Source organism: Prionailurus viverrinus, chromosome D4 (genome assembly GCF_022837055.1).
Source record: "Prionailurus viverrinus isolate Anna chromosome D4, UM_Priviv_1.0, whole genome shotgun sequence".
Classification (NCBI taxonomy): Eukaryota; Metazoa; Chordata; class Mammalia; order Carnivora; family Felidae; genus Prionailurus; species Prionailurus viverrinus.
Genome location: NC_062573.1, coordinates 6,019,160 through 6,091,248, shown reverse-complemented (window position 1 = coordinate 6,091,248; position 72,089 = coordinate 6,019,160). Strand labels below are relative to the sequence as shown.

The 72,089-nt window shown below is 39.4% G+C and overlaps 2 protein-coding genes and 1 pseudogene across 2 annotated transcripts; 2 read left to right on the top strand and 1 right to left on the bottom strand.

Annotated features, from left to right (window-relative positions):
- Positions 1-2,502: 2,502 nt before the first annotated feature.
- Positions 2,503-7,026, top strand: LOC125150479 (olfactory receptor 1J4-like; annotated as a pseudogene).
- A 23,445-nt stretch (positions 7,027-30,471) lies between these two features.
- LOC125150478 (olfactory receptor 1J2-like) lies at positions 30,472-70,278 on the top strand. The gene is made up of 2 exons (XM_047830427.1): positions 30,472-30,961; positions 69,326-70,278. Exons 1-2 carry the CDS (start codon positions 30,472-30,474, stop codon positions 70,276-70,278), a joined length of 1,443 nt encoding a protein of 480 aa, XP_047686383.1.
- LOC125150637 (olfactory receptor 1J1-like) lies at positions 48,512-51,856 on the bottom strand. The gene is made up of 2 exons (XM_047830770.1): positions 50,944-51,856; positions 48,512-48,528 (listed from the first exon to the last, which is right to left on the bottom strand). Exons 1-2 carry the CDS (start codon positions 51,854-51,856, stop codon positions 48,512-48,514), a joined length of 930 nt encoding a protein of 309 aa, XP_047686726.1.
- Positions 70,279-72,089: the final 1,811 nt, after the last annotated feature.

The following is a 72,089-nucleotide window of genomic DNA, read 5'->3' as shown; positions in this document are numbered from 1 at the left end:
CTCATGAATGGGGTTATACAAGTGATCCCAGACAGCACCCTTGCCCCTTCACCATGTGAAGACACAATGAGAAGACAGATGGTTGTCTCTGAAATAGGGAGAAAGCCCAAACTAGATACCCAATATGCCAACCTCCAGAACTATGAGAAATAAATTTCTGTTGCTCATAAGCCACCCAGTATGTGATATTTTGTTATAGTATCCTGGAAGGACCAAGACAGACACCCTGTGAATTTCCCTCCAGATGCCCCTCAAGTATTCATTGACCTGCTAAAGGGTATCTTGGTTGCTTGTAAGTTTTGGCAATTATGACTAAAGCTTCTATAAACATCTGTTCAGGGTTTTGTGTGGATATAAGTTTTCAACTCATTTGAATAAAAAGTAAGGAGTGTGATTGCAAGATCACATGATGGTAACAGTATGTTTAGTTTTATAAGAAACAGCGAAACTGTCTTCCAAAGTGGCCGTATCAGTTTGCACTCTCAGGAGCCATGAATGAGACTTCCTGTTGCTCCACAACCTTGTCAACATTTGGTGTTGTCAGTGTTGGATATTGGCTTAGTGTTTTTCCCCTCTTGTCTATAGGAAGGGAGCTGATATGCCAACTTCAATGGTTACTGTATCCCTTCTATGTGTCCAGACATACATGCTAGACAACTGAGCAAAGAGAATAGTCAACTGAACGTTACTTTCTTTGGTATACCTACACATTTTTTGGGGTAGAGTAAATGAGCCCCATCATATCTGGGGGGAGATATATGTGTTTCAAGACTGATGATTTAGGAAGCTTCTGGACTGAGAGAGCCTTTAGCATGACCTTAGAAAATCATGCACTTTTGAGAGAGAGAGAGAGAGAGAGAGAGAGAGAGAGAGAGAGAGTATCTGAGGCAGCCATCTCAGCAATTACAGTGCTGGAAGCTATAACCATGAGTTGACATTGAGAATAATAGGGCAAAATGTAGATTTTGTATTATGAGTCAGTTTTCTGTAGATTTAATAAATTCTTTGCTGGAGTCTGAGGTTTCCTCTTCAGATAATAGAAATTTAATAGAAATATTCCCATTCTAATCAACTATTTTTTTAATCAGGGGCACCTGGGTGGCTCAGTCCATTAAGCATCCGACTTTGGCTCATGATCTCACAGTTGGTGAGTTCGAGCCTGGCATCAGGCTCTGTACTCATGGCTTAGAGCATGGAGCCTTCTTTGGATTTTGTGTCTCCCTCTCTCTTCACTCCTCCCTTGCTCATGCTCTGTCTCTCAAAAATAAATAAATGTTAACAAAAAGAAAACAATTTAAAAATTTTAAATCATATCTCACCTTCCCCGGACACCTACTTTGACCACCCTATTTAAATCTGGATTGGAGTACTTGGCTGGCTCAGCCAAAAGAGCATGACTCTTGATCTCAGGGTTGTGAGTTCAAGCCCCACAATGGGTGTAGAGATTATTAAACATAAATGAATGAATAAACTTAAATAAAAATACATAAATCTGGACTACTTCATGTCTCTTCCTTGCTTTGTTTTACTCCATGACACTTTCCACCAGTTACCATGTCATGGATTTTGCTGTTGTGTTTTTTGTGTGTTTGTTTTGTTGTGCATTGATTTTTTTGTTTTGGTTTTTGTTTGCTTCCTCTCCTTAAATTTAGGCTCTGCCAGATGACGTATTTCTATTTTATTTATTGCTGTGCTCCATAGCCTAGATTGTCACCTTTATGAAATCTTTAATAAATATTTATCAAAAAAAGAACAAATGAATTAATGCATTGATTTAATAATTTCCTCACGCTCAAGTGCTCTGAGATTAAAAAATTATTGGTGATAAACCCTAATACATATGGACATTTACATGTACCAAGAGTTATGAGAAGAACTCTAAATAGATTGTTTCATGCAATCCTCACAACAAGCTCATGAGGAAGATACTATTCTAACCCCAATATCCCCACTTCAACACTGAAAGCCTGAATGTTATAGAACTGAATTAAACTGTTCAGGAGCTCACAGTAAGTGGCCGTGTCCAGACTCAGTTCTAGGAGTCTCTTTGTCAAAACCCCATGGAGGTCCATCGTTCATTCTTCTACCTTCTGAGCGAGGTGCAGCCCCTGCCCCACAGAGCTTCTCCAGGTAATTAGGGGGTCTGTGAGCTTCAGAGGAGGCTTGCATAGAAGTCTTGCTCTGTGATATAGGGACAGACCATCACTGTGGATACTTACAATGCCCAGAATGATTTTGGTTCCTCCCGCCAAAGAGAACCACTGAACCAAACAGAAGGGAGCCTAGAGTGTCACCTACATCAGAGACATTGTCCCTAATACTCCAGGGGTTCAGCCCCCCTGGCCCCTGCACAGGTTTCTCCCCAAGAGGCTAAAGGAATTTTTTCAATTAACTTATGATGACTGTTTCTTTATTGAAGATCCTGGGTGTCTTTCCCCCTGTGTTTTATGTCTGCTGTAAAATAAAAACCTCTGCCCACTGTTCTGTTGCTAGTAAATAGACATGCAAGTCTGTGAAGGTCCTCAGACTAGAGAGGGTGCATCTTGTCCTTTGATCCCTGGGTCTCTCGGACTGAAAGTGAGGACTAAGGTAACAGCCCAGAACAGAAAGTATTTGAGCTTACTGAGGGGACTGAAGGGGCCAGGATTCTGCCCCTGTAAATAGGTATGTATGTGAATATGAGACTAAGTGCATGTGTTCTGTGTATTTCTATACTTGTGTGTCACTGGCACACACAGAAAATTTCCACCTGGAATGTACATTAATCAGGCAAGGCTAGAAATCTCCTTTGAGCAATGTGTGTACTTTAAAGATTACATCTATGTTATCTGTGTATTTTTTGTGTGATTCTGTGTGTTGTGATTTGAATATCTGTGACTGTCTGGGAGTACCTATGTGTTTGCATCTCAATTATATGTTGTTTGTTAGTTCTTTGTATGATTCTGTGCATTGTGTTTTTCATATATGACTGTGTGTTTATTTATGAACTTTGTGTGAAATATATTTGTACCTTGATTATTTACATCGAAGGCATGAATCTAGACATGTAGGAGAGAATAGCAAATCATCCAACAATATGTGTGTTGGAGTGTGTATGCGTGTGAAGGAAAGAGAGAGAGAGATTGACTATAGGTATAGAGGTGTCTTTATTGAGTTTTACAAACTCGCACCCCTACTAAACTCACCCAGAAGGGATGAAAAAAAGTGGGGGCTTACAACTCTAACAAAGCAGTGTGTGTGTGTGTGTGTGTGTGTGTGTGTGTGTGTGTGTGTGCATGTGCATGCCTTTGAAAGGAACAGTCTAACTTTCTGATGTTCCCTTTGATTCAGACCAGAACCCAGCAAAGCACTTTTAAATTGGATCTTCCTTAAGCCCCACTGGGTTCATCAGACTATGTGAGTTGAGTGTTCCGATAATGGCCCCATAGCCCTAGATATTTCTCATTCCAGACTTTAGCATTGTCCATATTTAAATTTTGGGAGCAGGGTAGTCTGGGTAAGTGTTCAGGTTCTGGTGTCCTCAGAATCTGGTGGTTGCCACACAACAATTTTGCAACATGACATTTGATCTGAGGCCAGCAGCCTTAAACATAAATGAGGATAATAATAGCATTTGCAGGATATCATTTACAACAGTTTTATCCATTTCAGGCACACAGTGAGCACCCAGTAAACAGTAGCCTGCTGTGTAATTATTCCCCCAATGGAGGCTGACTGAACTGACTACATTCAGTAACTCTAAGGCAGGAGAATATGTTGTGACAGTTGTAACAGCAAGCCTGTGCAAGGATCCTCTCTCAAACCTTAGGTTACAGCTTCACTGCTGAGTATAGGTCACAGTGATATTTATACACAGGTGAAGGTTCCCTTCCTACTGGCTTGCCCCTGATGTCTTGGCACCATTCCTGCATCAGGATTTCTGGCTCCCTCTGCAGTCCACCCCAGAGAAGCCAGAGGTCTTGACTCTAGTCACCCAGCAACTGCCAATAAGCAGCAAGTCCTCAGTAGGGGAGTAAAGTCACCTCCTTCCTCCCAATGTCCTAGTGTCCCTGAGAATCCCCCTGGCCTGGAATAAGAATCTACTACTAGATATGGAGCCCTGTGTGTTAATTCCAGTTTCCTTCTCCAGGAGTGTGGGTATTTGAACTCTATTGGCCGCTGTCCCTCACAGCAATGGGAAGTGTCTGCCTCTAGTGACAAGAGCATCCAAAGACTTGCTTCTGAGATCAAGTGCCACCACCACATAGACTACAGAGTGTATGTGTAGAAGTGACTTCACTTCTCATGTTAGGAGAATGGAAGGAAAAAGTCACTGTGCTCTCTCCTTTTCAGACACGATAGATATTGATTGCGTACTATTGACAGTATGTGAAAGGCATTTGTAAGATGTAGACTGTAGGAACATAGATGGCTGCAGGAATGAGTGATGGCAGACATATGAGCTGGTGGTTGAGGTGCTACAGAACACAGAATTCCTCTTTCAAACACTGAAATGTGTCTCAAAGTGTCTCACTGAAATTTGAGCTCAAATTGAGCTCTTCTGCTCAATTACAGAAGGGGAGGAAGAGTATGTTCAATAGCAGCAGAAAATTAAAGAAATGAATAAAGAATGGTGACTCCAGCAGTTCCTGGCTGTGTGACCACGGGCTGGTTTCTTAACATTTCTTAGCTTTAGCACACATGCACATGCACACACAGACACTAGATGTAGCAATCACACATATATATGCAATATGCATGTGCAAAAATCCCTTTGTTTTGTCTGGCACATATTAGAATACTTGTTCAATAAGTCGCAATTACATTAAGATCACTAATGGAAAATAGTCATGTCAATCAGGTCAATATTAATTCTAACAGGCATCACCAATCATAGCATCTACTAGCTCTCAGGCCCCAGGACAAATATTCAGATGCTTTACTACATGTGAATACTTAGATCTGAGCCCGTTCGATTTGCTGAAGATAGAAGCAGAGAAATGGACAAATATAGAGATGGGTGAAGTATAATTTATTTTTCTCAAATTAAATAAAATATGGCAAGCTAAATTCCATTGGGAAATTAACCCCAGGCTTTAGGAGGTGTGTCTGTGCAGTTTCCTTGGGAAGGTGAGAGCTCACACAGGTTAACACAACTTTTAGAGCAGCTACCTGTTTCTTGCTAGTGCCCACCTCACATTTCTGGTATATTGGGTTTCTAAAGATCAACCCAGGATTTATTTGGACACCTACACTGGAATGAAGATGTCAGATGACATATCTGTGTGTTTACTATATGAAGAACTCTGTTCTAATATTCTCTCACTGAGTCACTTAATTCTTCTGCAAACCTTATGTGTAGGCATGCTATACTTACCCTGCAGAAGTGCGAACTGAGGCTAAGAGAGAGTAAGCTGTGGAGACTAGCTAGAAAGGCATGGGGCCAGAACTTACCAGATGTCTAGTCACAGATACACTGCTCTGAAACTGTGCTTGAACAGGCTACTCTTTTTTTTTTTAAAAAAAATTAATGTTTGTTTATTTTTGAGAGGGAGAGAGAGAGAGAGAGAGAGAGAGAGAGAGAGAGAGAGAGAGAGACAGTGTGAGCAGTGGAGGGGGAGCAAGAGAGAGAGGGAGACACAGAATCTGAAGCAGGCTCCAGGCTCTGAGCTGTCACCACAGAGCCTGACTCGGGGCTCGAACTCATGAGCTGTGAGATCATGACCTGAGCCGAAGTTGGACACTCAACCAACTAAGCCACCCAGGTGCCCCTGGAACAGGCTACTCTTTAGAATGTGAGTTCTCTTTCTTTTTTCTCCAGGAAAGAATATGGTGTCCAACACATTGTTAGATGAAGAAAGAAATTTCCCCTGGTTTACATTGTTGGGAATTTTCTTGGTCATTGGAGCTCTGATGGGAAGGGTGGGGATTCAGGCCATAGCATGTGGGAAATACCCTGAGGAATTCCTCAGTAGAAAGTAAATAACCCTGCTATGATTGCCACTATTGCTATTTATCATCTGGAACATTCCCTATATTCCTTCAATCTAAGCAGACAGAAAGCTGCATAAGGAGGGAGAACCAGAGCAGCATGTCCGAGTTCCTTCTCCTGCGGCTCCCCATCCAGCCAGAACAGTAGGCCATGTTCTTCACCCTGTTCCTGGGCATGTACCTGATCATGGTGCTGGGGAACCTGCTCATCATCCTGCTCATCAGGGTGGACTCTTGCCTCCACACCCCCATGTACTTCTTCCTCAGCCACTTGGCCTTCACTGATGTCTCCTTCTCATCTGTCACCATCCCCAAGATGCTGATAAACATGCATACTTGGGATCAGTCCATCCCCTATGCAAGCTGTGTAACACAGATATATTTTTTCCATATTTTTTGGCTGTATCGATAACCTTCTTCTTGCAGTGATGGCATATGACAGGTACATGGCCATTTGCCACCCTTTACGCTACACCACCATCATGAGGGAGAAGCTGTGTATATTTATTCTGGCTGGATCCTGGTTCCCTCTCCTGTACAAGTGCCCTGTCCCACACCATCCTCCTGGCTCAACTGTCCTTTTGTGCTGACAACACCATTTCCCACTTCTTCTGTGGCCTTGCTGCCCTGCTTAAACTCTCCTGCTCAGACACTTCCCTCAATGAAGTTTTTATCTTCACTGTTGGGGAATTGGTCATTACCCCATCATTTATTGGTGCTCTAGTCTCTTATGGTCGCATTGGGGCCACCATCCTGAGATTTCCCTCGATCAAGGGGATATATAAAGCTTTGGCCACCTGTGGCTCCCACCTCTCTGTGGTATTTCTGTTCTGTGGGACAATCATGGTACTGCACTTTTTCCCATCATCAAGCAACTCCAATGACAAAGACATAATTGCTTCAGTGATGTACATAGTGGTCACCCCCATGCTGAACCCCTTCATCTACAGCCTGAGGAACAGAGATATAAAAGGAGCCATGGGGCAACCTCTCAGAAAGGAAATCTTATTCTCCAAAGTGACAGTCTCCTATTCTTGTTCTTATGTCATCCACTGACCCACTGACCCAGAGATCTCCTCAAAAACTGTGTACTCAGGTGACCAATGTTACTTTTTGCTCCATACACCCTCCTTTCAATAGTCCTTCCTATTTGTGATCCGTATACTCCCAGGGGCTATAAGTATGAAATAAAATTTCATAAAGCTCTCCTCTCACTCTTTAAATTCTTCACTTCCAAGCTGAATGTTGGAACTGTCAAATGTGTTTTTAAAAATGATTTTAAGTAATCTCTACACCCAAGTAGGACTTGAACTCACAACCCTGAGATCAAGAGTCACACACTCCACTGACTGGGCTAGCCCAGTGCCCCTTAGACAATACTTGTTAAATACAGAGTGAAATGTGTATTTGACATCTTATTTGAGTTACTTAAAAAAAATTTTTTTAACATTTATTTATTTTTGAGAGACAGAGAGAGGCAGAGCATGAGCAGGGGAGAGAGACACACACACAGAATCCGAAGCAAGCAATCTGTTTGTTAGCACAGAGCCCGACCTGGGGCTTGAACCCACGAACCGCAAGAACATGACCTGAGCCGAAGTCCGACGCTCAACCGAGCCACCCAGGCACCCCTTATTTGAGTCACTTTTAATGTTTATAAAATTGAGTTGCTTTAGCAATTAAGGTGTCATTAAAAATCATTGCATAAAAATTAATGATAGTCTATATTTTAGTTTCTCTACAGAAACTAGTTCCCCAGAGCCATAGAAACATAGTGTAGTTCCTAGTTTTCAGAGCAAGGAAGTTTAAAATGCTTGTCTTCCTAATGAGGTAGCTGATTAATAAAGCATTGTATCACAACTTCCTAAACACTCAATAAAATGCAAAGCTTTTAGCTTCTCTCATTAATTCTATTGTGCTCATGGTGGAAAGAACCCAACAGAGATGTGTAAGGCAATCAATGCTCTTAACACAGTTCATGATCCTAAGTCTTTTTCCCTCTACAGGACTCTCCTTGGTGCAATTGTCTCTATTTTTCTTCCTTCTTGTTTGGAAAAATGAGGATTGTTTCTGTCCAAACTGAGACAATTCATTTCTAGTTGAAGCAAAGATAAATTTATGCTTGGGATATAACTTATTAAGTAAACTTGTATTCTAGGGTCACCTGGGTGGCTCAGTTGGTTAAGCGTCTGACTTCAGCCGGGGTCATGATCTCGCAGTTCATGAGTTTGAGCCCCGCATCAGGCTCTGTGCTGACAGCTCAGAGCCTGGAGTCTGCCTTGAATTCTGTGTCTCCCTCTTTCTCTGCCCCTCCCCTGATTTCCCTCTGTCTGACTCTCACTCTCTCAAAAATAAATGAACATAAAACATTTTTTAATCAAAAAAATAAATTTGTATTCTATAACTACTTATATTCTAACAAGTCAAATTTTCTCCCTTTGAGGAATTGATGTTATAGAGGGAGGACACTATCAGTCAAAAACATATGTAAAGCATATGATATGTTATGAGATAATGAGTTTTATATCACTTAATTATATTAAGTTATATGTAAGTTTCTATTATGAGCAAGGTGACAGGGACAAGGAGTGTTGAGGATGGCACAGAAATTTCAAGTGGTCTAGTGTCAGAGTAGGCTTCTGTAAGAAGGAAGGATTTAAGAAAACAGCTTCAGAGGAACAGGAAAAAAAAGTTGCTGTTTTTATCTGAGGGGAGGAACATTTTAGACAGGGGGAGTAGAAACTGCCAAGGGTCTGAGATGGGAGAATGCTTCACATATTGGAGAAACTGAAAGGAGGCTAGATTGACTATCAGGATTGGTAGGAGATAAAGGTTAGAAGTAACAAGGAATCTGTTTGGGTAAGGCCTTGTAGGCAGTTATGGTCTTTGGTCTGACTGTGCATGACTTGAGAAACCAATAGAAAGTCATCAGTAGAGGTTGATCTGTCTTAAGTTCAAGACCATGTCTTACTTTCACACTTGTCTTCTTCCTATCTAGTCTCAACAAAAGAGCCAGAAAGAGTTTTAAAAGTATCCTTCTGGCTCTTTTGTTGAGACTAGATGGGAAGAAGACAAATGTAAAAGTAGGGAAATTATAATACTGGAATAATATAGACAAGGGATTTAAGTCTCTAATGTCAGGATGGTAGCATTAGAGACCAGGAGAAATGAATGAACTCTGAACAATCTAATAAGTCTCAACTAATTTAAATAGATTTAAATCAGACAAAGAGCATTCTCTGACCACAAGGTAATTAAATTAGAAATCAATAACAAGAAGATATCTGAAAATTCTCCAAATATTTGGAAACTCAGTAGCACATTTAAAAATAGCCCATGAATTGAAGAAGAAATAAAAAGTGAAACTATAAAGCTTTAGAATGGAGTTAAAATAAAAACAAAACATACTGAACATGTGACATGCAGCTAAAGCAGTAAAGGGGGGAAAAAAAAGAAAGAAAATGGAAACAGACTCATAAATACAGACAAGAAATTGGTGGTAGCTGGAGGCAAAAATTTTGGAAGGATGAGAAAACTAGGGGTAAAAGTTTAAGAGGTAACAACTTCTATTTATAAAATAAACAAATAACAGGGATGAAAATTACAGCATACAGAATGTAGTTAATGATACTGTGATATTTATAGTGATGGATGTTAACGACATTTATCATGGGGAACACTGAGTAATGCACTGAACTGTTGAGTCACTAGTGTTGTACACCTAAATCTAACACTATATGTCAACTATAATTCAGTAATAAGACTTCAAAATAATATAGCAGTAAATGCTTACATAAAAGAAAAAGAATGGCCTTGGGGAATGCATGAAGAGGTGAAGGAGATTAAGAGGTACAAATTTCTAGTTATAAAATTGAAAACTTATGGGGATGAAAAGTATAGCATAAGGAATATGGTCGATAATATTGTAATAACATTGTATGGTGACAGTAACTATACATGTCATGATGAGCACTGCATAAGGTATGGAACTGTCAATGCACTGTGTTGTACATCTAAAAATAACAACATTGTGTGTCACTATACTTCAAGAAAGAAAGATCAAATTAAACACAAAGTAACCAGAAGAAACAATAAAGCTAATGACAAAATTAATAAAATAGAAAAAGGAAGAATAACAGAAAGATTTAATTAAACCAAAACTTGGTTCTTTTAGAAGAACAATAAAATCAATAAGCCTTTAGCCAGACTAACTGGGAAAGATGAAAGAAAAAGATATGAATTACTGATATGAAGAATGAGAAATGACATCACTACAGATTCTATAGATATTCAAAGAAAAATAAGAGACTGTTATGAATAACTTTGTCAATAAATTTGACAACTGTGACGAGACACACAAATTCCTTGAATCACAAAAAAATCCCAAATCTCACAGAAGAAGAAATACATAAGAAATTATGTATTGAAGAAATTGAATTTGTGGTTAGGATGAGCACTGGGTGTTATATGTAAGTGATGAATCACTGTGTTCTACTCTTGAAACCAACACAACATTGTATGTTAACTAACTTGAATTTAAATAAATTAATTTTAAAGAAAGAAATTGAATTTGTAGTCACTGCATAAAAGAATTACAAGCACAGATGGCCTCATGTGTGAATTATACTAAACATTTAAATAAGAAATAATACCAGTTCTCCACAAGCTCTCCTAGAATACTGTAAAGAAAAGAATTTCCCAAACTATTCTCTGAGGCCAGCATTACTCTGACACCAAACCTGTAAAAATATAAGAAAATCACAGACATCTTTTTGCATTGGTGCAAAAATCATTACCAAAATTTTAATCAGTCAAATCCAACAATATATAAAAAGGCTAAAGCACCTTGGCCAGCTAGGTTTCATTGTAGCAATGCATTTGGTTTAACTTTTAAAACTCAATTGTTGTGATTTATCATTTTATTTTATTTTATTTCACTTCATTTTATTTTTAAATATAATTTATTGTCACATTAGCTAACATACAGTGTATACAGTGTGCTCTTGGCTTCAGGGGTAGATTCCCATGATTTATCATTTTAATAGACTACTGAAGCAACTCTAATGATCATCTCAATATATGAAGAAAAAAATTTTGCAAAATTCAACATCCATTTTTTATTTTAAAACAATCTTAAAAAACTAGCAATAGAGAAAAACTCCCTAGACTATAAGGGTATCTATGAAAAGCCTAAGGCCAACATCATAACATTAACATAACATTAACAGTGAAAGACTAAATGCTTTCCTACTAAGATCAGGAACAAGGTGAGGATATCAATTGCACTACTTCAACTCAAAATTGTGTTGGAAGAGTGTCTATAGTTAACAATAATGTATTGTATACTTAAAATTTTGCTAAAAAGTTAGGTCTTATTTTAAGTGCTCTGCCATCGACTGAATGTTTGTGCCCCCTATTTCTATGTTGAAATCTTAACCCTCAATGTGATGGCATTAGAATGTGGGGCCTTTGGGAGTGATGAGGTCATGGTAGTGTAGTCCTTATGAACGGGATTATGAAAGAGACTCAAGAGAGCTCTCTCATCCCGTCTGCCATGTGCAGACATAGCAAGAAAATGACAGTATATGAATCAGGTGGTGGATTCTCACCAGTGACAGAAATTGCTGGTGCTTTGGTCTTGACCTTTAGCCTCCAGAACTGTGAGAAATAAATGTTTGTTGTTTAAGCCATCCCATTCATGGTATTCTGTTACAACAGTACAAAACAGACTAAGATATGCTCTTACCCACAAAAGAAAAAAAGGGGGGGCAGGAGGAAACTTTTGGAGGAAATAGATATGTTTATGACCTTGATTGGGGTGGTTTCATGGGTGAATACTTGTCTTCAAATTCATCAAGTTGTACACACCAATTATATACAGCTTTTTGTATGTCAATTATATCTAAAAAAATGGTTTAAAAAAACAAAATTTTGCTCAAGATCCTAAATAAATGCAATAATAGGTGTATGCAACTTTGTATATACTGCTCTCTATACAATTCAGGGATGCATAATACATGCACCAAAAGATATATTCAAGAATTTTTCCAGGTGCTCCCCACCCAGGCCTTGTCGACATCTTGTCCTTCCTCTGGCTCCAGGAGTTGGAAATGAATGCCCAGACTGAGCTCCTCCATTTGGCATGCAACAGTTAAAGCATTGTGCCTAGCGAGAATACTGGGGCCTGGTTCTCGGCCATGGATGTGCTCAGCAAGATAGAGAGGTAAAGCCAGGACAAGATTTGGGGATGGCAGAGGCAGGCTCTCTCTGCGAACCAGCCCCAGAGATCTGTGTCCATGGCCCTCCCTTTGGTTAGTGTCAAATCCTGTTGCCTGGTAATAGCTAGGTGCTCAGACTCCAGCTTCTAGGTAGGTACTAGGAGGGAGACCTGAGTGTGGTCCCTGGTAGCCTCATAGCTGACCCTCTGTCTGGTAGCTACAAACTGTCATGTCAATTAGAGCCCTCATTTGAGTTGGCCAGCAACACCTTCAAGGCCAAGAAAAAACACACCATCCTGACGCTGTGGAGGGCCCAGACCAGGGCTGGCAGGGTGGTCTCCTGGTACTCAAAGATTTGTGTATAAGTGCAGGCTTGGTGGGGTGGGGGGAACACCTGGGTAGTTCAGTCAGTTAAGCCTCTGACAACTTTGGCTCAGGTCATTATCTCAGGGTTCATGAGTTCGAGCCCAGCATTGGGCTCTGTGCTGTCAACTCACAGCCTGGAGTCTGCTTCAGATTCTATGTCTCCCACTCTCTCTGCCCCTTCCCCACTCACACTCTGTTTCTCTCTCTCAAAAATCAATAAACACTAAAAAAATTAAAAAAAAATAGGTTCAGGCTTGGGTAGTCTGACAGCCTGGAGCTGGGATCCCAGCCACACTGCTAGTGAGCCCTGCAATGGGGCCAGTTGCCTCACCTCCCTGGGCCTCAGTTTCCTCTTCTGTGAAATGGAGTGATGATGCTATATGATCTATCAGAAAGCTGGAGGCAATGTATGCTGGTGACTGACCAAGTACTTAGTACAGTGCCTCTAACAGAGTGCAGTGAGAGGCAGGGGCAGGAGATGGATGTCCTTCAGGACGCCCCCCCCGCCCAAATTAAGCCAGCCCTTTCTTTCAGCAGCCAGGCTCCCAACACAGAGCTCAGTACCAGTGGCAGCTCCCACTCCAAGTCCTGTGACCAGCTCAGGTGCAGTCCTAATTCAGCAACAGGGACTTTGCTAAACACCCAGCGTAGCTCAGCTAGTCCCTCTAGCTATACTGTGGAGGAGAAGCCCAGCTGGGAAACGTTAATGTCAAATCTCATGCAGCTGCACATACCATTCGCCAATGCATCCTGAACTTTATAAGACCACACAAGAATGAGGTTAGGGAGAGGAAGGATTTGGGGAGGTCAATTGTATAAAAGGCAAAAAAATTATTTACCATGTGGGGAGTGCCAATATTTATCTGTTATAAATAGCAAACCTTACATTTGAATATTATATTAAAATCCTGTTTCTCTGTAGCCTGTTTTGTCCTTTCATTCCTGTGTTAATTTAAATAAGGTACGGATGCTCTCATTTCTTTTTCAAATAAGTCTTGCAGAGTTGTTGGGTTATTTAATAGATATAAGCATTTCAGTGCCATTAACCTGGACAAGGAGCTCAGACTATATCCCTCAGAACTCCTGGGATTGACAGGTGGAGGTACTTTCACAGGGCATGGTATTAACCTCTGAAATGTGTGTGTCTTTAAATTAGACATTTGCAAGGACAATTTCCTCACCCAGGGTGGTGGCTGCTTTTCTAGTTTTGGAGGAAGAGGAATATTTTCTACTTGTCTCGTTTAGGTTTCTTTTGACCACCAACTAGGAACTGTAGATTTCAAGGTCAATCTCTAGAATTCCATCTGTGCTAAATGTGGAAAAATTGTAAAAACATGAAAATGTACAATACAAAAAGGAAAAGGCCAGAGGAAGATTATTCACCAGTGGACTAAGGGCAGACAGGATTTCACCTCCTCCAATCACCCTCTATCAGGTCCATGGTTGACCCTTTACCTTAGATTTGAATCCTCTTGGGACTCTTGCCTCTGGCCTTATTCCTTTTCCTGCTGGTTTTGTATCCAGGGAAAATATTTGTGATGCAGAATTTAAGGCTACAGCTGAGCCTCATTCCTGCTGCTCATGAACTAGGATTTCTGAAACTCCTTGTACAATTGATTTAGTCCAGAAATACCCTAGAAGGTCCCAGCCCCTTTTCCATGCACATCGTGGCCAATCCCCCTTGGCTGGGGCCTCATAAATCCTAGGTGAGATCTGGTTTTCCAGATAAGGGTACTTACAATACCCCTTACACTCTCCCTCACTAGTTAAGGTAATGTCCAGGGCTGTGTGGTTCTGAGGTCCACTATCTTGGACAATCACTAGTTCAGGAACTCAGTCATGTTAGTGTCAACTTGTCCCAAAGAGGTAGCTGGGCCAGAGCCCTCAGAGCTTACAGCCACCTGGGATGGCTGTGTTCCCTGTTCAAGTCTGTGCTTTGATTATATCATCAGTATGTGAGCCTTTCCCATGGGGAGGTTTAAAGGGTGAGGGATGTGGGGAGGAGGGATGTCACCAAGACTGATAATCCATGGGCATGCATATACACAGCCTTACCAACTACATACTGAAGAACATCCAATACATGTGGTAAACAGGCATTGAGCTTACCCAAGTGACCTCCCGAGGCTTCTCCATGATTAGGAACTAAAGGGTTAATGCCTGGTTCAGGAGGGAGCCACGAGGCCCCTGATCAGTCTCCAGTTTGCACCTTGTGAAGTTATTTCAAAATCATTCCCTGAATATAACCCATAGCCAGATTGCTGATAACACTGAGTTACCATTCTTCTCAGTGGCTACAGGGGTCACTCAGACACAAAGCAGGGCTCATCTCTGCCAAGGAGGTCTTTTCAGTACAGCTCAAGGGCTAAGCACACACCTGGATCCCAACAGCCCTGGCTCTTGCTGATGTGGCACAGCTGTCCAGGATCATGGTGTCTGTATTACCCAAATTGATCTACACATTTAATGTAATCCCTATCAAAATACCACCAGTATTTTCCACAGAGCTAGAACAAATGACCCTAAAATTTTTATGGAACCACAAAAAACCCTGAAGAGCCAAACATTCTTGAAAAAGAAAAGCAAAGCTGGAGATATCACAATTCTGGACTTCAAATTATATTACAAAGCTGTAGTGATCAAGATAGTATGGTACTGGCACCAGAATAGACACATAGATAAGTGGAACAGAATAGAAAACCCAGAAACAAACCCACAGCTATATGGTCAATTATTCTTCAACCAAGCAGGGAAGACTATCTAATGGAAAAAAGACAGGCTCTTCAACAAATAGCGTTGGGAGAACTGGACAGTGACATGCAGAAGAATGAAACTGGACCACTTTCTTATACCATACAAAAAAATAAATTCAAAATGGATGAGAGACCTAAATGTAAGACAGGAAACCATGAAAATCCTAGAGGAGAGTACAGGTAAGTAATCTCTTTTACATTGGCTGTAGCAGTTTCTTACTAGATATGTCTACTGAGGCAAGGGAAACAAAAGCAAAAATAAATTATTGGGGCTTCATCAAAATAAAAACCTTCTGCACAGGTTTTAGGAAGGAAACAATCAACAAAACTAGAAATCAATGTATGGAATCTGAGAAGATATTTGCAAATAACATATCAGATAAAGGGTTAGAATCCAAAATCTATAAAGAACTTACCAAACTCAACACCCCAAAAATAAATAATCTAGTTAAGAAGTGGGAAGAATACATGAACAGACATTTTTCCAAAGAAGACATCCAGATGGCCAACAGACACATGAAAAGATGCTTAACATCTCTCACCATCAAGAAAATACAAATCAAAACCACGTTGAGATACCACCTCACATCTGTCAGAATGGCTAAAATTAACAACGCAAGAAACAACAGGTGTGGCAAGGATGCAGTGAGAGGGGAACACTCTTACACTATTGGTGGGAATGCAAATTGGTACAGATACTGTGGAAAACAGTATGGAGGTTCCTCAAAAAGTTAAAAATAGAACTACCCTATGATCCAGCAATTGTACTACTAGGTATTTACTCAAAGAATACAAAAATACTAATTTAAAAGGATACATGGACCCCGATGTTTATAGCAGCATTATCAACAATTGCCAAATTATGGAAAGAACCCAAATATCCATCAATTGATGAATGGATAAAGAAGATGTCACACACACACACACACACACACACACAAACACACACACACACACACACACAGACACACACACACACAATGGAATATTAGCCATCAAAAAGAATGAAATCTTGGCATTTGTGATGACATGGATGGAGCTAGAGAGTATTAAGCTAAGCAAAATAAGTCAATTGGAGAAAGACAAATACCACATGATTTCACTCATATGTGGAATTTAAAAACAAAAACAAATGATCAGAGGGTAAAAAAGAGAGAGGCAAACTAAGAAATACACTCTCAACTATAGAGAAGAAACTGATGATTACCAGAGGGGAGGTGGATTGAGGGGGGGATGGGTTAAACAGATGGTGGGGATTAGGAGTGCACTGTGTTGAGCACCAGGTGATGTATGGAAATGTTGAATCACTAAATTCTACACCTGAAACTAACACTACACTGTATGTTAAGTAACTGGAATTAAATTAAAAAAAAGAAAGTGCACTTTTATTGTAAATACACATTTAACAAAGGTAGTAATTTAAAATATTTTAAAGAAGTTTTAAGAATGCTAAGAGAAAAAAGGATATAGAATTACATAAAATGCTCAAGAGCAGAGCAGACAGAAAAATGGGGAAGAGAGAAAGGAAGAACAAGTGCAACAAATAGAAAACAGGTAAATATGGTAGATAATAATCCAAAGACATCAACAATCACTTTAAATGTGAATGGATTAAATATATCAATTAAAAGATGGGAACCATCAGAGGTGATAAAAAGATAAGACTCAACTATATGCGCCTATAAGAAACCCACTTTAAATATAAAGACACCAATAAGTTAAAAGTATAGGAGTGGACAGAGAATTGGAGAAAATATTTACAAATCATGCATCTTACAAGGGATTGGCAACCAGAATATAAAAAGACTTCTAAAACCCAACAATGGCAAAAACAACAACATAACTCAAACATGGATAAAGGTCTTGGATGACATTTCCCCAATGAAGATACATAAATGGGCCATGAGCACATAGAAGATGCTCAATGTCACTAATCATTAGGGAAATGCACATCAAAATCACAATGAGATACCATTCACAACCATTAAAATGATTATTGTAAATAAAAATCAGGAAACAACAAATGGCAAGCAAGTGAAGAAATTGGAGCCCTGTATACTGCTGGTAGGGATGTAAAATGGTGCAGTCATTGTGGCAAATATTATTGTGGTTCCCACCAAAATAGAATTACCATATTATCCTAGCAGTTCCATTTCTAGGTATATACACAAAAGAACAGACAGAAGGGACTCAAACAGACATTTGTGTACCCATGTTCACAGCAGCATTAGTCACAATAGCTGAAAGGTGGAAACAACCCAAGTGTCCATCAACAGAACAAAATGTGGTTTATTATTCAGCCTTAAAAAGGAACAAAATTCTGATAGATGCTAAAACATCGATGAACTTTGAAGATAATTGTGCTAAGTGAAACAAGCCAGGCACAAAAGGACAAATATTGTATGATGTCACTCACACAAGGTACCTAGAAAAGTCAAGTGCATAGGGATGGAGAATATGATGGTAGTTACTAGGACCTGGGGGAGTGGAGAATAAATACTTATTGTTTAATGGGTATAAAATTTCAGTATGGGATGATGAAAAAGATCTGCAGATGGATAGTGGTGATGGTTGCACAACAATGTGAGTCTTTAAAACCACTGAACTGCAAACTTAAAGATGGTTCAAATGGAAAATTTTACCAAAATATAGTAGCAAAGGGATGGAACAGATATACCCTGCAAAAACTAATTAAAAGAAAGTTGGAGAAGCTATGTTATTGTCAGGCACAGTTGACTTCAAAACAGGAATATTATCAGCAATAAAAAGGACACTACATAAGGATAAAGGGGTCAATTCACCAAGAAGACATAATAATCATTATTGTCAGAAATTTATAGAACGGCAGAAAGAAATAGACAAATCCACTGTTACAGTTGGAGATTTCTAAACCCCTCTACCAGTAAATGACAGATCCAGCAGACAGAAAATCAGTTAGGGTATAGTGAAACAGTGCAGCACCATCAGTCAATTGGATTAATTGATATTTCTAGAACACTTCATCCAACAACAACAGAATACACATTTTTCTCAAGCTCACATGAAATATTCACCAGGATAGGCCACATTCTAGACCATAAAACACACACCTTAACAAATTTAAAAGAGTGGAAATTACACAGGGCATGCTCTCATACCACAATGGCATTAAACTAGATATCAATAGCAAACACATCACTGGAAATCTCAGAATATATGGAGATTAAACAACACAATATACATACCACATGGGTCAAAAAAGAAGTCTCAAGACACATTTAAAAGTATTTTAAACTAAATGAAAATGAAAACACAACTTAGGAAAAGTTGTGGGTTGCTGCAAAGAAGTGCTTAGAGCAAAATATAGAACATTTAATGCATGTATTAGACAATGAGAAAGATCTAAAATTGATAATCTAAGCTTCCACCTTAGGCATCTAGAGGAAGAAAGAATGTAAAAAAAATAACAGAACAAAAGAAATCATTAAAAATTGGAGTATAAATCAGTGAAGTTGAAAACAGGAAATCAACAGGGAAAATCAATGAAACCAAAAGCCAGCTCTTTGACAAAATCAATAAAATTGATAAACCTGTAGTTATGCTAAGAAAAGAGAGGATTCTACAAAACACTGAGAGTGGCTCCAGGAAGCTGCAGGAGGGTCAGAGAATTGGGCTGGGGCTTCGGAGCTGATGACATACCCACTTGTTTCATAAGGTACAGGCTGAGGAACTATGAAGGCTTTGTGAAACTTGAGCAGGTCAGCCTCTGTTCCCTCACCTGTCAGATATTCATGGAGCATCTACTAGGTGCCAGTGCAGTGCAGTGCAGTGAACAGAACAGACTGTTCTCATATGGTTTATGTTCCAGTGGGGAGGAGGCCAGGGGAGATCAACACAGAAGTATGTGGGCCTTACTAAAGAAGGGCAGCGTGGTCAGATGGGTTAGCAGGGCTTCCTCTGATGGAGGCTCTTTGTCAGCCCCTTCCCAATGACCAGACCTGTCACTACCAGGACAACCAGAGTGGATGGGGTGGGGACCGTGCCTTTGGATTGGCAGGGGACAGCATAGGAGCCCAGTCTCTGCAGGGGTGTTGTGGGAAAGTGGTATGGGAGGCAACTCCAGGCCTTTGACTCTGCTCCACATCCAACTACCCCCAGCTCTATCTTCTCCATCCTGGGCACCTGGCTGCACCAGTACTAGGAGAATTTCTGCCAGCCTCTGCACTTTGTTGACCTAATGCAGTTGGTGACCTATGCACAGGTCAACCTTCCCAGATTACACATGGAGCACCATGCCCACCTTTTCCTGGACCAGCTGGAGCATCCAGAGCCTATTGGGGCAGAGCCTGAGGGAGAGGAGAATTGGGGGGGATTGGTGCATATGTGCATTGGAGGAGTGGAATGGAGTTGAGTCACAGTAGGAGAAGCCTCCAGTGGCTGGGGTTGGGCCGGGAACAAAAAATACCCTCTGGCCACTCATCTGGTAGACTGCAGTCTAAGGAGACGTCCTGGGGTAGGATCTGTGCTGTGTGATCTTTTCTGTGTTTGGAAAGGCAAATGGAAAGCTACTCATGTCAGTGAATCCTCCTCTTCCACTTCTAGTGCCAGCTCTAGGGCTGCGTCTGTGACCAGCTCCAGACCTGGAGCAGCTCCAGTACCACCAGCTCTGCCATCAGCTCCAGTTGGAATTAGCACCAGTTTTAAGCTAGAGCCAGCCTCAGAGCTAGAGCTGGCTCCAGCATTATATATAGCATTGGCCAGAGCTAGAGCCAGCTCCAATGCCAGCTCTAGCTCCAGTGCCAGAGCTGAAACCAACTCCAGAACTGTTTTAACCTATTCCTAAAGCAAATAGACTAGTAGTTGCATCTGGATATCAACTAGGAAGGGACTCAAGGGAACTCTCTGGAGTGATGTCAGAGCTATGGATATTGATATGGATTTGTTAAAATGGATTGGCCAGTTCAGTAATATCTAGCATATCATCACATGCAAAGCATATAATAAAAATATGAAAAGAATATAGACTTTTAAATTTCCTCTCAGTTTTATGAGGTGAAAAATAGCCAAAAGTAATATATAGTGATACAAATAAGATGTATTTTTGGAGGAAATGACTGAGAGGAGCATGTTGGAAGATTATTTCTTTATCTGGCTAATAATTTCGTGGATGTGTTTCTTCTGTGATACTTTATCAAACTTTGCACTTAATGTATGCTAATTTTTCTCTCTGTATGTTATACCTCCATTAGCGAATAGTTAAAAAAATTTTTTTAGTATTTATTCATTTTTAAGAGATAGAGACAGAGCATGAGCTGGGGAGGGGCAGAGAATGAGGGAGACACAGGATCTGAAGCAGGGTCCAGTTTCTGAGCTGTCAGCACAGAGTCCAACACGGGATTTGAACTCACTGACTGTGAAATCATGACCTAAGCTGAAGTCAGATGCTTAGCTGACTGAGCCACCCAGGTACCTGGCAAATAGTTGTTTTTTTAAACAAACATCATTTGAATCTACCCATGGTCTCCCCCAAATCCCAACCCCCCACCTCCTCTCAAGAGGAAATGAATAGCCTGAATTTTATGTTTATGATTCAGTCAAATTTCTGTAGTCTTATTTCTACATGTATACATCTCTCTCTTATATAAATATATACATTCTATGTGATTACATAAATACATGTATATTACATATGCATATGTATATATACATATATACACACATATGCACACACATACATATATATGTATATATACATATACATACACATACATATGTATACACACATATACATGTACATATATACACATGTATATATACACATATATATATATATACACATGTATATATTATTAGTGTATAAGAATGCAACTGATTTCTGTACATTGATTTTGTATCCTGAGACTTTGCTGAATTCATGTATCAGTTCTAGCAGACTTTTGGTGGAGTCTATCGGATTTTCCATGTATAATATCATGTCATCTGCAAAAAGAGAAAGCTTGACTTCATCTTTGCCAAATTTGATGTCTTTGATTTCCTTTTGTTGTCTGATTGCTGATGCTATAGCTTCCAACACTATGTTAAACAACAGCGGTGAGAGTGGACATCCCTGTCGTGTTCCTGATCTCAGGGAAAAAGCTCTCAGTTTTTCCCCATTGAGGATGATGTCAGCTGTGGGCTTTTCATAAATGACTTTGAGGATGTTTAAGTATGTTCCTTCTATCCCGACTTTCTTAAGGGTTTTTATTAAGAAACGATGCTGAATTTTGTCAAATGCTTTTTCTGCATCAATTGACAGGATCATATGGTTCTTATCTTTTCTTTTATTAATGTGATGTATCACGTTGATTGACTTGTGAATGTTGAACCAGCTCTGCATCCCAGGAATGAATCCCACTTGATCATGGTGAATAATTCTTTTTATATGCTGTTGAATTGGATTTGCTAGTATCTTATTGAGAATTTTTGCATCCATATTCATCAGGGATATTGGCCTCACAGGTTTATATTCTAAAGAAGCTTTGTGCATGTACAACTTGAGACATAGATAAGGTCCATGGCAACATTGTTTATAATAGCAGAAAAAAATGAAAATTTCCACAACAAATAAATTATGCTGTTTTTACATAAGGAACATTGTAGAACAATTATATGCCATATCAGTAAATTATAGAAATGAAATATTGAGAGAGCAAAGAGCAAAACTCTAGGAATATGACAAAAATCAGAAAAAAAAATTTTATATGTGTATGTATTATTATGGTCTGAATGTCCCTCCAAAATTTATATGTTGAAGCTCTAACCCAGTGTGGCTATATGTGGAGATGGGGCCTCTAGGAATATAATTACTGTTAAATGAGGTCATAAGGATGGGGCCCTGATTCATTAGTGTTCTGATAAGAAGAGACACAAGAGAGCTCACTCTCTCTCTCTCCATGCACACACACCAAGAAAAGTCCACATGAGGACACAGTGAGAAGGCCATCTGAGAGACAGAAAGAGAGCTCTCACCAAAAACTGAATCTGCCAGAACCTTAATCTTAGACTTTTAGCCTCCAGAACTATGACAAAATAAATTTCTTTTGCCTAAACTGACCAGTCTTGGCACTTTGTTATGGCAGTACAAGCAGACTAAGATATAGATATAGATATAGATATAGATATAGATATAGATATAGACAGATACACACACACATATATACATGTATATATATACACACACACATATACACATGTATATATATACACTATTCTTATACACTATTATACACTATTCTTATACACTAATAATAAAGCAACAGAAAGACAAATAAAGAAACTGATCCCATTCACAACTGCACCAAGAAGCATAAAATACCTAGGAATAAATCTAACCAAAGATGTAAAAGATTTGTATGCTGAAAACTATAGAAAGCTTATGAGGGAAATTGAAGAAGATATAAAGAAATGGAAAAACATTCCATGCTCATGGGTTGGAAGAATAAATATTGTCAAAATGTCAATACTACCCAAAGCTATCTACACATTCAATGCAATCCCAATCAGAATTGCACCAGCATTCTTCTTGAAGCTAGAACAAGCAATCCTAAAATTCATATGAAACCACAAAAGGCCCCAAATAGCCAAAGTAATTTTGAAGAGGAAGACCAAAGGGGGAGGCATCACAATCCCAGACTTTAGCCTCTACTACAAAGCTGTCATCATCAAGACAGCATGGTTTTGACACAAAACAGACACATAGACCAATGGAATAGAATAGAAACCCCAGAACTAGACCCACAAACGTATGGCCAACTCATCTTTGACAAAGCAGGAAAGAATATCCAACGGAAAAAAGACAGTCTCTTTAACAAATGGTGCAGGGAGAACTGGACAGCAACATGCAGAAGGTTGAAACTAGACCACTTTCTTACACCATTCACAAAAATACACTCAAAATGGATAAAGGACCTGAATGTGAGACAGGAAACCATCAAAACCCTAGAGGAGAAAGCAGGAAAAGACCTCTCTGACCTCAGCTGTAGCAATTTCTTACTTGACACATCCCCAAAGGCAAGGGAATTAAAAGCAAAAATGAACTATTGGGACCTCATGAAGATAAAAAGCTTCTGCACTGCAAAGGAAAAAATCAACAAAACTAAAAGGCAACCAACCGAATGGGAAAAGATATTTGCAAATGACATATCGGACAAAGGGCTAGTATCCAATCTATGAAGCGCTCACCAAACTCCACATCAGAAAAACAAATAATCCAGTGAAGAAATGGGCAGAAAACATGAATAGAGACTTCTCTAAAGAAGACCTCTGGATGGCCAACAGGCACATGAAAACATGCTCAATGTCGCTCCTCATCAGGGAACTACAAATCAAAACCACACTCAGATATCACCTCACGCCAGTCAGAGTGGCCAAAATGAACAAATCAGGAGACTATAGATGCTGGAGAGGATGTGGAGAAACGGGAACCCTCTTGCACTGTTGGTGGGAATGCAAACTGATGCAGCCACTCTGGAAAACAGTGTGGAGGTTCCTCAAAAAATTAAAAATAGACCTACCCTATGACCCAGCAGTAGCACTGCTAGGAATTTATCCAAGGGATACAGGAGTATTGATGCATAGGGGCACCTGTACCCCAATGTTTATAGCAGCACTCTCAACAATAGCCAAATTATGGAAAGAGCCTAAATGTCCATCAACTGATGGATGGATAAAGAAATTGTGGTTTATATACACAATGGAGTACTACATGGCAATGAGAAAGAATGAAATATGGCCCTTTGTAGCAATGTGGATGGAACTGGAGAGTGTTATGCTAAGTGAAATAAGCCATACAGAGAAAGACAGATACCATGTTTTCACTCTTATGTGGATCCTGAGAAACTTAACAGAAACCCATGGGGGAGGGGAAGGAAAAAAAAAGAGAGGTTAGAGTGGAAGAGAGCCAAAGTATAAGAGACTCTTAAAAAATGAGAACAAACTCAGGGCTGATGGGGGGGTGGGAGGGAAGGGAGGGTGGGTGATCGGTATTGAAGAGGGCATCTTTTGGGATGATCTCTGTGTGTTTTATGGAAACCAATTTGACAATAAATTTCATATATTAAAAAAAAAAGAATATAAACCTGTGAGTGGCAACACCCAAAAAACAAGTAATCCAGTGAAGAAATGGGCAAAAGGCATGAACAGACACTTTTTGAAAGAAGACATCCAGATGGCTCACAGACGTATGAAAAGACTCTCAACATCACTCATCATCAGGGAAATACAAATCAAAACCACAATCAGATACCACCTCGCACCTGTTAGAATGGCTAAAGTTAACAACTCAAGAAACAACAGATGTTGGCGAGGATGGAAAAAAAGGTGGGAATGCAAATTGGTACATCCACTGTTGAAAACAGTATGGAGGTTCCTCAAAAAATTAAAAGTAGAGCTACCCTATGACCCAGCAATTACACTACTAGGTATTTATCCAAAGGATAAAAAATTGATGGTTTAAAGGGGCACATGCACCCCAATGTTTATAGCAGCACTACCAACAATAGCCAAAATATGGAAAGAGCCCAAATGTCCACTGACTGATTAATGGATAAAGAAGATGTGGTATGGGGCGCCTGGGTGGCGCAGTCGGTTAAGCGTCCGACTTCAGCCAGGTCACGATCTCGCGGTCCGTGAGTTCGAGCCCCGCGTCGGGCTCTGGGCTGATGGCTCAGAGCCTGGAGCCTGTTTCCGATTCTGTGTCTCCCTCTCTCTCTGCCCCTCCCCCGTTCATGCTCTGTCTCTCTCTGTCCCAAAAATAAATAAACGTTGAAAAAAAAAAATTTAAAAAAATAAAAAAAAAAAAAAAAAAGAAGATGTGGTATATATATACATACACACATATATATAATGGAATACTACTTGGTGATGAAAAAGAATGAAATCTTGCCATTTGCAACAATGTGGATGGAGTTGGAGTGTATTATGCTAAATGAAATAAGTCATTCAGAGGAAGACAAATATATGATTTCACTCATATGTGGAATTTTAAGAAACACAACAGATGATTGTTTCCTGCTTTCTCCTCTAGGGTTTTGATAGTTTCCTGTCTCACATTCAGGTCCTTCATCAATTTTGAGTTTATTTTTGTGAATGGTGTAATAAAGTGGTCTAGTTTCATTATTCTTCATGTTGCTGTCCAATTCTCCCAGCACCATTTGTTAAAGAGACTGTCTTTTCTCCATTGGATACTCTTTCCTGCTTCATCAAAGATTAGCTGGTGGGAATGCAAACTGGTGCAGCTGCTCTGGAAAACAGTGTGGAGGTCCCCCCCAAAATTAAAAATAGATCTACCCTATAACCCAGCAATAGCACTGCTAGGAATTTACCCAAGGGATACAGGAGTGCTGATGCATAAAGGCACTTGTACCCCAATGTTTATAGCAGCTCTTTCAACAATAGCCAAATTATGGAAAGAGTCTAAATGTCCATCAACTGATGAATGGATAAAGAAGTTGTGGTTTATACATACAATGGAATACTACTTGGCAATGAGAAAGAATGAAATATGGCCATTTGTAGCAACGTGGATGGAACTGGAGAGTGTTATGCTAAGTGAAATAAGTCAGGCAGACAAAGACAGATACTGTATGTTTTCACTCTTAAGTGGATTCTAAGAAACTTAACAGAAGACCATGGGGGAAGGGAAAGTTAGGGGAAAGAAAGTTACAGAGAGGGAGGGAGGCAAACCATAAGAGACTCTTAAATACTGAGAACAAACTGAGGGTTGATGGGGGGTGGGGGAGAGGGGAAAGTGGGTGATGGGCATTGAGGAGGGGACCTGTTGGGATGAGCACTGGGTGTTGTATGGAAACCAATTTGACAATGAATTATATTTAATATATATAAAAAGAAACACAACATATGATCATAGTTCCTCTATGAAGGAAAAATTAGATAAAAACTAAGAGAGAGGCAAACCACAAGAGAGTCTTAAATATAGAGAGCAAGTTGAGAGTTGCTGGAGGGGTGTTGGTTGGGGTGATGGGCTACGTGGATGATGGGCATTAAGGAGGGCACTTGTTGGGATGAGCCCTTGGTCTTATATGTAAATGATGATTCACTAAATTCTACTCCTGAAACCATTATTACACTATATGTTAACTAACTTGAATTTAAATAAAATTTTTTAAAAATTAAAAAATTTGGGAGTGGAATTGCATGGTCCAAGGCAATGTACATTTCAACAATAAAACATAATGCCATATTGTTTCCCCACTAGAAGTAAATAAGACTTCCAAAAAAAATAAACACCACTGTCAACAAAGAGCAGTAACTTAATTTTTCCAATATATTAATATAAAATGGAACCATATTGAAGTTTTAATGTCTTTTATTTAATTTGTTATGATTATTACTGAGCTGACTTTCTTTTTATATTATTAGCTCCTTTGAGTTTCTTGTGCTCAAAGGCTATTAATCTCATTTTGCCTATTTTTCAGTTTTACAGTATATGCATATGTATTTTTGTTATTAAATTAGAAACTATTGCAGGAGACAAGTTTTGAATTGGGTTTGGAAAGATGATAGGGACTGGTATAGCAGAGGACAAAGATGAATGTCTCTAGGAAATGGTATGGTACCTGGGGCAGTGGTAATGTCATTTATTAATTCAAAGGGTCACTTTCCCTCATCCTGTAATCAAATAAAAAATCTTGCAGAGTCATGGATTTTATTTTTAACTCTCTGCATGTAGGGAAAAAGGGAGGTGCCAATGATGTTCTTTTGGTCTGAGGAGGACGTCTTGTCAAATCTTGACTTTTAGGAAAATAGGTAGGTCAACTGCAGCATTATAATTAGGGCAATTTTATCAACCATGATCCACAGGACCTAGAAACCATTTCTGCAATCTAAATGTCTTTCAAAGCTTCTTCATTCAAAGAGCTATTCCAAGTGCAGATTGATTTTTAATGCAAAACAGAAAAAATAATAACACTTATGAATATTCACACATCTTCACCTTGAATAACAAACACATGATATTCATTTTCTATCTGGCTCCAAACAAGTGGAGCTGGAGATATGTGAAATCAATTTGCAATCGGTTTTAAGAGAGTTAGTGGAAAGCATTTCTTGAATGGTTATTCTATGGTATTTAAAGAAACTTGCACCAAAAGAATGCTGATTCCAAAGCTTCTGGGCAGGAGACCAAGATTTATAGAAATTGTATTCAACTCTACAGGGTCCAGTTGTGGTGATGGTATATGAAATCCTTTGATCTTTGTTCAGAGAGTGAAAGTACTAGAGTGTTTCTGGTGTTCTTGGAATAACAAGGAATTCAGAAACAAGAGACATAGGTTAATACACTCAAGCATCAGTTTGGTTTGTTATGGACTCTAAACCCCAGTGTAAACTGAGAAGGTAAAATGCTTTGTGAATCACCAAATTCCCAGTAGCTGCTTTGTGCTTATTACCATCATTCCTCCAAGGTGAACTCTCCTATTGCCTTCTAGCAACAGTTCTTCTCTAAAGGAACCAAAGGCAATGAAGCAATTATATCCTGTTTGTCTCTAACTTGGAGCTGGGAGTGGGGACTCCCTCCCCCCCCCCACACACACCCCCTGGGTCTTCTCCATGATTTGTAAAGCTGTAATCCATGCCTATTGCTCAGGGATCATGAACAAGTGTATAACACTATATATATTTAATTTGGTTTTGAACTGATAATTTCTTTCTCCATTACAGTTCATCTTTGAGACCCTCAGAGACTCCACCTGCTTCATTGTATTCTGTGTCACATAGAGAGAAAAGGAAGAACCTTCCTACACCTTCTGACTAAGGGTATATGTACTCATCATCTAAGAGACAATGTCAGAGAAGGAATAGAATTTATATTCAGTAGCACAATTATGTGTGTGTGTGTAGGTGTGTGCATCCAGCATGTGCTACTGATCCCCAGCATGGCTTTACCCATCTCACACCAAAGTATAACACAGACCCATGTAGAATAATTTATCTCTGATGATCCTATACCTAATTTTTGAGAGAATAGTGAATTACCTATCTCCTCTTGCTCATATTTCATTTCCCCAGTAAGTATTATTGGTTTTTCCTCCAAATTTTATCCCACATCTGTAATTATCTTCATCTCTTCTTCCATGGTTTAGGAGTAGACAGGTGTTATTTTGTACCTGAACTATACAAATATCCTCCTGTCAGATTCCTGCTGACACTCTTGCCTTGCTATAATCTGTTCTGTATGCAGTAGCCAATATACTATTTAAAATTTTTCTTTCTCTCCTTTACTTAAACCTTTCCATAGGTGTTCTTTTGCTCTGAGGATAGAATAAAAACTTTCCATTATTCAGAAAATGATTTTTATAATCTGGCTCCTAGATAATTCTCCAATCCCATAACTTTTCCATGCTGACCATGCTCCTGAATTTTCTGTTCTTCAAATATCATAGTCCTGTCCTCTTCAAACACTTAACTACAGTGTCCATTTTTGTAATCTTTACATGACAGGCTCTTATAATTCAGGGATCCTTTTAAAGAACCCATAAAAACAGGCTTCCTCACCACCACCTAAGGTTCTTGTACTCTGATAGTATGTATCAAAATTGTGAATATATATGTCCTTCAATTCCATTCTGTGAATTTCTGCTACAGATATGTATGCTAATGTGCAAAATTGCATATGAGTAATATTATTAATGAAACATTGCTGGAAACAGAAAAATATTAGAACCAACCTAAATGTCCATCAGACAGCTACAGAGAACTTTTCATTGTGATAAATTGGTTATTATTAACATGGTAATGACTAGCAACACTGAAGGTGTGATTCATCTCAGGTAACAATATTAAATTAACAGGATTTTTAATGGAGTAGCCTGAAGAATGTAGAAATTATAGAAATAATTTCAGTCACATTGGGAGTATTGGTACATAATGTAAACTTTAGTTAAGTCCCAAGATGAATATGGGTCCTATAGTGAGACACACTCTCAGAGAAAAATTCCTTTAGACTGAATAAGTCTTTATATAGTGTGTGAAATATATTATTTTAGTAAACAGACCATCATGTTCTCTTTCCCTATCACTTTGTGAATATTCACATGGGCAGGTCTAAGACTAACTGACCTAATGAATAAAGAGGTAAATGATAGTATTACCAAAATATATTTCATATTAAAAACCTATTTCATTATATATATATATATATATATATATATATATATATATATATATATATATAAGAAGTGTTAGAATATGACTGAAAAAATTGGCTATGAATCACTGGCATAAAACCTAGGTTAGGAACTGTGAAAAAGGAGGGATTATTTGGTAAACTATGCTGGAGAAACACAAAAAGGTTATTCTTTGGCAGATCCAGGATATGACTGGAAAAGCTGAAGTATTTTCTGGCATTCTGAGAACTGGAATAATAATTATCTGGTTAGAACTCAGGGAATAAGGTGAGAATTTGGAAGAGAAATGGACTCTTTTCCTCCACATTCCATGAAAATTTCTTTAGCAAGAGTGATGGTAGACAGAAAATGTTGAGGGGTAGGAAGGAATTTTCTTAAAGAACAGACTGATGGCTATATTACAAGTGTGTCATTAGATCTATGTTATTGACAAAAATTCTTGTCCTTAAATCCCTTGCCTTGACTAGTTGCACATATGTTTCCACCAAGCCTCCAGATCTTGATTTCTGGGAGATCCAGGGCAGACCACTGAGTTGCCTTATCTTGATCCAATCCATGGAAATAAAGTATTAGCCAAATCACATGTGAGAGGCATGGGGAAGGTTAAGAAATGCCAAAAGACCAAATGGAGACCCTCCACTAGGATTTCTCAAAGCTTACTGATTTAGCCTTGCACCCTAATTTCCTAATCTCAGATTTCTATCATGAACTCCTGGAATCCTCAAGTTAGAATCTGATATGGTTTGACCATCATTCTGATGTTTGAAGGATTCTCCAAAAGGGACTGTTGGTTTCTAGGTGGACACATAATATCTGATGTCAGACCATCACTAGCCCATTAGTGGGGCAAACATTGTGAGTTATTGAGGTTAAAATTCATGTACTGACTAATTCAAAACCATGTTTCCATAATGTGATAGTCACAATGATTTCTCATTCTTTCACATACCCATCTCCACCCCCTCCCCGCCCCGCCTATCTCCAGCAAAAGAGAAGGAGAGCATGAAGGATAATCAGAGCAGTGTGTCTGAGTTCCTCCTCCTGGGGCTCCCCATGTGGACAGAGAAGCAAGGCATATACTACACTCTTTTCCTGTCCATTTACCTGACCACAGTGCTAGGGAACCTGCTCATCATCCTGCTTATCAGGCTGGACTCTCGCCTCCACACCCCCATGTATTTCTTCCTCAGCCACTTGGCCTTCACTGACATCTCTTTCTCATCAGTCACAGCTCCAAAGATGCTCATGAACATGCAAACACAGAGTCAATCCATCTCATATGCTGGATGCATTTCCCAGCTGTATTTCTTCTTATTTTGGGGGGATCTTGACAGCTTCCTTCTCACATCAATGGCATATGACAGGTACGTGGCCATCTGTCACCCCCTCCACTACACCACCATCATGAGTCAGAACTTATGTTTCCTGCTAGTAATTGTGTCCTGGGTCCTCTCCTGTGCTAGTGCCCTTTTGCACACCCTCCTCCTGACTCGTCTCTCTTTCCATGGAGACAATGCTCTCCCCCACTTCTTCTGTGACCTCTCTGCCTTACTTAAGCTCTCCAGCTCAGATACCACAGTCAATGAGCTGGTTATCTTCACTGTAGGAGTGGTGGTCATTACCCTGCCATTAATATGCATCCTGGTCTCTTATGGCCACATTGGAGCCACTATCCTGAAGGTCCCCTTGACCAAGGGAATCTGTAAAGCTCTGTCCACATGCGGTTCTCACCTTTCTATGGTGTCTCTGTACTATGGAGCAATTATTGGACTGTACTTCTTTCCCTCATCCGATGACTCCAATGACAAGGATGTCACTGTGGCTGTATTGTACACTCTGGTCACTCCCATGCTAAATCCCTTTATCTACAGTCTGAGAAATCGAGATATGAAAGGAGCGCTAGGACATCTACTCAATAAAGGACTATTTTTTCACCATGTTGAGCACTGTTTTTCCTACTAATTGAATATAAGCATGCAATGTGAATATCCTTTCTTTGAATAGTTGCTTTTTAGTGAATCTTGATGTGGCACTTTCTTCAGCCTCTTTTTCAGCTTTGACTTAGTTTTCTTCTCTGTTTAGTTTCTTTGTTCATTTCAGAGTCATAGGAAAAAAACATATCTACACGACCATCTTTTCTTAAATGTTTTTTTTTCTTCTTTTTCATATGGTATCCCCTGATCTACACTCATTTTAAATGTTTATGCAGTCGTAGCTTTCATTCTTTTTACTTTTTATTTTTAAAAATAATTTACAAACTTTATATAGCAAAGCTTTTCCCTTCTCAAGATAACAAAATTATTCCTTCTGGCAATTTCATGATTTTGTTTTTGGATTTAATTTTGTAATACATTTGAAATTTATTATGAATGACATTAATTAGAAATTGAGTTTTAGTTTTGTTACCAATTTCTTATCAGTTGTCCAAATTTTGGTTTTCAGTTATGCTTATAGAGTGATGGTAACATAATACATCACCGTTTTTTTTTTTTCCTTAAGTTGAGTGGATCTAGTCACAAATTGAAATGAACTGTTTTTTTGTAAAAGGCAAAAAAAAAAAAAAGTCTAGAAAGGTCTGGTACAGGCCCCCGATGGTGAATTCAAACTTGATGGGAGATGTCTGTGTCTTGGGATGGCCAATTAGGAGTGAAATGTGCTAGTGAGAGTAGAGATTTTGAAGTGGTTTTCCAACTGACCATGTGACTATGACAACCAGTCCAGTGTAAGAGAGTTCAGCCTTCCAAGATATGGGACTAAGAATTCCTAGGAGGAATATCAAAAACCTAGACATGAAGTGAACTTAGACAGTACTGCATCCAAACATACCTGAATTTTTTAAAAAGCACACCCTTGTCCCATGTACATAAATATAGTGTCCTATGTTTCCATCTGAAATGTTGATGTTGCTTTCAGTCCTTGAGAAACTACCTCTGCTCAAGGCAGATATAACTAACTAATTTCATTGCTACAAACTGATAACTGTGACAAATATTTCCATATTTAGTATTTCATTTAATTCTGGTAATTGGTATAAAAGAGGGAATTCATATTAACACAGGCTTAGTAAGTAGCCCAGTGCCACTAACTAGCAATGTTTAGTAGAAGTGATACTTAAAATGCTCTATGTGTGAGGTCCATCCTGAGTTCTTAAATCATTTGAATATTTTTCAAACTTGAGTAACATTTTTACCCATTTTACTGTAAATTTTATTTCAACTTTAAAAAATGTTGAAATAGCATACAAAAAGCATATATGATTATATATATATATATATATATATAGTTTGAATATGTATGTACATAAACATGGTATGTTGTATGTGTGAATATGTGGGTATGTGTCTATATATACATATAATCACACCTTAAATAATATGAAAAGAAACATTCATTTAACAATCTCTAGGCTTAGGTGGTAGAAAACTAACAATTTGTTGAAGTCCCTTGTCTCGTCTGCAACTGTATCTTCCTGTCCTGTTTAAAGTGCCTAATACTTTTTACATAATACCCATTAAGTATGTATACATAAGTATATGCATAGAACTATGTCTTAATGTTCATAGTGTTTTGTTGTAGTATTAGGACTATGGATGATTATTATTTTCTTCTTTATATTTTTCAGTATTGTTTTAATTTTTGATGGCATGTATTAGTTTTATAACTGGAAAAATATTCTTTTCATTTTGGAAAAAAAAACCAGATAATTTTTAACTTCCAGGAAAAAAGGAAGTATCCCATATTTTTAATATTTCAATATTTCCTACTTTTATTTAAAGAAGACATCCACTGTATGTTAACTAATTTGAATTTAAATAAATAAATTTAAAAAAATAAAGAAGACATCCAGATGGCTCACAGATGCATGAAAAGATGCTCAACATCACTCATCATCAGAGAAGTACAAATCTAAACTATGATGAGATACTACCTCTCACTTGTCAGAATGGCTAAAATTAACAATACAAGAAACACCAGGTGTTGGCAAGGATGTGGAGACAGGGGAAATCTCTTGCACTGTTGGTGGGAATGCAAACTGGTGCAGCCACTCTAGAGAACAGAATGGGGTTCCTCAAAAAGTTAAAAAATAGAATACCCTATGATCAAGGAAATGCACTACTAGGTATTTACTCAAAGGATACAAAAATACAGATTCAAAGGGATACATGCACACTGATAGTTTATAGCAGCATTATCAACAATAGCTATGCTATGGAGACAGCCCAAATGTCCATTGACTGATGAATAGATAAAGGAGATGTGGTATATATGTGAAGTGGAATATCACTCAGCTGACAAAAAGAATGAAATCTTGGCATTTGCAATGATGTGGTTGGAGCTAGAGAGTACTATGTTAAGTGAAATAAGTCCATCAAAGAAAGACAAATGCCATATAATTTCTCTTATATGTGGAATTTAATAAAGCAGATGAACATATGGGGGGGGGGAGGGAAACAAACCATAAGAGACTCTTAAAGACAGAGAACCAACTGAGGGTTAATGGAGGGAGGTGGGTGGAGGAAGAGCTAGACGGGTGATGGGGATTAAGGAGGGCACTTGTTATGATGAGCACTGGGTATTATATGTAAGTGATGAATCACTGATCTACTCACAAAACCAATATTGCACTGTATGTTAACTAACTAAAATTTAAATAAAAATTTGAAAACAAAAATTATAAAGTTTTAGCACATCTATATTGTTCCTTCAATTTAGCCTGCTCTAGAGCTGCATATAAATTAAATAATAATATATTTATTCTTCCAGGTTTCGCCTTTGTTGTCTGGAATGATCCTTGTGATGAGAATTCTGTCATATTGTATTACATTCCACTGTGAGACTATCACACACTTGTCTTTTCTATTTTTTATGGCTATTATGTTTGTTTTCAGCATTTTGCTATGATGAGCAATGGTGCTGCAAGCATTCTTGTTCATCATCTAGTGCATATATGCAAGAGATTCTGTAAATTATATACTCAGAAGAATTAATGGATTTGTAGGCATTATTCTATGCAACTATTACTGCTAAACTCTTCTATAAAGTAGTTGTACCAAGAAACCAGTGAGGGGGAGCCTGGGTGGCTCATCAGTTAAACATCTGACATCAGTTCAGGACATGATTTCGCAGTTTGTGAGTTTGAGCCCCACATTGGGCTCTGTGCTGTCAGTTCAGAGCCTGGATCCTGCTTTGGATTCTGTGTCTCCTTCTCTCTCCACCCCTCCCCCGCTCACGCTCTGTCTTTGTCTCTCAAAAAATGAATAAATGTCAAAAAAAAAAAAAAGAAAAAAAAAGAAACTATTGTGAAAAGGCTACATACTGCATGATTCCAACTAATGACATTTTGGAGAAGGCAAACTATAGAGCCAACAAAAGATCAGTCATTGCCAGGGATCAGGGCTTAATGCAGACAAAGGTAAATGCATAGAGCAAGGGGATTAAAAAAATTGTTTTAATGTTTATTTATTTTTGAGAGACAGAGAGCGACAGAGTGTGAGCAGGGGAGGGGCAGAAAGAGAGAGAAAGACAGAATCTGAGAGGCTCCAGGCTCTGAGCTGTCAGCACAGAGCCTGACGGGGCTCGAACTCACAAGCCTTGAGATCATGACCTGAGCCAAAGTTGGACGCTTAACCAACTGAGCCACCCAGGCGCTCTGTGAGGGGATTTTTAAAAAGAAAAAAAAAAAGAACTTTTTTATTTATTAAAGTGTCACATACTTGACAATGTGTTACATTTTTATATAAATTTTAAAACTTGACAGATCATAACAACTTTAAATAGGAAGATGGCAGTGTAGGAGGACCTGGGCTCACCACGTCCTGATGATCACTAAGATTCTACCCACATCTGCCTAAATAACCCAGAAAACTGCCAGAAGACTAGCAGAATGGACTCTCTGGCGCCAAGCATAGACAAGAGGCCCCTGGAAGAGGGCAGGAAGGGCATAGAGGTGATGTGTGCTACACGGACTGGTGGGAGGGAGCCCACCCAGCAAGGCAGAGCTCCCGAGTCTGGCTTGCAAAAGCAGAGGGGCCAGACCACGTGAGTTCTGACAGCCAGCGGGACTTAACATCTGGAATGTTATAAGTCAAGAGCTCTGCTCGAGGAGCGGGAGGGCGAGAGGACACCGGGAGGGAGAGTTGTTGAGCCCCTGAAGACAGACCTCAACTCGGCAGGGAAGAAAGGCACTGGCAAACACCATCTCCCTTGCCCATCCCCCAGCCAAAATCCCAAAGGGAACCAGTTCCCATCACTGAACTTGCTCGCACAGCGAAAACTCCCAATGCTGTGCTTCTGTGGATCCATCCCTCTGACCGGTCTGCTTACCTCCCTCCCGGTGCTGCACGGCCCCTCCTGCAGGGGGCCACCTATGGCAGAGCAAGCTAAGCCTGCCACTCCCACCCCTGTGCACCTTGCAGATCCACCCTGGCTAATATGCCAGATCCCATCAAAGCAGCACCAGAAGCCTGGTAGTGTGCAAGTAGCCCAGACAGGGGCCAAACCACTCCACAGTGAGTCCTGCCCCTGGGAGAGGGGAAGATAAGGTACACCCAGTCTGACTGTGGCCCAAGCGGTGGGCTGGGGGCAGACATTGGGTCTGACTGCGGCCCTGCCCACCTACACAAGTTACTCCAGACAGCACAGGGGAAGTGCTCTGCAGTTCCACGCGATGCCAGGAACTATCCAAAATAATGAAATGGAAGAATTGTCCTCAAAAGAAACTCCAGGAAGTAGCAACAGCTAATGAATTGATCAAAACACTTTAAGCAATATAACAGAACAAGAATTTAGAATAATACTCATGAAATTAATCGCTAGACTTGAAAACAGTATAGAGGACAGAAGAGAATCTATTGCTATAGAGATCAAGGGACTAAGAAATAGTCGTGAGGAGCTAAAAATGCAATAAATGAGGCACAAAATAAAATACAGGTGACCACAGCTTGGATTGAAGAGGCAGAGGAGAGAATAGGTGAATTAGAAGATAAAATTATGGAAAGAGAGGAAGCTGAGAAAAAGAGAGATAAAAAAATTCAGGAGTATGAGGGGAGAATTAGAGAACTAAGTGATGAAATGAAACAAAACAATATCTATATAATAGGAATTCCAGAAGAGGAAGAGAGAGAGAAGGGGGCTGAAGGTGTACTTGAACAAATCATAGCTGAGAACTTCCCTGATCTGGGGAAGTAAAAAGGCACTGAAATCCAAGAGGCACAGAGAACTCTCTTCAGACGTAACTTGAATCGATCTTCTGCATGACATATCATAGTGAAACTGGCAAAATACAAGGATAAAGAGAAAATTCTGAAAGCAGCTAGGGATAAACATGCTCTACCATATAAAGGGAGACTGATAAGACTAGTGGCAGACCTATCTACTGAAACTTGGCAGGCCAGAAAGGAATGGCAGGAAATCTTCAATATGGTACACAGAAAAAATATGCAGCCGAGAATCCTTTATCCAGCAAGTCTGTCATTCAGAATAGAAGGAGAGATAAAGGTTTTCCCAAACAAACAAAAACTGAAGGAATTCATCACCACTAAACCAGCCCTACAAGAGGTCTTAAGGGGGATTCTGTGAGTTAAATGTTGTAAGGACCACAAAGTACCAGAGACATCACTACAAGCATGAAACCTACAGACATCACAATGACTCTAAACCCGTGTCTTTCTATAATAACACTGAATGTAAATGAACTAAATGCTCCAACCAAAAGTCATAGGGTATCAGAATGGATAAAAAAACAAGACCCATCTATTTGCTGTCTACAAGAGACTCATTTTAGACCTGAGAACACCTTCAGATTGAAAGTTAGGGGATGGAGAACTATCTAGCATGCCACTGGAAGTCAAAAGAAAGCTGGAGTAGCCATACTTATATCAGACAAACTAGACTTTCAATTAAAGGCTGTAACAAGAGATGAAGAAGGGCATTATATAATAATTACAGGGTCTATTTATCACGAAGAGCTAACAATTATAAATGTCTATGCACCAAATACGGGAGCCCCCAAATATATAAAACAATCAATCACAAATATAAGCAACCTTATTATTAAGAATGTGGTAATTGCAGGGGACTTTAATACCCCACTTACAACAATGGATAGATCATCTAGACACAGGGTCAATAAAGAAACAGGGCCCTGAATGATATATTGGATCAGATGGACTTGACAGATATACTTAGAACTCTGCTTCCCAAAGAAACAGAATATACTTTATTCTTGAATGCACATGGAACATTCTCCAAGATAGATCACATACTGGGTCACAAAACAGCCCCTTCATAAGTACACAAGAATTAAGATCATACCATGCATACTTTCAGACCACAATGCTATGAAGCTTGAAATCAACCACAGGAAAAGTCTGGAAGACCTCCAAAAGCATGGAGGTTAAAGAAAACCCTACTAAAGAATGTATGGGCCAACTGGCAATTAGAGAAAAAATTTAAAAATATATGGAAACAAAAGAAAATGAAAATACAACAATCCAAACGCTTTGGGAGGCAGTGAAGGCAGTTCTGAGAGGAAAATACATTGCACTCCAGGCCTATCTCAAGAAACAGGAAAATCCCAAATACAAAATCTGACAGCACACCTAAAGGAAATAGAAGCAGAACAGCAAAGACATCCGAAACCCAGCAGCAGAAGAAAAACAATAAAGATAAGAGCAGAAATAAACAATATAGAATCTAAAAAAACTGGAGAGCAGATCAATGAAACCCAGAGTTGGTTTTTTGAAAAATAAACAAAATTGAAAAGCCTCTAGCCAGGCTTCTCAAAAAGAAAAGGGAGATGACCCAAATAGATAAAATCACGAATGAAAATGGAATTATGACAACCAATCCCTCAGAAATACAAGCAATTATCAGGGAATACTATGAACAACTATATACCAACAAACTGGACAACCTGGAAGAAATAGACAAATTTCTAAGTACCCACCCACTCCCAAAACTCAAACAGGAAGAAATAGAAAACTTAAACAGACCCATAACCAGCAAAGAAATTGAATCAGTTATCAAAAATCTCCCAACAAATAAGAGTCCAGGACCAGATGGCTTCCCAGGGGAATTCTACCAGACATTTAAAGCAGAGATAATACCTATCCTTCTCAAGCTGTTACAAAAAATAGAAAGGGAAGGAAAACTTCCAGACTCATTCTATGAAGCCAGCATCCCTTTGATTCCGAAACCAGAGACCCAGCAAAAAAGAGAACTACAGGCCAATATCCCTGATGAATATGGATGCAAAAATTCTCAATAAGATACTAGCAGATCAAATTCAACAGCATATTAAAAGAATTATCCACCATGATCAAGTGGGATTCATTCCTGGGCTGCAGGGCTGGTTCAACTTTTGCAAATCAATCAATGCGATACATCACATTAATAAAAGAAAAGATAAGAACCATATGATCCTGTCAATTGATGCAGAAAAAGCATTTGACAAAATTCAGCACCCTTTCTTAATAAAAACCTTTGAGACAGCCGGGATAGAAGGAACATACTTAAACATCATCAAAGCCATTTATGAAAAGCCCACAGCTAATATCATCCTCAATGGGAAAAAACAGAGCTTCCTCCCTGAGATCAGGAACACGACAGGGATGTCCACTCTCACTGCTGTTGTTTAATATAGTGTTGGAAGTTATAGCATCAGCAATCAGACAACAAAAGAAAATCAAAGGAATCAAAATTGGCAATGAAGTCAAGTTTCACTTTTTGCAGATGACATGATATTATTATACATGGAAAACCCAATAACCTCTACCAAAAGTCTGCTAGAACTGATACATGAATTCAGCAAAGTTGCAGGATACAAAATCAATGTACAGAAATCAGTTGCATTCTTATACACTAATAATAAAGCGACAGAAAGACAAATAAAGAAACTGATCCCATTCACAATTGCACCAAGAATCACAAAATTCCTAGGAATAAACCTAACCAAAGATAAAAAAGATCTGTATGCTGAAAACTATAGAAAGCTTATGAGGGAAATTGAAGAAGATATAAAGAAATGGAAAAACATTCTGTGCTCATGGATTGGAAGAATAAATATTGTTAAAATATCAATACTACCCAAAGCTATCTACACATTCAATGCAATCCCAATCAGAATTGCATCAGCATTCTTCTTGAAGCTAGAACAAGCAATCCTAAAATTTGTATGAAACTACAAAAGGCCCTGAATAGCCAAAGTAATTTTGAAGAAGAAGACCAAAGGGGGAGGCATCACAATCCCAGACTTTAGCCTCTACTACAAAGCTGTAATCATCAAGACAGCATGGTATTGGCACAAAAACAGGCCCAGAGAACAATGGAATAGAATAGAAACCCCAGAATTAGACCATGCAAGAGTATGGCCAACTAATCTTTGACAAAGCAGGAAAGAACATCCAATGGAAAAAAAGACAGTCTCTTCAACAAATGGTGCTGGGAGAACTGGACAGTAACATGCAGAAGAATGAAACTAGACCACTTTCTTACACCATTCACAAAAATACACTCAAAATGGATAAAGGACCTGAATGTGAGACAGGAAACCATCAAAACCCTAGAGGAGAAAGCAGGAAAAAACCTCTCTGACCTCAGCCGCAGCAATTTCTTACTTTACACATCCCCAAAAGCAAGGGAATTAAAAGCAAAAATGAACTATTGGGACCTCATGAAGATAAAAAGCTTCTGCACTGCAAAGGAAACAATCAACAAAACTAAAAGGCAACCAACGGAATGGGAAAAGACATTTGCAAATGACATATCGAACAAAGGGCTAGTATTCAAAATCTATAAAGAGCTCACCAAACTCCACACCTGAAAAACAAATAACCCAGTGAAGAAATGGGCAGAAAACATGAATAGACACTTCTCTAAAGAAGACATCCAGATGGCCAACAGGCACATGAAAAGATTCTCAACGTCTCTCCTTATCAGGCAAATACAAATCAAAACCACACTCAGATACCACCTCCCACCAGTCAGAGTGGCTAAAAGGAACAAACGAGGAGACTATAGATGCTGGCAAGGATGTGGAGAAACAGGAACCCTCTTGCACTGTTGGTGGGAATGCAAACTGGTGCAGCTGCTCTGGAAAACAGTGTGGAATTTCCTCAAAAAATTAATAACAAATCTACCCTATGACCCAGCAGTAGCACTGCTAGGAATTTACCCAAGGGATACAGGAGTGCTGATGCATAGGGGCACTTGTACTCTGATGTTTATAGCAGTACTTTCAACAATAGCCAAATTATGGAAAGAGCCTAAATGTCCATCAACTGATGAATGCATAAAGAAATTGTGGTTTAGAAGATGGCGGCTTAGGAGGACGCTGGGCTCACCGCACGTCCTGCTGATCACTTAGATTCCATCTACATCTGCCTAAATAACCCAGAAAACCGCCAGAGGATTAGCAGAACGGAGTCGCCGGAGCCAAACGCAGACGAGAGGCCCACGGAAGAGGGTAGGAAGGGCGGTGAGGCGGTGCGCGCTCCACGGACTGGCGGGAGGGAGCCGGGGCGGAGGGGTGGCTCGCCGGCCAAGCACAGCCACCGAGTCTGGCTTGCAAAAGCGGAGGGGCCTGACGGACTGTGTTCCCACAACAAGCGCGACTTAGCGTCTGGGAGGTCATAAGTTAACAGCTCTGCTCGGAAAGCGGGAAGGCTGGAGGACAAAGGGAGGGAGAGCTGCTGAGCCCCTTGACAACAGAGCTCAGTTTGGTGGGGAACAAAGGCGCTCGCCAGCGCCATCTCCCCCGCCCATCCCCCAGCCGAAATCCCAAAGGGAACCGGTTCCTGCCGGGGAACTTGCTCGCTCCGCGCAAACACCCAACTCTGCGCTTCTGCGGAGCCAAACCTCCGGCAGTGGATCTGACTCCCTCCCGCTGCCACAGGGCCCCTCCTGAAGTGGATCACCTAAGGAGAAGCGATCTAAGCCTGCCCCTCCTGCCCCCGAGCACCTTGCCTACCCACCCCAGCTAATACGCCAGATCCCCAGCATCACAAGCCTGGCACGGTGCAAGTAGCCCAGACGAGCCACACCACCCCACAGTGAATCCCGCCCCTAGGAGAGGGGAAGAGAAGGCACACACCAGTCTGACCGTGGCCCCAGCGGTGGGCTGGGGACAGACATCAGGTCTGACTGCGGCCCCGCCCACCAACTCCAGTTATACACTACAGCACAGGGGAAGTGCCCTGCAGGTCCGCACCACTCCAGGGACTATCCAAAATGACCAAGCGGAAGAACTCCCCTCAGAAGAATCTCCAGGAAATAACAACAGCTAATGAGCTGATCAAAAAGGATTTAAATAATATAACAGAAAGTGAATTTAGAATAATAGTCATAAAATTAATCGCTGGGCTTGAAAACAGTATACAGGACAGCGGAGAATCTCTTGCTACAGAGATCAAGGGACTAAGGAACAGTCACGAGGAGCTGAAAAACGCTTTAAACGAAATGCATAACAAAATGGAAACCACCACAGCTCGGCTTGAAGAGGCAGAGGAGAGAATAGGTGAACTAGAAGATAAAGTTATGGAAAAAGAGGAAGCTGAGAAAAAGAGAGATAAAAAAATCCAGGAGTATGAGGGGAAAATTAGAGAATTAAGTGATACACTAAAAAGAAATAATATACGCATAATTGGTATCCCAGAGGAGGAAGAGAGAGGGAAAGGTGCTGAAGGGGTACTTGAAGAAATAATAGCTGAGAACTTCCCTGAACTGGGGAAGGAAAAAGGCATTGAAATCCAAGAGGCACAGAGAACTCCCTTCAGACGTAACTTGAATCGATCTTCTGCACGACATATCATAGTGAAACTGGCAAAATACAAGGATAAAGAGAAAATTCTGAAAGCAGCAAGGGGTAAACGTGCCCTCACATATAAAGGGAGACCTATAAGACTCGTGACTGATCTCTCTTTTGAAACTTGGCAGGCCAGAAAGAATTGGCACGAGATTTTCAGGGTGCTAGACAGAAAAAATATGCAGCCGAGAATCCTTTATCCAGCAAGTCTGTCATTTAGAATAGAAGGAGAGATAAAGGTCTCCCCAAACAAACAAAAACTGAAGGAATTTGTCACCACTAAACCAGCCCTACAAGAGATCCTAAGGGGGACCCTGTGAGACAAAGTCCCAGAGACATCACTACAAGCATAAAACATACAGACATCACAATGACTCTAAACCCGTATCTTTCTATAATAACACTGAATGTAAATGGATTAAATGCGCCAACCAAAAGACATAGGGTATCAGAATGGATAAAAAAACAAGACCCATCTATTTGCTGTCTACAAGAGACTCATTTTAGACCTGAGGACACCTTTAGATTGAGAGTGAGGGGATGGAGAACTATTTATCATGCGACTGGAAGCCAAAAGAAAGCTGGAGTAGCCATACTTATATCAGACAAACTAGACTTTAAATTAAAGGCTGTAACAAGAGATGAAGAAGGACATTATATAATAGTTACAGGGTCTATCCATCAGGAAGAGCTAACAATTATAAATGTCTATGCACCGAATACCGGAGCCCCCAAATATATAAAACAATTACTCATAAACATAAGCAACCTTATTGATAAGAATGTGGTAATTGCAGGGGACTTTAATACACCACTTACAGAAATGGATAGATCATCTAGACACACGGTCAATAAAGAAACAAGGGCCCTGAATGAGACATTGGATCAGATGGACTTGACAGATATATTTAGAACTCTGCATCCCAAAGCAACAGAATATACTTTCTTCTCGAGTGCACATGGAACATTCTCCAAGATAGATCATATACTGGGTCACAAAACAGCCCTTCATAAGTTTACAAGAATTGAAATTATACCATGCTTACTTTCAGACCACAATGCTATGAAGCTTGAAATCAACCACAGAAAAAAGTCTGGAAAACCTCCAAAAGCATGGAGGTTAAAGAACACCCTACTAACGAATGAGTGGGTCAACCAGGCAATTAGAGAAGAAATTAAAAAATATATGGAAACAAATGAAAATGAAAATACAACAATCCAAACGCTTTGGGACGCAGCAAAGGCAGTCCTGAGAGGAAAATACATTGCAATCCAGGCCTATCTCAAGAAACAAGAAAAATCCCAAATACAAAATCTAACAGCACACCTAAAGGAACTAGAAGCAGAACAGCAAAGGCAGCCTAAGCCCAGCAGAAGAAGAGAAATAATAAAGATCAGGGCAGAAATAAACAATATAGAAACTAAAAAAACTGTAGAGCAGATCAACGAAACCAAGAGTTGGTTTTTTGAAAAAACAAACAAAATTGACAAACCTCTAGCCAGGCTTCTCAAAAAGAAAAGGGAGATGACCCAAATAGATAAAATCATGAATGAAAATGGAATTATTACAACCAATCCCTCAGAGATACAAACAATTATCAGGGAATACTATGAAAAATTATATGCCAACAAACTGGACAACCTGGAAGAAATGGACAAATTCCTGAACAACCACACTCTTCCAAAACTCAATCAGGAGGAAATAGAAAGCTTGAACAGACCCATAACCAGCGAAGAAATTGAATCGGTTATCAAAAATCTCCCAACAAATAAGAGTCCAGGACCAGATGGCTTCCCAGGGGAGTTCTACCAGACGTTTAAAGCAGAGATAATACCTATCCTTCTCAAGCTATTCCAAGAAATAGAAAGGGAAGGAAAACTTCCAGACTCATTCTATGAAGCCAGTATTACTTTGATTCCTAAACCAGACAGAGACCCAGTAAAAAAAGAGAACTACAGGCCAATATCCCTGATGAATATGGATGCAAAAATTCTCAATAAGGTACTAGCAAATCGAATTCAACGGCATATAAAAAGAATTATTCACCATGATCAAGTGGGATTCATTCCTGGGATGCAGGGCTGGTTCAACATTCGCAAATCAATCAACGTGATACATCACATTAACAAAAAAAAAGAGAAGAACCATATGATCCTGTCAATCGATGCAGAAAAGGCCTTCGACAAAATCCAGCACCCTTTCTTAATAAAAACCCTTGAGAAAGTCGGGATAGAAGGAACATACTTAAAGATCATAAAAGCCATTTATGAAAAGCCCACAGCTAACATCATCCTCAACAGGGAAAAACTGAGAGCTTTTTCCCTGAGATCAGGAACACGACAAGGATGCCCACTCTCACCGCTGCTGTTTAACATAGTGCTGGAAGTTCTAGCATCAGCAATCAGACAACAAAAGGAAATCAAAGGCATCAAAATTGGCAAAGATGAAGTCAAGCTTTCGCTTTTTGCAGATGACATGATATTATACATGGAAAATCCGATAGACTCCACCAAAAGTCTGCTAGAACTGATACAGGAATTCAGCAAAGTTGCAGGATACAAAATCAATGTACAGAAATCAGTTGCATTCTTATACACTAACAATGAAGCAACAGAAAGACAAATAAAGAAACTGATCCCATTCACAATTGCACCAAGAAGCATAAAATACCTAGGAATAAATCTAACCAAAGATGTAAAGGATCTGTATGCTGAAAATTATAGAAAGCTTATGAAGGAAATTGAAGAAGATTTAAAGAAATGGAAAGACATTCCCTGCTCATGGATTGGAAAAATAAATATTGTCAAAATGTCAATACTACCCAAAGCTATCTACACATTCAATGCAATCCCAATCAAAATTGCACCAGCATTCTTCTCGAAACTAGAACAAGCAATCCTAAAATTCATATGGAACCACAAAAGGCCCCGAATAGCCAAAGGAATTTTGAAGAAGAAGACCAAAGCAGGAGGCATCACAATCCCAGACTTTAGCCTCTACTACAAAGCTGTCATCATCAAGACAGCATGGTATTGGCACCAAAACAGACACATAGACCAATGGAATAGAATAGAAACCCCAGAACTAGACCCACAAACGTATGGCCAACTCATCTTTGACAAAGCAGGAAAGAACATCCAATGGAAAAAAGACAGCCTCTTTAACAAATGGTGCTGGGAGAACTGGACAGCAACATGCAGAAGGTTGAAACTAGACCACTTTCTCACACCATTCACAAAAATAAACTCAAAATGGATAAAGGACCTAAATGTGAGACAGGAAACCATCAAAACCTTAGAGGAGAAAGCAGGAAAAGACCTCTCTGACCTCAGCCGTAGCAATCTCTTACTCGACACATCCCCAAAGGCAAGGGAATTAAAAGAAAAAGTGAATTACTGGGACCTTATGAAGATAAAAAGCTTCTGCACAGCCAAGGAAACAACCAACAAAACTAAAAGGCAACCAACGGAATGGGAAAAGATATTCGCAAATGACATATCGGACAAAGGGCTAGTATCCAAAATCTATAAAGAGCTCACCAAACTCCACACCCGAAAAACAAATAACCCAGTGAAGAAATGGGCAGAAAACATGAATAGACACTTCTCTAAAGAAGACATCCGGATGGCCAACAGGCACATGAAAAGATGTTCAGCGTCGCTCCTTATCAGGGAAATACAAATCAAAACCACACTCAGGTATCACCTCACGCCAGTCAGAGTGGCCAAAATGAACAAATCCGGAGACTATAGATGCTGGAGAGGATGTGGAGAAACGGGAACCCTCTTGCACTGTTGGTGGGAATGCAAATTGGTGCAGCCGCTCTGGAAAGCAGTGTGGAGGTTCCTCAGAAAATTAAAAATAGACCTACCCTATGACCCAGCAATAGCACTGCTAGGAATTTATCCAAGGGATACAGGAGCGCTGATGCATAGGGCCACGTGTACTCCAATGTTCATAGCAGCACTCTCAACAATAGCCAAATTATGGAAAGAGCCTAAATGTCCATCAACTGATGAATGGATAAAGAAATTGTGGTTTATATACACAATGGAATATTACGTGGCAATGAGAAAAAATGAAATATGGCCTTTCGTAGCAACGTGGATGGAACTGGAGAGTGTGATGCTAAGTGAAATAAGCCATACAGAGAAAGACAGATACCATATGGTTTCACTCTTATGTGGATCCTGAGAAACTTCACAGGAACCCATGGGGGAGGGGAAGGAAAAAAAAAAAAAGAGGTTAGAATGGGAGAGAGCCAAAGCATAAGAGACTTAAAAACTGAGAACAAACTGAGGGTTGATGGGGGGTGGGAGGGAGGAGAGGGTGGGTGATGGGTATTGAGGAGGGCACCTTTTGGGATGAGCACTGGGTGTTGTATGGAAACCAATTTGTCAATAAATTTCATAAAAAATAAATAAATAAATAAATAAATAAATAAAAAAAAAAGAAATTGTGGTTTACATACACAATGGAATACTATGTGGCAATGAGAAAGAATGAAATATGCCCTTTTGTAGCAATGTGGATGGAACTGGAGAGTGTTATGCTAAGTGAAATAAGTCATACAGAGGAAGACAGATACCATATGGTTTCACTCTTATGTGGATCCTGAGAAACTTAACAGAAGACCATGGGGGAGGGGAAGGAAAAAAAAGAGGTTAGAGAGGGAGGGAGCCAAAACATAAGAGACTCTTAAAAACTGAGAACAAACTGAGCGTTGTTGGGGGGTGGGAGGGAGGGGAGGGTGGGTGATGGGTATTGAGGAGGACACCTTTTGGGATGAGCACTGTGTGTTGTATGGAAACCAATTTGACAATAAATTTCATATTTTAAAAAATAAAATAAAAATTTAAAACTTTGTATTCATTCCTTGAAAGTCCTTGAATACATAGAGTTGATTGTTTTTAGTGTTGTTTGAAGTAGATTCATTTCAATGTGTCTCCATATTAATAATGAAGTTTTAAAAATTAATTAATATTTGAAGAGTTCATTCTGTCTCCACTACTCTGCAATAGATGTCCTTGGCTGTAAATGAAAGTATCAATTAGGTAATTTAATCTGCACTCCAAAAAAAAAAAAAGATACAGGTCAATAATGGGTAAATTTTAAGTGAAAGTGTATCAGTAAGAATTTGTTCAGGAGAGAAAAACAAAAGTTCTTGCTTATACAACTGTTGCAAGAGGTGAGGAACAGAGGTCAGGGAACTTGCACTTGAAAACTAAAAAGCCCAAAACTAAAGATTTCAGCCTGAGCATAAAATAGATGGTTTCAAAAGATTAGTGGGCAGTGGCTGCAAATCTCAAGAATCACTGAAAAACTCCTCCAAATGTCTTGGTCTGATGCGTAATGCAGGTGGCTCTTAGCTCAATGGGAAACTACTGTGAAGCTTGTATCTACCCATATTTCTGGCTATAATTACCTCCAGAGAATAATGGTTTCTTCTCTTGCCTTCTAAACTTCTCATGAGTTCCTCTCATTGGAAGACATTAAACATGAACAATACAGAAAAGAAAAATCTGGAAAATGTAGCTTCTAGCCTTGCCACTGCAATTCAGGAAAAGCTTAGAAGTAGGTGTTAATAATGCAAAGTTAGCAACAGTCTAGTTAGTATATGGCATAAGGAGAAGAAAGGGGGGGGGGTTGAGTAAGAGTCTGAAAGTGTCCATATGCAAGTCCCAGAATAGGATGAGGGATGCATGGGACAGAGCCACCCTACACGAGTCCACTTTAGATCAGCGAACGTGCAACGAGCCACAGAAGCACCAGTGAGATCAGCCGAGTCCAGAAAAAACCATCATCCTAAGCTAGATCAGCCAAGCCCCAACCAACCTTCAGATTGATAAGTAGCATAAATGCTTGTTGGTGAATACTGCTGGGCTATTGTGGCCATTTGTCACCCAGCATTTTTTTGTGGCAACTGTAACTGATATACAGGGGTACAAAAAAGCCTTTATATCACAAGGACCAGCGTAAGTAACATCAGTGGAATGCGAAAATGTATTCCTGCTATAGAAGTGAGCAGGAAGGAGTAAATATTCTTTCAAACAATAATTCAGTATATCACACTTAATACCTGGGATGTTGAATACCTACTACTCAGGAAGTGACATTTTTTTTCTGCTATTCTTTGAAATTTCATTTATTTGAGGGTTGTTTTTCTCCTCTGCTGAATAAAAACTCTTACGGATCCCATAAATTCTTTTCTAACCTTTAGATATTAAAAAGGGTAAGGATTACTTTCTACCACAAACATGTCTCAATTCTATAGTTAAATTTCCTGGAGGGGTTATGGGAGGGGGGATGGGCTAAATGGGTAAGGGGCATTAAGGAATCTACTCCTGAAATCATTGTTGCACTATATGCTAACTAATTTGGATGTAAATTAAAAAATAAAATTAAAATTAAAAAAATTTCCTCATTGGATTCAGGCAGGTAAGAATCTGAAGTTCTGAAAGGAGTCATAATGGTAGATTATCTCCCCCCCCCCCCCCATCATTTTTCTGAAATCTAGTTGCAGTTGCTGAATCCACCCTCTGGGATAAAGCTTGAAAGAAAGAATGAACAAAGGGTGACAGTAATATGCTCCTTTGGTTGCTACCATATTAAAAAGGTTTTGACTTCTTTTGACCTGGATGATGGTTAGAACAGACTCATTCTCTTGTCCCTTCTGGGCCAGCAGACATTCAGAGTCTCCCAGGCTGCCTTCACACACATCCTCTGTGATATAACAAAAGTATATTTCTTTCTGTAATTGTTTCCCCTCAGAGCCTCTGGTTTTGTGGTTGTGCATTCCCTACAGATCTCTTCTTCTCTCTTCAAGTTTCCTAGACTTGGTCATGGGTTTTCTTGGGGAGACATGAAAATGGCTTCACATCAGTTTTCTCTCTCACATAACTCACCTATAGTCCATAGGAAACTTTTTCTTAATTGAAGTATAATTGACAAATTATGTTACATTAGTTTTGGGCATACAGCATAGTGATTCCACAGGCAGGAAACATTTTTGCTTTTATTGACCCACCGTGAAAAGAAGTGAAGGGTATTTCCCCAAAACATAATTCTATTTCATAATTCAATTCCCCCTCTTTCCCTCTTTCTTTTTTCCTATTGCTGTCATTCTCATCCAAATGAGAGAGATATATAAGACTCTATAAATGGTTCTTTTCAAGCTTCTGCCAGTAAGCTTGAAGTGAGGAGGAAAGCACCCTCTTCTCTGTTGCGAGAATTTGGGGTTCACTGTGCAGCCTTCTAAAAAAAACCCACCATCACTTTATGAGAACCTCTCATCTCTAGCTCTTAGCACTTTTTAGATCCATATCCGGATTAAGAGGCTGATGAGTTATGAAACTGAGTACTGGGCATTTCCTATAAACATCTTCATTTTGTGTGTTACAACTCACTTTGGCATCTGGAGTCTATGGAATCTTGGTACCTCAGCTGAAACTTCCGGTTTAATATCCTGCACACGCTACTCCCTCTTCCTGTCATTGCCAGGACAAGATAGAGCTTTGTGTGTTTGGATAATTCTGATTTGTTAAGTCTCAGGTAAAGCAACACCTTCCCTGGGAAGTCTTTCATATTCTCTCACACTAATTGTTTCCCCCCAAGACACAGCATTCCATATAAACAACTACATTCCTTGCCATGCTGAATCACTCTGGAGTCAGACAGCCAAGATTCAAATCTTCCTTCACTAACTGTGATGTTAAGATGCTTTTGAACATGAGCTTTCTAAAAGTATCTCTTTCTTAAATTAAAAAAAAAATTACATCCAAGTTAGTTAGCATATAGTGCAACAATGATTTCAGATTCCTTAATGCCCCTTACCCATTTAGCCCATCCCCCCTCCCACAACCCCCCCAGTAACCCTCTGTTGTTCTCCATATTTAAGAGTCTCTTATGTTTTGTCCCCTCCCTGTTTTTATATTATTTTTGCTTCCCTTCCCTTATGTTCATCTGTTCAAAGTATCTCTTTGAGCATGAGTTTTCTCAAAATATCTCTTAGGGTTGTTGTCAGAATTAAATTAGATGACCCTAATGCATAGATTAGGCTCTTAAACCAGTATCTGAGACAACTGAGGTGACATTTATTTTGTTGCTGAATACCTGTGTGTGTTTGGAAAGAAAGAATATGTGGTCTGTATTCCTGAAGGACAAGCAAGCAGTGTGTTAATTACTATGTAAGAAAAGTAAAATTTACTATGTTCTTCTTGGAAGTTCTAGAAGGGCTCAAGGTCCCTGAATACCTGGATGTCTGAGTGAAGAAGGAGACATATCATCACCAAAATGGAAAATTCCTTAGAAATTGATGCATAAAAGACCAAATATATTTTATAATAATCTGAAAATCTGAGGAAAGTCCAGCTCTGATAGCTCCCATTTGATGATACCAGCCAAAGAGATACAGCATCTTCAAAGTATTTTCCAATCCCATCATCCAAGAAAAGAACAAAGTAAGTCCTATAAAGTACATCTAATTTTACTATTCTCCCCAACAGATGTAAAGATAAATGTCAGCAAAGCATTTCTCAGTGACAGTGTGGAAGGAAGACAGGAGAGCTATATTTACAATAATTTGTGTTTATGTGTAATTGAAGAAATAAGATAATATGTATATTTTAAAAGAAAAGTAAGTATCAGGTGGAAGAATATGTTTTATTACTCAAGAGTTTTCTCAAGGCCCCTTTCATGTCTTTATTTCTCAGGCTGTAAATGAAAGGGTTCAACATGGGGGTGACCACTGTGTACATCAAGGAAGCAATTAGGTTTTTGTTATTGGTATTGTTGGATGAGGGAAGAAAATATAGGCCAATAATTGCCCCATAATAGAGAGTCACTACTGAGAGATGTGATCCACAAGTGGACAAGGCTTTGCAGATGCCCTTGGTAGAAGGAACCCGGAGGATGGTGGCCCCAATATGGCCGTAAGAAACCACAATGCATAAGAATGGAAACATAATGGCTGTTAATCCTGCAGTAAAGATCACCAATTGGTTGAGGGAAGTGTCTGAGCAGGACAATTTGAGCAAGGCAGCAAGGTCACAGAAGAAGTGGGGGACGGTGTGGTCAGCACAGAAGGACAGCTGGGCTAGGAGAAGGGTATGCAAAAGAGCACAAGCACAAGCAATGACCCAGGATCCAGCCACTAGCATGACACAGATGCTCTGACTCATGACGATGGTATAATGCAGAGGGTGACAGATGGCCACATACCTGTCATAGGCCATTGAAGTGATCAAGAAACTGTCTAAATCAGCGCAAAATATGAAGAAATATGTCTGTGAAATGCATCCTTCATAGGAGATGGATTTGTACTTAGCATGCATGTTCATCAGCATCTTTGGGACAGTGACAGATGAAAAGGAAACATCAGTGAAGGCCAAGTGGCTGAGGAAGAAGTACATGGGGGTGTGGAGGCGAGAGTCCAGCCTGATGAGCAGGATGATGAGCAGGTTCCCCAGCACCGTGGTCAGGTACATGCCCAGGAACAGGGCGAAGAACATGGCCTGTTGCTCTGGCCGGATGGGGAGCCCCAGGAGGAGAAACTCGGACACACTGCTCTGGTTCTCCCTCCTCATACTGGTACATCAGCTGAAGGGGACGGGTGGGGAAAGTTGAAAAGAGAAGGTGGAATGTTTCTGGATAAAAAAGTGATCATTGTGGCATAGTATAGTAGAGATGTTCTTTTGATTTAGGGAAGGTTTTCATTTATATTTTCTTACATTTTAGGCATATTTTGCTGGATAAATGTAGAAAATGTGTACCTTTAGGATATACAACCACTTACTTTTTTTTCTCAATTTGGTGCCAGTCTCTGCAAATGATAATACTAACAGTTAATATTTATTGAATGTTGTCCTTATGCACGGTGTGAATAGCTACATGTAGCAACTGATTCAATAGTCTTACATATATGAGCTAGGTAGGTACCATTGTTATTTCCTCTTTTCAGATGGGCTAGCTGAGGCAGACAGTGTCACAATCACTGAGGTAGAAAATTACCAGCTGGGATTTGGACCCAAACATTGTGACTCCAGAGTTTGTTCTCTGGGAGCAAAACAAATTACTTGACATCAGAAATCTCATTGCCCTTCATAATTTTGTGTGTTGTGATGTGTTTAATTCTGCATCCTCTACTTCTGGACACATTCCATGATTATTGATTTGTTCCTTGGCTGTAGACCCAAAATCTATCATAGAATAATAGAAATTTGTTGTTCAAGTGAAAGATGTCACATCCAGTTAAATTAATCACAGCAGCCTCTTAAGAAACTTACAACAGGTCTTGTTCAAGATCCGGGTTTCATCCTAATAATCCTGGAATCCAGTGTTATTTAGCTGCCACATAGCATCACATTTAACAAAGCACAATAAAAATCTAAAAATAATTTTTAAAAGGAATTATCTTTTCAGTGTCTCCAAAATAGCCTGTAAGAGATTGATTTCCTAACCCAAATCAATATTTATCACAATACCTACATATTTTTTAAAAGAAAAGGCAGGGATTCACTATAACATTTCAAAGATTATTGTAAAAGTATATTGACTGCAACAAAAAATGTACTTTTACAAAGATAAACTAATAAAACAGTGGATGAAAATAGAGAGCCTAGAAACAGATGAGTTTATGAGGACTTGGCCTCACCATTGCTTTGCCAACCAGATTTAGAAGGCAACCATGTTCCACCAGTCCTGGTTCCCCCAACCCCATATGAGTGAAAAGAAGAGTGTAGTCATGAACCAGTTTAATCTAGTAGGCGAAAATTCATGTCGAATGATAACTTTCAATGGCAACAGCAAAGTAGTTAATTGGCTCCCCAGAATGTCTGGAACCAGATATCAAATCAGAATATTTATGAATGCTTTTCCATTAGGTCTCCCAGAAATAGGTGAAAGGTAGTTGACTACTTAGTTCTAGAGGCAGATCTTTATGCACAGATTCCAGCACTTTGGACCCAACCCTGACCCCACAGTCTTCATGGATTGTGGAAAATGAGTGATGGAACACTCTCTCTAATTTACTTGAAATTTTTCAAATCATCTAGGTCAGTTTTTCTTGGGGGAACATGCAAAACTATACCTATGTAGTGTGATTTCCAGACCAACATTGAGACTTCCATATCCCCATCCAAAATATCACCCTCAATAGGCTGCTGGTACTCGAAATTCTTTCAGCAAGAGATAAAAGGTTTTAAGTTCCTGACTAAAGTAAATATTCCTGGACAAGAAAGCCCTATGGCCAACCCTCTCACTGAGATGGGCTGGCTGGGAACCATTCATATTCAGGGACCAGGTTTGGATGGCAGAACAAGAGCACTGACCTCCTCAGACAAAATGAAGAGGGGAGAGGGTTGGAGATTACAGGCAGAATGAAAGTAGAGGTTGCAGACACAGAACAAATTTACCATCTTTGCAATTTGGCTGCTATAAGGCTAAAAATAGTCACATTGTTAATAAAATCTGATTGAGCACCTAATGTGCACCAGGTGCTTTTCAAATACTGTTCATTTCTTCCCACAACCTTTCAGCATAGACATCCAGATCCTCATTTTAGAGAAAAGAACACTGGAACTCAGTGATGAAACTTGTCTGATGTTACATAGCACTAGTATTTGGTAAATCTGAGACTAGATCCCAGGTCTCTATAGATGCAAAGACTATTTGTTCATACTATATTACATGCCTTCATTAATTACATCCTTGAGTAGGACAGTACTTGCTGTCTGAGAGCACTCAAGAATTTTAGGAAGCAAATCAGGAGGCTTGAAGATTAATGGAAATCTATGGCTTCAAGATATGTGTCTAGATGGTAATATTAATAATAATATTATAGCAATCATTCATTAATCACATATTTATTGTGTGAATAATAATATGTCAGTTACTGTGACATGTACTTTATATCATCTCAGCCTAAAAGGACCACAAAAAGGGCATTATTCTCATTTAGCTAGTTGGAAACTAGGGCTTGGAGAGTGTAAGTAGTTTGCCTAAAATCATTCAGAGTGAAAGTTATGGACAGATCATTAATTTCTAGATTTATCTGATTTCAAACCTATGTTCCTAACCACCATGCTCTATTGCCTCTAGCAGAGCATGGTTTGATGAAAAAGAGACATCTGGATATGTGCTCCTCATTAAGGATAAGGTGGGATATGTAATTTCCCCAAGACTTTGGATGGATGTATTGCCTCAGTCCTTAATCAGATGATCAAAAGCAAATAGACTAGAATACCAGCTACAGTATCTACAAAGATAACCCATCATAGAGTGAATTTCTTAGGGCTCCAGGACAAAAGCAGATCAGATATTGGTCAATGTTTTTCATAGAATACCTAATTTCTATCAGTAAGTGAAAAAAGTTAAGGCAACTGTGGTAAACATCCATTGGAAGTAATACCAAATAGCCAGTAAAATGAGTTAACAAAAAGCTTATGATATAATTTTTGAATATTGGAACATAACAGAAAATTGTATGTAGGCATATTTAAAACTATTTGCAAAACAATGCAGATTACATTATTATTTTTTCTAACCTGGGAAGTTTTGCTCATTGTTTAAATGCATGCCATATATTCAGCAAAACTGTAAGAGATAACATTTTCCTACAAAGAAAGTACAAACCTCCAAGGAATTATAATTATTATGTTCACCTAAGTTATTTAAGATGACACAACTTAATTATTAAAGTGCTTGGCAAAAGTAGATTTCTGTAGTAGACCACTCATACACAAACCCACCCACCCACACACACACACACATTTATTGGGGAATGAAGTGTATAAGCCCTAGCCTCACCGAGCTCCAGAGTGATAAATTCAAAGACTGTCAGCTCCAGGATGTGAACTAATTTTTCATTTTCTCTCCAGAAGATTTAGATTTGGCACAGGAAAAAAAGGCACAAGCTCAACCCTCAAGTGAGAAGGAGGTATTCTCTCTCTCTCTCTCTCTCTCTCTCTCTCTCTTTTTTACCAGATCCAAGGCAACAACATTTTTATTAGCCAGGTTGAGAACCAGGGGACCAAAGCCACAGATATCTGGTGTTGGACAATTTGGGAATAATTACTGCATTTCCCTTAGCCATTCCCAGTGGAGATGTGCTTTTGCCAGATACTCAAGGTAGTCAACTCCTTTGGGAATATAAATAAGGATTCATTTGTGGATTCATTTATTTTTAAAGAATTTTCACATCCCTAAGCTCATTTAATGCTTTAAATAATTCTTGAAGTAGATAGCATTTTCCCCCACTTTATTGTATTTGAGAGTGGCTCAAAAAATGGCCAAATGAGGATTGAAACTCAACCACATTAACTTCAAACCTAAAGTCTAGTTCCAGTCCACCATGACACCGCTCTTATAATAGCAGGCTCTGTATCATATGGACTCCTTCCTTATCACATTTAATCTGGAAATTGGAAGAGAGTTGCTACTAGTCCCTGGGAAATAAAAACATTTATCAAGGAATAGTTAGGCTTATGTTTCTCAGAAATAGAGATTTTTTTTCTTTTGAAAAAAGAAAAAGAAAAAGGTGGTTTTTTTTGAAACATGTAAATGCATGCAGAATTTTTTTTGGCTAGTTATGACACATAATAGTTGGCATATGCTCAGTGTTCAAAATATACTTTTTAACCATGAGTGTGAGAAGTCTTTAGAAACCTATTCCATTCAGATTGTCAAAATTAGAAAAGAGACACAGAATCAAGTGGAATGGATAGCATTTTACTCAATTTTTTCAATAATTCATTTATTTATTCATAAAAATGTTGTGCAACTCCTATGTGGCAAGAATTTTATGAGATACGGTGAGTAAAGATTTGAAAACACAGTTGTTGTTTTTTCTCTTAAAGAGCTCCCAATCTACGGGGCAGGACAGACAGAACACTGTGTCAAATGTTGTAATGAAGGTGAGTGTTGAGTGTCACAGAAGCACAGAGGAGGGGTATCAGACCCAAATTTAACAGGTCCATCAAGGTAGGCTTTGGGAAGTTACTAGTTAGCAGAGACCCAAGACAATTCAAACAAGCAAAAGGTGACATGGACAGCATAGAGACAGAGCATTTTGGAGGGAGAAGAAAAAAAAAACAAAGGAAGACGAGACAACCTGCAGAAAAGAGAGATGACACGTTTGGGAAACTACTATCAGGGAAATTAGATTAGCTGAAATATATGCTTCAACAAGGGGAAGAGGTTCAGGATGAGGCTTAAGAAATTAGCAGGCATGAATCAGTCATTCAGAACCTTGGAAGACATGATGAACAATCTACACTTTATCCAAAAGCAAAGTAAGAGCCATGGAAGAATTTGATAAGAATATTGACCATGTCATATTAAAAACTATCACAATAGGTGAAGAATGGATAGTAAGCATGTGTTTGCAGCAGCTGGAGGGGATGCTGGAAAGGCAAGGATGAAGTGATGGGATGCAAGGCCAGAAGCAAGGAGACTAGTTACAAAGTGGTCACAGCTGGTTAGATGGGAGGTTATGAAAGTCTACCTAAGAGAGACAATGGAGTTGGAGAAAACTACATGGATTTAAGTCTCCTTCAGGGTCAGAATCTAAAAAATATGGTAATTCTAGTGTGAATTGATTTTGATAGACTATAGAAAATTAAGAAAATGAAGGTGTTTTTTTTTTCTTTTTTTTTTCAACGTTTATTTATTTTTGGGACAGAGAGAGACAGAGCATGAACGGGGGAGGGGCAGAGAGAGAGGGAGACACAGAATCGGAAACAGACTCCAGGCTCTGAGCCATCTGCCCAGAGCCTGACGCGGGGCTCGAACTCACGGACCGCGAGATCGTGACCTGGCTGAAGTCGGACGCTCAACTGACTGCGCCACCCAGGCGCCCCGAAAATGAAGGTGTTTAAAACCTCTCTAAATTTGTGGCTTGGACAGCAGGTTGTATAGCTGAGTTATTTACTAAGATATAGGACATATAAAGAAAAACATACTTGAGAAGTTTTTAACACACTGAGTGTGAAGTACCTATGGGTCAGAAATTCAGGGGGCAGGTGGATATATTTTGGAGATTGAAATTCATGGGATGTCAGTATACAAAAACATGAGATTGCCTAAAAAAGAAATGAAAAGAATAAGAAGAGTTGAGGAAAAAAATTCAAGATTAGAAAGACCCCGAATAGCCAAAGCAATCTTGCAAAAGAAAACCAAAGCAGGAGGCATCACAATCCCAGACTTCAAGCTATACTACAAAGCTGTAATCATCAAGACAGTATGGTACTGGCACAAGAACCAACACTCAGATCAATGGAACAGAATAGAGAACCCAGAAATGGACACACAAACGTATGACCAACTAATCTTTGACAAAGCAGGACAGAATATCCAATGGAATAAAGACAGTCTCTTCAGCAAGTGGTGCTGGGAAAACTGGACAGCGACATGCAGAAGAATGAACCTGGACCACTTTCTTACACCATACACAAAAATAAACTCAAAATGGATGAAAGACCTCAATGTAAGACAGGAAGCCATCAAAATCCTCAAGGAGAAAGCAGGAAAAACCTCTTTGATCTTGACTGCAGCAACTTCTTACTCAACATGTCTCTGGAGGCAAGGGAAACAAAAGCAAAAATGAACTAGTGAGACCTCATTAAAATAAAAAGCTTCTGCACAGTGAAGGAAACAATCAGCAAAACTAAAAGGCAACCTACAGAATGGGAGAAGATATTTGCAAATGACATATCAGATAAAGGGTTAGAATCCAAAATCTATAAAGAACTTATTAAACTCAACACCCGAAAAACAAATAATCCAGTGAAGAAATGGGCAAAAGACATGAATAGACACTTCTCCAAGGAAGACATCCAGATGGCCAACCGACGCATGAAAAGATGCTCAACATCACTCATCATCAGGGAAATGCAAATCAAAACCACAATGAGATACCACCTTACACCTGTCAGAATGGCTAGCATTAACAACTCAGGCAACAACAGATGTGGGCGAGAATGCGGAGAAAGAGGATCTCTTTTGCCTTGTTGGTGGGAATGCAAGCTGGTGCAGCCACTCTGGAAAACAGCATGGAGGTTCCTCAAAAAACTAAAAATAGAACTAACCTACGACCCAGCAATTGCACAACTAGGCATTTATCCAAGGGATATAGGTGTGCTGTTTCGAAGGGACACATGCACCCGCATGTTTATAGCAGCACTATCAACAGTAGCCAAAGTATGGAAAGAGCCCAATGGATGACATCGATGGATAAAGATGTGGTATATCCATTTTTATATATGTATATATGTATGTATACACACACACACACACACACACACAAAGGAGTATTACTCAGCAATCAAAAAGAATGAAATCTTGCCATTTGCAACTACATGGATGGAACTGGAGGGTATTATGCTAAGTGAAATTAGTCAGTCAGGGAAAGACAAAAATCATATGACTTCACTCATATGAGGACTTTAAGAGACAAAACAGATGAACATAAGGGGAGGGAAACAAAAATAATATAAAAACAGGGAGGGGGACAAAACAGAAGAGACTCAAATATGGAGAACAAACTGAGAGTTACTGGAGGGATTGTGGGAGGGGGGATGGGCTAAATGGGTAAGGGGCACTAAGGAATCTACTCTTGAAATCATTGTTGCACTATATACTAACTAATATGGATGCAAATTTCAAAAAAAAAGAAAAAAGAAAATTTAAAAAAAAGAACTCATTTCACATACATACTCTTATTCTATAGGATGATTTCCACAAACATTAAACATCATGTACTTGTATCCTAAAGCTTATTCTAAAATGTATTACAATATAATTTATATGATCATTAACCTATTTTAATAAAAATACATTCCACATAAAAAAAGTTTCAAGATTAGAGAAGAGAGAAAGAGGGACGGAGTGGGGAGAGAGGGAAAGAAAAGTGATGGAAGGGAAGAGAACAGGGCTGAAGACAGACCATAGTGAACACTGACAATCAAGGAAATAACAGAGAAATAGTGTCCCCAAAGGGCATCAAACAACCAGAGACATAGAAGGAAAAAGTGTGGGACCACAGAAGCTAAGAGAAGAGAAGGTTAAGCGTTGAAAATCACCCATTGAATTTAGGAATAAGAAGGATTTTGGTGATGTAATGTCAGTGAGTGTAGGGGACAGAATCTAGATTACAATAAATTGAGTAATAAATGGAAAGTGTGAAGTCCAGAAGGTGGCTAGTTGTATTGATCCAACAAAGAAGCTTTGTTAGATGGGTAGGTTGGAAAGCCACTGAGGCAAAGCCTTGGGCATATTTGTAGGAGACTCAGAAAACATGAGATCAATCATGGAGAGGTAACAGAATGAAGACAAAAGAAATTTGGGAGAAAAATGGGTAGGAACAGAGACTGGGTAGATTTATGAGTCAATGATTCTAAATAATGGGTAGAGGGGAAATACAGCAAAGAATTCAATGTTCAAATTTAATATTTGATAGGTAAAGCAGTTCCAAGTCTTCCTAATATGGTGGTGGGAAGAGACTGGCTAAAGTGCAATAGACATCAAGATCATTTAAAGATAAGATCAAAGAATAAAAAAGTCACATTTTTGAGTAATTCATTCATGCAGATGCTGAAGGCACCCAGTTGACAGCTTATTTGGAGAGGTGAAGTAAACAGATCTAGGTACCAAAATCTGTCACAAAATAAGAGTCATTAGAGTTTGGTAGTTGGTGGTGTAGGTTTTGACATGTGACAGTTTCTACTCTATGCCCAGTACTTTTTCAAGTACTTTGAAAAAGCTTTCTTCAGAGTTGGATCAGAAAGATATCTAATTACAGTATAATTCAAAAAGATAAGTAGTTACAGTCCAGTTTCCATCCAAAAGGGAAGAGTTAAGGCAACTATACTACAGACCCATTGGAAGTAATATTACAGAGCCATTCCAATGATGTTTATGAAAAGCTTATGATATAATTTTTAAAGAGCATAATAGAAAAACTGTATAGAGGCATGATTCCAATGCCATGGAAAAATGCAGATTATCATATTTTAAAAACCTGAAACAATATGCTCCAAAATGTTAACAGAAGCTATATTATATAGGGAATAGAGGCACTTATGTATTTTTTTATTTTTTATTTTTCTTAATATAATTTATTGTCAAGTTGGCTAACATACAGTGTATAAATTGCTCTTGGTTTTGGGGGTAGGTTTCTGTGATTCATCGCTTACACACAACACCCAGTGCTCATCCCAACAAGTGCCCATCATCCACTTTCCCCTCTCCCCCACCTCCCCCCATTAACCTCCATTTGTTCTCTGTATTGAAGAGTCTCATGGTTTGCCTTCTTTCCTCTCTGGTTGTAACTATTTTTTCCCCTTCCGTTTCCCCATGGTCTTCTGTTAAGTTTCTCAAGTTCCACATGAGTGAAAACATATGATATGTCTTACTCTGACTGACTTATTTCACTTGGCATAATACCCTCCAGTTCCATCCCTGTTGTTGCATTGAAGAGGATTTCATTCCCTCTTGTTGCCAAGTAGTATTCCATTCTATATATAACCCATATCTTCTTTATCCATTCATCAGTTGATGGACGTTAAGCCTCTTTCCATAATTTGGCTATTGTTGATAGCACTGCTATAAGCATTGGGATACATGTGCCCCTATGAACCAGCACTCCTGTATCCTTTGGGTAAATTCCTAGCAGTGCTATTGCTGGGTCATAGGGTGGTTCTGTTTTTAATTTTTTGAGGAACCTCCACACTGTTTTCCAGAGTGGCTGCACCAGTTGGCATTCCCACCAACAGTGTAAGAGGGTTCCCATTTCTCCACATCCTCCCCAGCATCTGTTGTTTCCTTAGTTGTTAGTTTTAGTCACTCTGTCTGGTGTGAGGTGGTATCTCAATGTGGTTTTGATTTGTACTTCCCTGATGATGAGTGATGTTGAGCATCTTTTCATGTGTCTGTTGGCCATCTGGATGTCTTCTTTAGAAAAGTGTCTATTCATGTCTTCTGCCCATTTCTTCACTGGATTATTTGTTTTTCAGGTGTTGAGTTTAGTAAGTTCTTTATAGATTTTGGATACTAATTCTTTATCTGCTATGTCATTTGCAAATAACTTTCCCCATTCTGTCAGTTGCCTTTAGTTTTGTTGATTGTTTCCTTTGCAGTGCACGTATGTATTTTAGAAATATTTCTCTGCCATAACATTTACATAATCATGCATTTATTTTATAAGCAATGAAAATATTAGAGTCTTCTGAACTGTTGCTGAATCTCATGGCCTAGGAAGAAAAATCGATGGGCTGACAAACTTTGAGAAGAGAAGGCAATTGCTCTTAAAAGCGCCATTGCTGTTTTTGATTGCTCTTTTCCCCACCCCTATCCATTACACAGGACTCTGAAAATCAAGGCATGAAACAGCCAAAGGACAAGTTCCTGATGCCTCAGGGAACAAACAGTCCCTATACTAAAAACAACCTATAGGCAACAAGTAAATGCGTGTTGCCACTAGCAAACAGTTTATATCCCACTGCTCTATGGGGCTTCAGCCTTTCTAAATACATGTGCAGAGAGAGAAGAAATCAAGGTCTTTGTCGGATTTATCCCTGAATTTTTATTCATTAGTACTGGGCACATGCAGATCCACTTAAAAAATACTTACTGAATCACAGTAAAGTTAGGGATGTTGCTTTCTTTTTCCTTTTTTAATATTCATTTTTTATATAAAATTTATGTCAAATTGGTTTCCATACAACACCCAGTGCTCATCCCAAAAGGTGCCCTCCTCAATGCCCATCACCCACTTTTCCCTCCCTCTCATCCCCCCATCAACCCTCAGTTTATTCTCAGTTTTTAAGAGTCTCTTATGTTTTGCCTCCTTCCCTCTCTGTAACTTTTTTTCCCCTTACCCTCCCCCAGGATCTTCAGTTAAGTTTCTCAGGATCCACATAAGAGTGAAAACATATGGCATCTGTCTTTCTCTGTATGACTTATTTCACTTAGCATAACACTCTCCAGTTTCATCCACGGTGCTACAATGGGCATATTTCTTTCTTTCTCATTGCCAAGTAGTATTCCATTGTATATATAAACCACATCTTCTTTATCCATTCATCAATTGATGGACATTTAGGCTCTTTCCATAATTTGGCTAAGGTTGAAAGTGCTGCTATAAACATTGGGATACAAGTGCCCCTACGCATCAGCACTCCTGTATCCGTTGGGTAAATTCCTAGCAGTGCTACTGCTGGGTCATAGGGTAGATTTGTTTTTAATTTTTTGAGGAAACTCCACACTGTTTTCCAGAGCAGCTGCACCAGTTTGCATTCCCACCAACAGTGCAAGAGTGTTCTCGTTTCTCCACATCCTCTCCAGCATCTATAGTCTCCTGATTTGTTCATTTTAGCAACTCTGACTGGCGTGAGGTGGTATCTGAGTGTGGTTTTGATTTGTATTTCCCTGATGAAGAGTGATGTTGAGCATCTTTTCATGTGCCTATTGGCCACCTGGATGTCTTCCATGGAGAAGTGTCTATTCATGTCTTTCCCCATTTCTTCACCGGATTACTGCTTTTCCCCTGAGATCAGGAACATGACAGGGATGTCCACTCTCACCGCTGTTGTTTAACATTGTGTTAGAAGTTCTAGAATCAGCAAACAGACAACAAAAGGAAATCAAAGGCATCAAAATTGGCAAAGATGAAGTCAAGCTTCCACTTTTTGCAGATGACATGATACGATACATGGAAAACATGATAGACTCCACCAAAAGTCTGCTAGAACTGATACATGAATTCAGCAAAGTCGCAGATACAAAATTAATGTACAGAAATCATTTGCATTCTTATACACTAATAATAAAGCAACAGAAAGACAAATAAAGAAACTTATCCCACTCACAATTGCACCAAGAATCACAAAATACCTAGGAATAAACCTAACCAAAGATAAAAAAGATCTGTATGCTGAAAACTATAGAAAGCTCATGAAGGAAACTGAAGAAGATACAAAGAAATGGAAAAACATTCCATGCTCATGGATTGGAAGAATAAATAGTTAAAATGTCAATACTACCCAAAGCAATCTACACATTCAGTGCAATCCCAATAAAAATTACACCAGCATTCTTCTTGAAGCTAGAACAAGCAATCTTAAAATTTGTATGGAACCACAAAAGACCCTGAATAGCCAAAGTAATATTGAAGAGGAAGACCAAAGGGGGAGGCATCACAATCCCAGACTTCAGCCTCTACTACAAGGCTGTAATCATCAAGACAGCATGGTATTGGCACAAAAACAGACACAGAGACCAATGGAATAGAATAGGGACTCCAGAATTGGACCCACAAAAATATGGCCAACTAATCTTTGACAAAGCAAGAAAGAATATCCAATGGAGAAAAGACAGTGTCTTTAACAAATGGTGCTGGGAGAACTGGATAGCAACATGCAGAAGGATGAAAATAGACCACTTTCTTACACCATTCACAAAAATAAACTCAAAATGGATGAAGGACCTGAATGTGAGACAGGAAACCATCAAAACCCTAGAGGAGAAAGCAGGAAAAAACCTCTCTGACCTCAGTCGCAGCAATTTCTTACTTGACACATCCCCAAAAGCAAGGGAATTAAAAGCAAAAAGAACTATTGGGACCTCATCAAGATAAAAAGCTTCTGCACTGCAAAGGAAACAATCAACAAAACTAAAAGGCAACAGACGGAATGGGAAAAGATATTTGCAAATGACATATCGGATAAAGGGCTAGTATCCAAAATCTATAAAGAACTCACAAAACTCCATGCCTGAAGGGATGTTGTTTTCTAACAAATAGTCAAGAATAGGAAATAATTATTATATCACAGAAGATTGTTTCACTTGGATTCATCTACAAGGTATCTCTGGAACAAGAATTAAGGACAAGTAGTTTATTTGGGGATCGAAGGAAACAGCAATAGGAGGGTGAGAAAGTAAGGCAGGGAAAGTAGGCTACAAATAAAGGACATCTATCAATGCAATTATCATCTGGGTAATTGAAGCTAATTCCATTGGAGAAACATTGGGCTCCAACACACCTTGGATTTTCTCACCCTAAAGGAGAGTGAGCTGGGGTATTTGTGTACCAACTCCTATCAGTATTTATCTTGGGGCTCTGGGGTGTAGTTGTGGAGGAGAGAGAGTGTTCATTTTCTGGCATTTCCAGCCTGCTGCATTTATAGACCAGCTGAGCTCAAGTCCAGAAAAAGTCCCCAAAGAAATAAAAATACTGGTGGTTTACATTCTAGTCAGAGTAAACTGAAACGGTAAGGTAAATGGTTATGAGTAGAAACTTGGCAGAGTACATTCACCTCCTGCACTGCTCAGATCCACTCCTGTGTTGCTACAGATGTTTCAAGATGGTGGCCATAGGCGTGAACTGAGGGAGAGACATCAATAAAACAGATGATATGAGGATCTGGGCCATCTGTTTCTGAAATTTATTTTTGTTTTCTAATGCCAAATTTGTTGTTGTATCTATCTGACATTATGACTTTTTGTGCCTGGCAATACTTAGCTCTAGTCATATCATGGCCTATGGTTAAACACTCAGTCTCTATGCAAGCCCAGCAGCTTGCCCAGCAGCTCCTGGGTCTAGAAACATCGCATTGCAATTCTTCTAGTGGCGCTTGCCAGAAGCTCCATGTGGTGCCATTATCTACCATGGACACCTCCAGCACCATGGGTTCTGCCAACTTAGATGATCCAATCAGTAGAGTCCCCTATACCATAGCCTGAATCAGCTTCAGAGCCTTCTATTGCTTTAGATCCCACTTGAAATTGGCAGTCTAACAAGTCATTTGACAAATCAGTCAAAGAAGTATTCCAGGTATAGTATGTGTTGTCCCCAAAATCTGAAGAGCTCTACAATGTCCTGAGAGAAGTAAAATAACTTGTCCTTTGCTTTTCAGTTAGTTTTGTCTTTCATCCACCCAAGTGTAAACTATTCTATTGTCTTCTATGCTATGCTACCTGCCACAGGTCTTTCTGTCTATAGCACATTGGACATCAATCTAAGGTATCTTCATTCTGCTCACCATATTTCAATCTGTCCCAAACCACCTCACATAGCTTTGTCTGTGTCTTGCCATCACTCTTGTTGGTACCAATGCTTACATAGCTTCCTGTTCCAGTACCTGAGCTCCCTAAATCCTGTGCCCAAGTACTGTTGTCTGTTGGATCTACGAACTTGCCCCACCATAGATTTTCCCTCTCCAGTGCACCAGGTGTCTGCTGTGTCCTTCCCAGGGAGTCCAGTGCCTATAGCCAATCTATCTTATGGTCCACTTTGAGTTTGCTAAGCTGCTACTGCCAATATTCTGGTCACTTTTTTTCTCTGAATTTTTCCTAGAATGCTGTTGGTCTTCAACAATTCTGAGTTAACATTCTCCTGAGTCCCTCTGCTCCAGGGTACACGAAGTTGTGGCAGTAATATAAGATCATCAGAGTGATTACATTGGGCCCACCCAGATAATCCAGGATAATCTCATTTTAAAGTCAGCTGATTAGCAACCTTAATTCCATGCACACCTAATTCTCCCTTATCATGTACCATACCATATGCAGCAGTAATATAAGATCATCAGAGCTAGAAAGAAACTTGCCCAGATAAAAGCTCTGCTGTATCTACCATGTCCTAAACCCAGATATCAAAAAGGCCAAAACAAACCCTCAAAGATTATTATCTCAAGGTATAAATACTATTTGTGTGTCATTTACCTTATTCCCAAGAATCACTAATGCCACAATAAATGATTATTATCTTCAAAGGTCAGTTTCAAAGAACCTGAAACTTTTAAACGTCGAGTCAATTTTTCCGGGTTGTGTGTGTGTGTCAACATTTTTTCCTATTTGCAAGTTCATTTCCTTCCTGGGTTATATTTCCTCCCTTCCTCCCTCCCTCCCTCCCTTCCTCTCTCCTTCCTTTCTTTTCTTTCTTCCTTGAAAACTATTTCTATTTGATGTAACCAACCCTAAGTTTTCAAGGAAGCACTAAAATCTCCACCAAAAAAAGGTGATTATTGCTGTCTCTCCCCACTTTGTATTTCATAGTAATCACCAGAAAGAAGAAACACACAGACATTTTCTTTGGGTTACTTGGTAGGCATAGCCCAAGATCTCTTTGTGTAGGAGATAGTTCTACCTAAATTCTCAGAGGCCATCGTGTTATTTGGCTTTCTGTCTGGACCTGGTTGGATCTAGTAATTTCTCTCTCTCTTTTTTGAACCTCTCTGGTGTTTACCTTATGTCAAAATGTGATTAAAACAGAGGATGTAACAGAAGGGAGACTGAAGGTGCCTTGAGAGCCTTTCCCTGGGGGCTCATTCTCCAAGTTTCCCAGCACTAACATCCCTGCTACAGGACATCTTTCCTAGGGGAATCAAGGGAAAAATTGGGCAGTTAAGCAAGTCTGATGGATGTTTTGAACTGGAAATTATAACATCTTCTTCCTATCCCCTCAGGTTCTCTCCTTGGCTAGTTATACTACTAAATTCATAGATTCAGGGCTGGTAGATGGGAGTGACAGTCTGAGCATGTAGCTTTTCTTTTTGATGCCCAATAAATTTCTAGGACTTTGGAAGCTGATATTTAGGTACCCTAAAGAGAGAATCTCAGGGAACATTTACTTACCAAACTCTGGATCATAACTGCAGGCAAGGTCAGTACTGGGGATACAATGGGTATGTTTTCTCAGCATATATGAGTTTATATGTGTGTGTGTAAGAGGAAGAATCAGGAAGCTGATTCTGGCATGGAGAAGAGAGAATAAAAAAGAGAAAATGAGAGAGGGTGGGGAGACATGGAGTGACAGAAGAACAGAGAGACAGAAACAAAGAGAATGAGAAGTGATAGAGAAGGAAGGAGAAAATGACAGAGAAAGATAAAGTGAAGGGTCATACAGAAAGAGAAAGAAAATAAAAAAGCCAAAAATGAACCAAGAGATAAAGAGATATGGGGAAGAAGTCTTTGGAGGAATTTCCACTTGCTTTAGATCCTGACATAGTCCAGTTGATGAATGTGGGAGAGGGTGTTTTAGAGTCATCTTTGTGATTAATGACAAATGCCTCTAATGAGATAATAACCTCATATCCTTACATGTTAGGTAGGCATTAGCTTTGTGAAGCTATTGCTTCATTTTGTTGAATGCCAGGTGGAAGTTGGGAAGGACACATGAATTTTGTTACATACCAGTACCCAGATAACCAGAGTATTTGGATATTACTGCAATATTGGTGTATCAGTTTCCTATTACTGCTTTATCAGATTACCACAAATGCAGTGGCTTCAAAAACCCACACATTTATTACCCTACAGTTCTGGAGGTCAGAAGTCTGAAATGCTGGCATTCCTTAGTGAGGCTCTAGGGGAGAATTTGTTTCCTTGCCTTGTCCAGTTTGCGTGTTTTGTTTATTTATTTATGTGTTTATGTATTTTTGTCCAGTTTTTAGAGGTCATTTTCATTCCTTGGCTCATGACCCCACTCCCCATTTTCTATGCCAGTGGCATAACATTATAAAATCACTCCCTGACTGATTCTTCTGCTTCCCTCTTCTACGTTTAAGGATATGTGATTACATTGGGCCCACTCAGATAACCCAGGATAATCTCATTTCAGAGTTAGTTGATTAGAAACCTTAATTCCATGCACACCTAACTCTCCCTTATCATGTACCATACCATGTCCCCAAGTTCTAGGCATTAGGATGTGGACATCTTTGGGGGTTATTATTTCTGCTTACCACAACTGACTAGCAGGGCTTGTAAGAAGACAGGAACAACCAAGAGGGATATAAATACTTGGGATATGAGCTAAAAACTTACTTTTTTGGCATCTTTTGACAATAGTCCTAATTTTTCATTACAGGATGTTATTATGTTGCATAGGGAGGAAAGGAAGCGTATTCAAAAATATATACTGTGTATATAATTTAAAATGCTGTTGCATCAACACAACCCTCTATGTGTTGACAGTAGAAAATAAACTATAAATAAATTTGCATGAAATACTTGCTGGGAGTCAGCCTGATCTTTGCTTTCTCAACATGACATGAAATCCCAGGAAACCCAAAATCACCAAGGAGAAGAAGCCTAAGTGATGTAAATGAAAATGTGTATTTTTTTTAAATGTTTATTTATTTTTGACAGAGAGAGAGGCAGAGAAAAGGGGCAGAGAGAGAGAGAGAGGGACACAGAGCGTCCAAAGTGGGCTCTGCGCTGACAGCAGAGAGCCTGATGTGATCTCAAACTCATGAACCGAACTATGAGATCATAACCTGAGCTGAAGTCAGACACTCAACCAACTGAGCCATGCAAGTAACCCTGAAAATGTGTCTTTCCAAGGAAGTTGGAACAGAGAAGTCAGCAAAAGTGAGAGAGGTGGGAGTAAGGGAGAAGTTGGAAATGTGGGAGAGACACAGATTTTTCAGGATCTTTAAGCCATATTAAAGTTGTTACACTTCAAATTTTTAAACAGGGGAAGAAGTCATTTAAGTTTTAAAGAAGAACTACAGGTTTTTAAGAAAAAAATTTCTCTTCAGTGCAGAAGGGAAATGCATCAACATAATTCAGAGTCTCTTAAGAACCCTCTACTGAATTGATATAAACAAAATATATGTATACTGATGAATGTCCCTTAATTAAAACAATGCTAATCTTTGTGTCCATTTATTTGAAAAGTTCACCTCCCATCTGAAATTTAACAACGGGTGGTGAAGTCAAATCTTCTGAAGTTTGCTGTGCTGTGGTTGAGGATTTGGAATACTCAGCACAGAGCATTCTTGGGGCAATAACATGGCTGACACATCATACTCCATGGTCTGGTCCTCAGTGTCACAGATGCAAGAATTCTGGTTTGTAGGTGAACCAAGAAAAACTGGCTCCCAATAACAGTTCTTCAACAATTTTACTAATTCCTTTATGTGCCAACATAAAAGAAAATATGTCAGAAACAGGTTAAGTTTCCCACTTTCCAAAACACACATATTTTTCATATGACTACTAAAAATGATTATTTCAGAGTCCTTAATATTTTCAACCATGCTTCATTCCCAGCAGAGGAAAGAGTATCATGAGGAGGGAGAACCAGAGCAGCGTGTCCGAGTTTCTCCTCCTGGGGCTCCCCATCCAGCCAGAGCAGCAGGCCATGTTCTTCGCCCTGTTCCTGGGCATGTACCTGACCACAGTGTTGGGGAACCTGTTCGTCATCCTGCTCATCAGGCTGGACTCTCGCCTCCACACCCCCATGTACTTCTTCCTCAGCCACTTGGCCTTCACTGATGTCTCCTTCTCATCTGTCACTGTCCCAAAAATGTTGATGGACATGCATGCTAAGTACAAATCCATCTCCTATGAAGGGTGTATTTCACAAATGTATTTTTTTATATTTTTTACTGACCTGGACAGCTTCCTTATTACATCAATGGCATATGATCGCTATGCAGCTATATGTCACCCTCTTCATTATACCACCATCATGAGGGAAGAGCTATGTGCCTTACTAGTGGCTATATCTTGGATCCTGTCCTGTGCCAGCTCTCTTTCCCACACCCTTCTCCTCACCCAGTTATCCTTCTGTGTTGACAATGCCATCCCCCATTTCTTCTGTGACCTTGGTGCTCTGCTTAAGATATCCTGTTCAGGCATCTTCCTCAATGAGTTGGTCATGTTCACAGTAGGGGTGGTGGTCATTACCCTGCCATTCATATGTATTCTGGTATCTTACGGTTACATTGGGGCCACCATCATGAAAGGTCCTTCCACCAAGGGGATCTGCAAAGCACTGTCCACATGTGGCTCCCACCTTTCTATAGTGTCTCTGTATTATGGGGCAATATTTGGGCAGTATCTTTTCCCCAAATTAACCAATTTCATTGACAAGGACATCATTGTGGCTCTCATGTACACAGTGGTCACACCCATGTTGAACCCCTTTATCTACAGCCTTAGGAACAGGGACATGAAAGAAGCCCTGGGGAAACTCTTCAGTAGGGCAACATCTTTATCACGGTGATTTTGCGACATTTATTTATTTATTTATTTAAAAAAATTTTAACATCTATTTATTACTGAGAGACAGAGAGAGAGAGAGAGAGAGAGCATGAGCAGGGGAGGGGCAGAGAGAGAGGGAAACACAGAATCCAAAGTGGGATCCAGGCTCTGAGCTGTCAGCACAGAGCCCGACTTGGCGCTCAAACCCACAAACAGCGAGGTCGTGACCTGAGCCGAAGTCAGACGCCTAACCAATTGAGTCACCCAGGCGCCCCAGTGTGACATTTATTTAAATCGGAACCTCCTTTTGGTTGATCTTGTGTATTTGATTTTCCATTAGAATATTTCTCAAAACGTGAATGTTTCAAACCCTAAGACAAATGGTAACATCTTGATATACTTGGTAAATATTTATTGACCAGAATTTCATTCCCTTATTAACAATGCTCTCCTTTATACATAACTTTTGATCAGCAAATACTAAGTTAGTTTTACTACTTATTTCTGCAACTTGGGGAAATTCATAATACAATGACATACAGTTGCACTATCCCTTGTTTAGGAGATTTTGGAAGCCTTATATTTTGGGCCCATAATCTCAGGCTTTAACACACCCTAGAATCTAAAGAATTAGATATATCATTTCACTATACTCTCTTATGTATCCTAAACAGGTTTTATTTCCATCTTTATGGATCTATTGAAATCAAAGTATCCAAAATGCTTGTCACTTGAATAAGAGGAAGTGTATTACTCTCTGCCCATGGTATAAAATGTTACAGTAACCACTCTGCAGAGGGAGGGCCCTGTTGTAAACCAAGACTTGCCAGCTCCCCTTTGCCCGTACTGTGTGATAGTTGCTGCTTAGCCCCCATATACAATCATTAATGAAAGCATGCTTCATGCTGGCCTCCTGTGTAAATATAACCAAATTATAGTGCATAGACTCTGAAAGTGTTATTGCTTTCCTACAAATGCCACTCCAGATTTAACACTGACTATCCATGGACATTCTACCTTCCCAGGTGAAGAATAAAAGTAAAGCTTGTCAAACTTGAGAATGCATTCCTGTCACAGGAATAAAAGGTACAGCATAAGGAATACAGTCAATGGTACTGTAAGAGCGTTGTACTCCGATAGGTGGTATCTACACTTGTGGTAAGCACAGCATGACGTATAGGGAAGTTGAATCACTTTTGTATACCTGAAACTAATGTGACATTGTGTGTCAACTGTACTCAAATTAAAAAAAAATCCTGAAGGGTTGTTGAAACACAGGTTCCTGGAATCTACCACCATGAGTTCCAATTCAGTAGTTCTGGGATGGGACCGCCAAGTTTTCATTTCTCATAAGTTTCCATATGACGCGGATGCTGTAGATATGTGAACTACAATTTGAAGACAAGTGCTGTAAAGACTTAAATCATGAAAGTTGTGGTAGTCTACAACATCCCAAGCTATGACCTAACTAGGGGAAACAAATCTGGCAGGCAAGGGTCAATGAAGAGGTCTCTCCACATCTCCTTTTGGGCTTACATCCTGATATTTTTCCTAAGGACAGTGTTTGTTCAAAGTCTGCCCTTAGAACCATCTGTGTTAGAATAACCTGGCCCCAGATGTCATGGATGAGCATCTCTGGGGATGGAGCTGGGATCTGCCTCTTTAAAAACTCCCAGGTGATTCTGCTGAACATCAAAGTTTAGGGACACTGACTAGGGCTTCTGTCCTGGAGGGAGTAAGAAGAGTACTGAGCAATTAATACATGTTTAATGCATGTCTCTAATCAAGAGCTTTGTGCCCTGTCCCCTTGAGCTCTTTCCCTGGTGAGTACAG

What these genes read in the sequence shown, in the direction of transcription:
- LOC125150637 (XM_047830770.1), bottom strand. Translation starts at nt 51,856, where the DNA reads ATGAGGAGGGAGAACCAGAGCAGTGTGTCCGAGTTTCTCCTCCTGGGG.
- LOC125150478 (XM_047830427.1), top strand. Translation starts at nt 30,472, where the DNA reads ATGAAGGATAATCAGAGCAGTGTGTCTGAGTTCCTCCTCCTGGGGCTC. An exon ending in GCACACCCTCCTCCTGACTC is followed by an intron (nt 30,962 to 69,325) that starts GTCTCTCTTTCC and finishes TTCCCAGCAGAG; the next exon opens with GAAAGAGTATCATGAGGAGG.